Source organism: Rutidosis leptorrhynchoides, chromosome 2 (assembly GCF_046630445.1).
Source record: "Rutidosis leptorrhynchoides isolate AG116_Rl617_1_P2 chromosome 2, CSIRO_AGI_Rlap_v1, whole genome shotgun sequence".
Lineage (NCBI taxonomy): Eukaryota > Viridiplantae > Streptophyta > Magnoliopsida > Asterales > Asteraceae > Rutidosis > Rutidosis leptorrhynchoides.
This window is the reverse complement of record NC_092334.1, coordinates 534,485,486-534,557,574: the sequence shown is the minus strand read 5'-3', so window position 1 is coordinate 534,557,574 and position 72,089 is coordinate 534,485,486. Positions and strand designations below refer to the sequence as shown.

The 72,089-nt window shown below is 33.8% G+C and overlaps 4 protein-coding genes across 5 annotated transcripts; 2 read left to right on the top strand and 2 right to left on the bottom strand.

The window, feature by feature from the left end:
- The first annotated feature begins 33,394 nt into the window (after positions 1 to 33,394).
- On the top strand, positions 33,395 to 34,981 carry LOC139892984 (gibberellin 20-oxidase-like protein). The gene is made up of 2 exons (XM_071876114.1): positions 33,395 to 33,862; positions 34,246 to 34,981. The coding sequence occupies exons 1-2, from the start codon at positions 33,507 to 33,509 to the stop codon at positions 34,850 to 34,852; spliced, it is 963 nt and encodes a 320-aa protein (XP_071732215.1). The 5' UTR covers positions 33,395 to 33,506; the 3' UTR covers positions 34,853 to 34,981.
- Positions 34,982 to 39,812: 4,831 nt separating this feature from the next.
- LOC139892983 (large ribosomal subunit protein eL36y-like) lies at positions 39,813 to 41,221 on the top strand. Its single transcript, XM_071876113.1, has 4 exons — positions 39,813 to 39,925; positions 40,488 to 40,592; positions 40,729 to 40,928; positions 41,163 to 41,221. Exons 2-4 carry the CDS (start codon positions 40,491 to 40,493, stop codon positions 41,191 to 41,193), a joined length of 333 nt encoding a protein of 110 aa, XP_071732214.1. The 5' UTR covers positions 39,813 to 39,925; positions 40,488 to 40,490; the 3' UTR covers positions 41,194 to 41,221.
- A 6,276-nt stretch (positions 41,222 to 47,497) lies between these two features.
- Positions 47,498 to 50,956, bottom strand: LOC139892982 (signal peptide peptidase-like 1). 2 transcript variants are annotated; one of them, XM_071876111.1, is made up of 4 exons: positions 50,878 to 50,956; positions 49,103 to 50,035; positions 48,790 to 48,999; positions 47,498 to 47,787 (listed from the first exon to the last, which is right to left on the bottom strand). In XM_071876111.1, the coding sequence occupies exons 2-4, from the start codon at positions 49,898 to 49,900 to the stop codon at positions 47,671 to 47,673; spliced, it is 1,125 nt and encodes a 374-aa protein (XP_071732212.1). In that variant the 5' UTR covers positions 49,901 to 50,035; positions 50,878 to 50,956; the 3' UTR covers positions 47,498 to 47,670. The 2 variants fall into 2 exon arrangements, with proteins under 2 accessions (XP_071732212.1, XP_071732213.1); XM_071876112.1 differs by lacking the exon at positions 50,878 to 50,956 and adding an exon at positions 50,709 to 50,832.
- Positions 50,957 to 55,840: 4,884 nt separating this feature from the next.
- On the bottom strand, positions 55,841 to 56,314 carry LOC139889618 (uncharacterized). Its single transcript, XM_071872560.1, has one exon. It carries the CDS (start codon positions 56,312 to 56,314, stop codon positions 55,841 to 55,843), a length of 474 nt encoding a protein of 157 aa, XP_071728661.1.
- Between the last annotated feature and the right edge of the window lie 15,775 nt (positions 56,315 to 72,089).

Sequence of the window (72,089 nt, the reverse complement as noted above, 5' to 3'; positions counted from 1 at the left end):
GGTATGCGTAGCGTACTTCACTTTGTCCTCTTCAGTACACTTACTTATGGCAAACACCGATTCTACCTTCTCGGTCCACCGTTTCAATCCGATCGATCCTTCGGTTCCATCAAATTCCAAAGGTTTGCAGGCAGTGAATTCTTTGTAGGTGCATCCTACACGATTTCCTGTACTGCTAGATCCAAGGTTATTGTTGGTATGTAGCGCAGCCTATACTGCGGCTATATTTGAAGCAAGAAAAGTACGGAATTCCTCTTCATTCATATTCACGGTGTGTCGAGTAGTCGGTGCCATTTCCTTCAAAATAGTCAAATGGAACAAGTTAATCATACAGAATATTAAGAGTAGTTAATAGTATTTCGTAGCATAATATGAACTCATTTATAAAAGCTTTTTCTTCATATTAGCGTTTTATAAGTTTAAATTCGGGTAGTACCTACCCGTTAAGTTCATACTTAGTAGCTAATATACAATTCAACTACTACAATTATATATGAAAAACTGATTATAATAAAATTTCGCGTTCAAACTTTTACACAATATTTTACAAACTTACAATACCGCTTATTTTACATATAGCATGAAATATAGCACACAATAAATTTGATACAAGATGGTTGTGAAGATAATTCTAGCTAGTACACAAGTCGTTCAGCAAAGGCAATAAAGACACGTAATTCATACGTCCAGAAACAAGTCATGCATTCTGGTTTTACTAGGATTACTTCCCATCCTTGGTCTTGTGGAACATAACCGTTATGGCCGTTGATAAGACAGCGTGTTGTAACGTCGTCAAAGGGACGAGGGTTACGTAATGTCCAACAGTCCCGTAACAATCTAAAAACCTCATTTCTTACCCCAATTACCGACTCCGTTTTGTTTAATAGTTGTAGGCCGATGTTCTTGTTCTCACTTTGGTGAGAAGCGAACATTACTAATCCGTAAGCATAACATGCTTCTTTATGTTGCATGTTAGCCGCTTTTTCTAAATCACGAAGTCCAATATTCGGATATATTGAGTCAAAATAATTTCTTAACCCATTGCGTAAAATAGCATTTGGGTTCCCCGCAATATATGCGTCAAAGTAAACACATCGTAACTTATGGATTTCCCAATGTGATATCCCCCATCTTCCGAACGAAAGCCTTTTATAAACCAAGGCATTCTTGGAACGTTCTTCGAATGTCTTACAAACTAATCTCGCCTTAAATAGTTGTGCCGAGGAATTCTGACCGACTCTAGACAAGATTTCATCAATCATGTCTCCGGGTAGGTCTCTTAAAATATTGGGTTGTCTATCCATTTTGTGTTTTTATACTGTAAAATAGACAAGAGTTAGATTCATAAAAAAAATATTTATTAATACAAGCAATTTTTACATATATCATAAAGCATAAGCACACTATATTACATATATTACACCACACGAATACAACTATCTTATTCCGACTCGCTCGTTTCTTCTTGTTCAGTTTTAGTTCGTTTTGCCAAGTTTCTAGGGATATATGATGTTCCCCTAATACGAGCCATCGTTATCCACATTGGTTTAGAAAAACCTGGTGGTTTAGAGGTTCCCGGGTCATTGTTACAACTTAAGGACTTCGGGGGTTGACGATACATATAAAGTTCATCGGGGTTGGAATTAGATTTCTCTATTTTTATGCCCTTTCCCTTATTATTTTCTTTTACCTTTTTAAATTCAGTTGGGGTAATTTCTATAACATCATCGGAATTCTCGTCGGAATCCGATTCATCGGAGAATTGGTAATCCTCCCAATATTTTGCTTCCTTGGCGGAAACACCATTGACCATAATTAACCTTGGTCGGTTGGTTGAGGATTCTCTTTTACTTAACCATTTTATTATTTCCCCCACCGGTTCTATTTCTTCTTCCGGTTCTGATTCTTCTTCCGGTTCCGATTCTTCTTCCGGTTCCGACTCTTCTTCCGGTTCCTCTTCGGGAACTTGTGAATCAGTCCACGAATCATTCCAATTTACATTTGACTCTTCATTATTATTAGGTGAGTCAATGGGACTTGTTCTAGAGGTAGACATCTATCACATAATATCAAACACGTCAAGAGATTAATATATCACATAATATTCATATGTTAAAAATATATAGTTTCCAACAAAAATGTTAAGCAATCATTTTTAAAGAAAACACGGTCGAAGTCCAGACTCACTAATGCATCCTAACAAACTCGATAAGACACACTAATGCAAATTTTCTGGTTCTCTAAGACCAACGCTCGGATACCAACTGAAATGTCCCGTTCTTATTAATTAAAAACATTCCATATTAATTGATTTCGTTGCGAGGTTTTGACCTCTATATGAGACGTTTTTCAAAGACTGCATTCATTTTTAAAACAAACCATAACCTTTATTTCATAAATAAAGGTTTAAAAAGCTTTACGTAGATTATCAAATAATGATAATCTAAAATATCCTGTTTACACACGACCATTACATAATGGTTTACAATACAAATATGTTACATCGAAATCAGTTTCTTGAATGCAGTTTTTACACAATATCATACAAACATGGACTCCAAATCTTGTCCTTATTTTATTATGCAACAGCGGAAGCTCTTAATATTCACCTGAGAATAAACATGCTTTAAACGTCAACAAAAATGTTGGTGAGTTATAGGTTTAACCTATATATATCAAATCTTAACAATAGACCACAAGATTTCATATTTCAATACACATCCCATACATAGAGGTAAAAATCATTCATATGGTGAACACCTGGTAACCGACATTAACAAGATGCATATATATTAGAATATCCCCATCATTCCGGGACACCCTTCGGATATGATATAAATTTCGAAGTACTAAAGCATCCGGTACTTTGGACGGGGTTTGTTAGGCCCAATAGATCTATCTTTAGGATTCGCGTCAATTAAGGTGTCTGTTCCCAAATTCTTAGATTACCAGACTTAATAAAAAGGGGCATATTCGATTTCGATAATTCAACCATAGAATGTAGTTTCACGTACTTGTGTCTATTTTGTAAATCATTTATAAAACCTGCATGTATTCTCATCCCAAAAATATTAGATTTTAAAAGTGGGACTATAACTCACTTTCACAGATTTTTACTTCGTCGGGAAGTAAGACTTGGCCACTGGTTGATTCACGAACCTATAACAATATATACATATATATCAAAGTATGTTCAAAATATATTTACAACACTTTTAATATATTTTGATGTTTTAAGTTTATTAAGTCAGCTGTACTCGTTAGTAACCTACAACTAGTTGTCCATAGTTAGATGTACAGAAATAAATCGATAAATATTATCTTGAATCAATCCATGACCCAGTGTATACGTATCTCAGTATTGATCACAACTCAAACTATATATATTTTGGAATCAACCTCAACCCTGTATAGCTAACTCCAACATTCACATATAGAGTGTCTATGGTTGTTCCGAAATATATATAGATGTGTCGACATGATAGGTCGAAACATTGTATACGTGTCTATGGTATCTCCAGATTACATAATATACAATACAAGTTGATTAAGTTATGGTTGGAATAGATTTGTTACCAATTTTCACGTAGCTAAAATGAGAAAAATTATCCAATCTTGTTTTACCCATAACTTCTTCATTTTAAATCCGTTTTGAGTGAATCAAATTGCTATGGTTTCATATTGAACTCTATTTTATGAATCTAAACATAAAAAGTATAGGTTTATAGTCGGAAAAATAAGTTACAAGTCATTTTTGTAAAGGTAGTCATTTCAGTCGAAAGAACGACGTCTAGATGACCATTTTAGAAAACATACTTCCACTTTGAGTTTAACCATAATTTTTAGATATAGTTTCATGTTCATAATAAAAATCATTTTCTCAGAATAACAACTTTTAAATCAAAGTTTATCATAGTTTTTAATTAACTAACCCAAAACAGCCCGCGGTGTTACTACGACGGCGTAAATCCGGTTTTACGGTGTTTTTCGTGTTTTCAGGTTTTAAATCATTAAGTTAGCATATCATATAGATATAGAACATGTGTTTAGTTGATTTTAAAAGTCAAGTTAGAAGGATTAACTTTTGTTTGTGAACAAGTTTAGAATTAACTAAACTATGCTCTAGTGATTACGAGTTTAAACCTTCGAATAAGATAGTTTTATATATATGAATCGAATGATGTTATGAACATCATTACTACCTCAAGTTTAGTAGGTAAACCTACTGAAAGTGACAAGAAATGATCTAGCTTCAAAGGATCTTGGATGGCTTGAAAGTTCTTGAAGTAGGATCATGACACAAAAACAAGTTCAAGTAAGATTTTTACTCGAATTAAGATAGTTTATAGTTATAGAAATTGAATCAAAGTTTGAATATGAATATTACCTTGAATAAGAAAGATAACCTACTGTATATAACAAAGGTTTCTTGATCTTAGATGATTACTTGGAATGGATTAGAAAGCTTGGAAGTAAATTAGTAAACTTGAAGGGATTTTTGAAGTGTTCTTGAAGTGTTCTTCCTATGATGATTATAGCTTGATTCTTGAAGTGATTTTTGATGAAGATGATGATTAACTACTGGAAAAATACGTTCATAATAGTGTGTGTGTGTGTGTGTGTGTGTTGAGAGAGAATTAGAAAGAGAATTGGAAGTGAAATGGAGTGAATGATGAGTGATAATTGGTGAGTGGTGAGTGGGGTTAAAAGGAGTTCTAGTTAGTTGACTAGCTCATGGTAGAAGTTAAAATTAATTAGTCATACATGACATAATCAAGAGTGGAATCCCATGCTAGTTCCTATTGGTATATACCCATAGTAAGTAAGTTTTGAAGCTGTGTATAATACGGGTAAGAATACGACTAGAATTCTTGATGAAAAAAAAGAATGGGAAAGTAACTGTAACCATTTTCGTTAAGGATGAGTGTTTTAATATATGTCTTGAAGTCTTCCAAAAGTATTTTAATACATCTAAATACACTACATGTATATACATTTTAACTGAGTCGTTAAGTCATCGTTAGTCGTTACATGTAAGTGTTGTTTTGAAACCTTTAAGTTAACGATCTCAATTAATGTTGTTAACCCATTTATTATTATTTCTAATAAGATGTTAAATTATTATATTATCATGATATTATGATATATTAATATATCTTAATATGATATATATACATTTAAATGTCGTTACAACGATAATCGTTACATATATGTCTCGTTTCGAAATCCTTAAGTTAGTAGTCTTATTTATATGTATATAACTCATTGTTAATATACTTATGGAGATACTTACTTATCATAATCTCATGTTAACCATATGTATATCCATATATATATCATCATGTCGTTTTTACAAGTTTTAACGTTCGTGAATCACCGGTCAACTTGGGTGGTCAATTGTCTATATGAAACATATTTCAATTAATCAAGTCTTAACAAGTTTGATTGCTTAACATGTTGGAAACATTTAATCATGTAAATATCAATCTCAATTAATATATATAAACATGGAAAAGTTCGGGTCACTACAGACGATACCTCACGTATGGAATTAAAGTTCGATGTTGACGATGCCATACGATTATTGTAGTGACGTTGATGAGGGTTTAAAGTTCGTTGTTGACAATACCTCATATGTGGATTTAAAGTTCGGTGTTGACGATACCACATTAATGTAGGCGAAGGGGATTAAAGTTCGATGTTGACGATACCATTCGTTGGGCTAGCCTTGAGATCTTGAGTACTATGGATGTTTTGAACACCATCGTTATATTTGCGTTGTAGCATAGTGTATTGTTGTGTTATATGCTTTTGTTATACTAGCTTTGTGTTCGTGGTTCTTAGCGTTATACATGTGAAGGGTATGCTAAATATGTAGCTAGTATGTATGCGGATTTGGTGTAAGTGTTTGCAAGTAAGTAAGTTATATATGTATGTGTATAATTATTGCATTCACTAAGCTTTGCTTACCCTCTCGTTGTTTACCTTTTTATAGGTTCGGTTGTGGACAAGGGTAAGGGCATCATCTTGGATTAGAGATCCCGTCGTTGCTAGAGAATTCTTTTGGGCTATTTAGCTTTTGGAGTATTGACCGAGACTTGGGTAGTTTAATCCCAAACACCATGCTCGTAGTGTAGTTTGGTACTTAAACTTTTGATGGTCGAAACTCATATTTTGAATTAAACTCATAAAACGGCCGATGTGGGTCCCGCTTCGTAAAACTCATTTTTATTAATGGAATGTGTTAGTTTTACATATTTGAATATGTTGTTAAAAGCATTTTGCCTAATTAGGTCGGAAAGTGGCCAATCTTTTTAGCATTTCAAGACTTTTTGGACAGACCAGAATGGCGCGCCGCGCGGCCTTCTGGCGCGCCGCGCGGCCTTCTGGCGCGCCGCGCGGCCTTCTGGCGCGCCGCGCCATATGTTGTTCCAGTAATTTTATTTTTTTTATTTGTTATTTTTATGCGGGTTGTTCGTGGTTTGGTTTGGGTTGTTACAAGTGGTATCAGAGCAATGGTCTAAGGGATTTAGGTGACTTGAGATAGGCGCCTAGACTTAGACTTTTGTGTATGCGCGTTATGCGGGACTTGTAGGACTTTGGGTCGGATCGGGTCTTGGTTAGTGCATAGGTTTATGTGAACTAATCATGCGCTATTGTTTTGTGTGGTATTTGAAATCGTCAAGCGAGATAGACGTGGTACTAGTGAGTTAATGCGATGTGCTCGCGTAACAATGATTAGCTACCATTGTTACGGGTTCAAATCGTGTCAAACAAGCGATGTGCGACGATTGTTGAGCAAGACGAGGTAGTGTGGTGTATATGTATATACTTATGGGTTAAGTCCTTTCGTTTTGTTGCTTAATTTATTTCGTTTTATAGAATGAAGATGAGAAATGGACACGACACCAATGACGGAGGTACGAGTGAGGACGTTGAACTCACGGCCAAGGTTGAGGCCATCTTTAAAAGGCTAAAGAGGGATTTTCTTGACGACGTTCGAAAGGTCTTCCAAGAGTCGGTCGATGGACAAGTGACCGAAATGATCAATGATCGAATGAAAGCCGCAATAGAGGGGGCTTTAGAGGCTAGAAATATTTATCCTCGAGGCGAAGGGGGTGAAGGTAATGGTGGGGGTGGAAGGCGGGACTTCCACTACAAAAATTTCAAGGATACTCAACCTCCGATGTTTAATGGGGTGCGAGATCTGTTGAAAAGCACGTGTTGGATTTCCGATATCGAGGGGGCTTTCTGCACCGCGGAGTGTCCTCCCGAGAAAAAGACAAGGTATGGGTCTAGCATGTTGCGCGAGGAGGGCAAGTTGTGGTGGGACGATAAGATCAATTTATATGGTGAAGATCAATGTATGATCTTGACATGGGAGGAGTTTAAGAAGGAATTTTTTCAAGAATACCGAACTTCTTCCGATCTTGATAGAATCCGTGACGAATTGCACAATTTGCAACAAGGGTCAATGGACTTGGTCACTCTCAAGTCTACCTTCTTGGCAAAGACTCGTTTTTGCCCAGAATATGTGGGTGATGATCACAAGCTAATGAAGGATTTCTACCGTACTTTGAATGATGAGTTCAAGGGTAAGATTAGCCGGGGTATGGCTAAGTCTTTTGATGAGTTATTCGAATTGGCTCGGGGTTTTGAGCCGGAAGTTCCAAGAAAGAGCGATTTCATGTTTTCCAAAAGAAAGTTTGAAGGTTCTAGTAATTCTAACTTTTCAAACAAGAAGAACAAGAACAAGAAGGGTTCCGAAAGTGTCAATAGTGTGAAGAAGGGCGCTACCGGTGGTTTTGGGAACTTTGTCCCTACTTGCTACAATTGTGGGGTACGTGGACATATGGTTCGAGATTGTCCGAAGCCAATTTCAACAAATAAGCTCACTTGTTTTAATTGCAACAAAGAAGGACACCGAAAGTCGGAGTGTCCCGATTTGCGAAACGATAATGTTAAGCGTCTAGAGAAAGTGGCGGGTACGGCTAGGGGTCGCAACTATTTGATGACCAATGATGAAGCCAAACAATCGAACGAAGTTGTCTCAGGTACTTTCATGGTTAATTCTAATCCGGCAAGGATTCTTTTCGATAGCGGTGCAAATTTGTCGTTTTTGTTTCCTAAATTTGTGCCAAAACTTAATAGACCGTTAGCTAAGTTAACTCGTCCGGTAGAAGTCGAAATAGCGGACGGCAAGACGATGCTAGTGGTCGATGTGTGCAAAAATTGTGATGTTGTGTTTGGTGCCGAAAACTTTAAGATAGATCTCATTCCGATGACTTTGGGCGACTTTGATATTGTTGTGGGTATGGATTGGCTCGATCGTAATAGAGCCGATATTGCATGCCATGAAAAATTTATTCGTGTGAAGACCCCAAGTGGAGGAGAGTTAATTATTCACAGTGATAAGCGTAGAAGACTTGTGCCGATATGCAATTTTGCACGGGCACGTCGTTTCCTTGTTAGTGGTGGCATGGCTTTTCTTGCCCATGTTGTTGATACTCGTGATGAGCCACCACCCATTCGTGAAATTCCGGTTGTTAGTGAATTCGAAGACGTTTTTCCGGACGAGTTACCGGGTGTTCCGGCGGAAAGACAAGTTGAATTTCGCATTGAGTTGGTTCCGGGAGCTATTCCCATTGCTAAAACTCCTTATCATTTAGCGCCGACGGAAATGCAAGAGTTGTTAAATCAAACCCAAGAGTTACTTGAGAAGGGTTTTATTCGACCGAGTGCTTCGCCATGGGGCACTCCGGTTTTATTCGTGAAGAAGAAAGATGGAAGTATGCGGATGTGCATCGATTATCGGGAGTTGAATAAGGTGACGATCAAGAATCGTTATCCATTGCCTCGGGTCCGTGAGGAAGATATCGTGAAAACAGCTTTTCGAACACGTTATGGGCATTTTGAATTCGTAGTTATGCCTTTTGGTCTTACGAATGCACCGACAGAATTCATGGATCTTATGAACCGAGTGTGCCAACCTATGTTGGACAAGTCGGTAATTGTGTTCATTGACGACATACTAGTCTACTCGAAAAGTATGAACGAACATGAACGTCATTTGCGTGAAGTATTGAAGACTTTACGAAAGGAGAAGTTGTATGCTAAGTTCTCCAAATGCGAATTTTGGCTAAGGGAGGTTCAATTCCTTGGCCACATTGTGAACAAAGACGGCATTCAAGTAGATCCGGGGAAGATAGAGACGGTGAAGAGTTGGAGACAACCGACTATGCCTACGAAGGTCCGAAGTTTTCTCGGATTGGCCGGTTATTATCGTCGATTTATCCAAGACTTTTCTAAGATCGCTTCTTCATTGACGAAGTTGACAAGGAAGAACGCGAGGTTTAATTAGGAGAACGAGCAAGAAATTGCTTTTCAATTGTTAAAAGAGAAGTTGTGTCAAGCTCCGGTGTTAGTATTGCCGGAAGGAGTGGAAGACATGATGGTTTATTGTGATGCATCGTTAAATGGGCTCGGGTGTGTTCTAATGCAAAGAGGTAAAGTCATCGCTTATGCCTCGCGACAATTAAAGGAACACGAGACGAGATATCCAACTCATGATCTTGAGTTAGCGGCGGTTGTGCATGCGTTGAAAATTTGGCGCCATTACTTGTATGGTGTCAAGAGTACGATTTATTCGGATCAAAAGAGTTTGAAACACCTCTTTAATCAACGAGATTTGAATTATCGTCAACGTAGGTGGATGGATGTGGTGAAAGATTATGATTGTGAAATACTTTATCATCCGGGCAAGGCGAATGTGGTCGCGGATGCGTTAAGTCGAAAGAGTCATCACCCGGCGTTACGATTGGGATTGTTATGTATGATTATTACTAACGATTTTCTTGAAAAACTTGGTGTGATTCAAATAGAGGCTTACGTTCACAACAAGCATGCGGAGCGAATTGTGGGGCAATTGGAATTCATCACTATGGGCTCGCGTGGTTTGTTGTCTTTTCAAGGAAGGGTGTGGGTGCCTAAGATGGGTGATTATCGACAAGTGCTACTTGATGAAGCACATAAGTCAAAGTATTCCATTCATCCGGGCGCGACGAAGATGTATCTTGACTTGAGGAAGGATTATTGGTGGCCGGGCATGAAACGTGATGTTGTGAAGTATGTTGAGCAATGCGTCACGTGTTTGCAAGTTAAGGCCGAGCACCAAAAGCCGTATGGTAAGTTACAACCGTTAGAAATCCAGAAATGGAAATGGGAGCACATTACCATGGATTTCATCACAAAGTTACCTAAAACGGCGAGAACCCAATTTGATTCGATTTGGGTGATAGTTGATCGATTGACGAAGAGTGCTTTGCTTCTTCCCATTAAAGAAGCGATATCGTCGGAGACTTTAGCTAAGTTGTTTATCAAGGAAGTCATCTCTCGACACGGTGTTCCTATATCTATTATTTCGGATCGAGATAACCGTTTTACATCTCGATTTTGGGAAAAGTTTCATGAAGATATGGGTACGCAATTGAAATTGAACACGGCGTATCATCCTCAAACGGACGGTCAAACCGAACGTACGAATCAAACTTTGGAGGATATGTTACGGGCGTGTATTATTGATTTTGGTGGTAGTGGGACGAGCACTTACCTTTGGTGGAATTCTCGTACAATAATAGTTATCATACTAGTATCGGGATGCCACCTTATGAGATGCTTTATGGGCGAAGGTGTCGAACTCCAATTTGTTGGGGTGAAGTGGGTCAAAGAGAGATCGGGAGTACCGATTTGGTATTGGAGACGAATAGGAAAATTGATGTGATTCGAGAGCATTTGAAAAAGGCTCAAGATAGGAAAAAGTCGTATGCCGACAAACGTAGACGAACGATCGAATTTCAAGAAGGTGACATGGTGATGCTTAAGGTTTCGCCATGGAAAGGTATTATTCGATTTCGAAAATGGGGAAAGTTAGCTCCTCGGTTTATTGGGCCATTTAAGGTTTTAGCTCATGTTGGTGAGGTTGTAGAGACCCGTCCTAATCCATCCGGATGAAGTCCATATCGATTGTAAACGATTCACAACAGTTGATTACATTGCGAGGTACTTGACCTCTATATGATACATTTTATAAACATTGCATTCGTTTTTGAAAAGACAATCTTTCATTACATCGAAAGTTGACGGCATGCAAACCATTTCATAATATATCTATCTATAACTGACTTAATAATAATCTTGGTGAACTCAATGACTTGAATGCAACATCTTTTGAAATATGTCATGAATGACTCCAAATAATATCTCTAAAATGAGCAAATGCACAGCGGAAGATTTCTTTCGTACCTGAGAATAAACATGCTTTCAAGTGTCAACCAAAAGGTTGGTGAGTTCATTAGTTTATCATAAATAATCATTTCATAACTTTTAATAGACCACAAGATTTCATATTTCCTTTTCTCATAAACATACGTCCCATACATAGAGACAAAAATATCATTCATATGGATTGAACACCTGGTAACCGACATTCACAATATGTATATAAGAATATGCCCATCATTCCGGGATCCTTCTTCGGACATGATATAAATTTTGAAGTACTAAAGCATCCGGTACTTTGTATGGGGCTTGTTGGGCCCGATAGATCTATCTTTAGAGTTCGCGTCAATTAGGGTGTCTGTTCCCTAATTCTTAGATTACCAGACTTAATAGAAAGGGGCATATTCGATTTCGATCATTCAACCATATAATGTAGTTTCAATTACTTGTGTCTATTTCGTAAAACAGTTATAAAAACAGCTCATGTATTCTCAGTCCCAATAATATATATTGCGAAATCATTTAAAAAGGGAATAATGAAACTCACGCATATAAATATTGTAAAACAGTTAATAAAGCATTTGCATGTATTCTCAGCCCAAAATTGTAAAGAGTAAAAAGGGAATCAAATGAAACTCACTCAATGTATTTTGTAGTAAAAATACATATAACGATATTGAACAATGCAGGGTTGGCCTCGGATTCACGAACCTATATCATTTGTATATATATTAAAACGTATAATAGAATCACATATTCCTTTATTATTTATGTTTTTATATATGTAGAGTTTATACCAAATTCCATTAAATACTTATATTATATCTCAAATTATATGTTATATATATTTGTTTTGTATATGTATTTAGAATGATTAATATCTATATATATTTAGTTACCTTAATGTATTTATTTATAAAAAAATAATAATAAAAATAAAAGTCAAATCATAGTTTGTTACATATAAGTATTTTATATAAATGATGTTAGTACGTATTAAGTATATTTTATGTACAAAATATTTATCTGTTAAAAATACCAGTTTGGAGAAATAATGATTTGCTAATAATAATAGTAACCTTATTAATAATGGTAATACTAATAATAAGAATGAAAATGATAAATTTTAATAATAATGATACAAAAATGTTATTAATAATAATAATGATATCAATAATTTTGAATATGATAATTATACTAATAATTATAAAAATGGTACAAATACTAATATTAGTGAAGTGATAATATTTTTATATCTTTTTCTTAGTAATAATAATACCTATAATAATAACACTGATAATTTCTAAAATTCTAACAATGGTACCTTTATTGATATTGATATAGATAACAATAATAATAATAACAATATCAATGAATATATAATAATAATAATTTTAATCATAACCATAATAATAATAGCAGTAATACTCATTCTATTTAGTAATAACTAAGTTAATGATAATAATTAGAATAATGATAATAATTATAACAATAATACTTATAATCATAATAATCATAACATTAATTAATAATAATCATAATGATTACTAGTAATAACAATAATAATAAAGAAAAAAGAAGTTAAGAGTGTATACCATTAAAACTTTGCATAAATGGAAATGTTCCCTACAAGATTCGAACTCGTGACCTCCCGCTCTCCGCAAACACTCCTTACTATGGCTCCATTTGTGTCTTCTATTAATAACCCACACCCGAAAGTATATAACCCGTTATATTATTTCGGCCCAACAACAAATCAGTGCCCAACAACTAATCACGGCCCAACAAAGAATAAAGCTCAGCCCAAAGTATAAACGATCCAATAGCAACAACAACAAAAAATAAATAAATAAATAAAGGGATTCGGTTTCTTATTACCAACACTGTATTGCCTCCATTACTATCATCTTAATCCCCTATCAAAATCATGTGCCTCTCACAATTATTATCAAACTTAATAAAATAAAATAAAAAATATAGAACGTCAATGTTTTGAGGACCCATTTTGTCGGCCATACATGAGTATGTGTTCCACTTGTTCATTAAAAAAATGCTTTACTTAATACTTTAATATCACCATGTTGAACAACCTTTATAATGTAACATGTTCTTCCATTTTCATTTCGTTAAAAGTATTAGAACCGAAACAACATAAAATAACAGCGGTTTTGGGGATCAAAAATGAACTAGTAAAAGTCTTCCTGTTTGGCAGTTCGAGCTGAAACAGATTACGCAGCAGAAGTAGTTGTAATCCTCATTGATTTTTGGTGGTTCAAGGTTAATCAGAAACAAGAAGATGGAGGATGTAGGTGATGGTCGTGGTAGTGTACAGCTGCAATAGCAGCTGTGTAGGAAAACTGAAGAAAAATAATAATGTAAGTAGTAGTTCACGAATGAAATAAAAAGGCGGTTTGTTGTGGTGCTTTCACGAAGATTTCGATTAGAAATGGAAACAGATAGAAACATAGAAACAGAATAAAAGGTTGGTGGTGGTGATCGTATGATTAAGGTTGTGGTGAAATGGGTTAGAGTGTTGCTCACAAAATGAAAGAAGTAGGAAGGCACAAGTGGTGTGTGATTCTATATCATATATGTATATGTTTACATATATAAATCATACTCCGTAAAATAATAAGATGGTGGAGAGAAGAAAAAAAAATCCCACAGTAATTCAATCACGAAGTACAGAAAAGTTATTCAATTAAATAAAAAAAATCAAAAGCTGAATGTGACTTTAAACAGATTTTGGCATGTATATATATGGATAGGAATCGATTGTTAGACAGATTATAACAGGAATCAATTTTTGAGTGTGACATTAAACATACTACTTCAATTTACAGTATGTATATATTCATATATATATATATATTTTTACATATATATCTATATCTGATTTTATATAAATCAGTATTTTACAATTATATGTATCAAATTTATATCAAATAAAAATATTAGTAATAACAAGCTATATGTTTCAATTTCTTTCTATATATGTTATTTATAATATTAATATTCATACTACAGATATTGATATTAATATTAATGATAGTAATAATGAAAGTAACTATATTTTTTTTAACTTGCAATCAAACTTATTATATTAATATCACATGTTATTAAATATGTAATATATATGTAATAACATATATTCAATATTTAGTATTTATACATGATAATTATATATAGAAATTATGTATACATATATATATATATATATATATATATATATATAATCATTTTAATTATAACTTATTTATTTTATATATTATTCTAATGTTTAAATTATATTTTATATTTTCAAATTATTATATATACTTTCATTTATATATATATATATATATATATATATATATATATATATATATATATATATATACATATATACATATTTAATTACAAACAATTGTTCGTGAATCGTCGGGAATGGTCAAAGGATAACTGAATATATGAAACATGGTTCCAAAGCTTTCAAGACTCAACATTACAGACTTTGCTTATCGTGTCGGAAACATATAAAGATTAAGTTTAAATTTGGTCGGAAATTTCCGGGTCACTACAGAGGTCGCGTATCGTTTGGAATTACCCGAAGAGCTTGCGGGGATTCATAATACATTTCATGTTTCCCATCTCCGTAAGTGTCTTGCGGATGATTCATCTTGGGTGCCATTAGACGAGATTGAGCTAAACAATAAGTTAGAGTATATTGAGGAGCCGATTGCTATACTCGATGAGAAGGTCAAAAGGTTGAGGCATAAAGAGGTTAGGACCTTTAAAGTTCAATGGCGACGGAGTAAGGGTTCCGAGTTTACCTAGGAGCCCGAAGAGTTTGTGTTGGTTTATCTTCCTTCTTGTCATGCGGCTTGGATCGCGAGGACGCAATCCGAATAAGTGGGGGAGAGTTGTAAGACCCGTGTATTTTTCCTTGTACATACGTGTGTTTAAGATTCTTGTAGTGGAAGTTTTGTTGTACATGATTAAAATGCAAAAGAAGCTGAACTGGGCATTTGGCGCGCCGCGCGGCCTTATGGCGCGCCGCGCGGCCTTATGGCGTGCCGCGCCATTACGGGCTGACATATTCTTCCTTCTTTTCAAATTAGATATTTTGGGGGCAATTTGGTAAAATCACTTTGGGGTCCGACTTTAAGGCTCCAAATCAGTTGTTGGAGTCTCCTTTACTCCATTTCCATCTACTTTATCATCATCCATTAATTCTAGTGAGAGAGAGTGATTCAAGAGTGAGAAAGCTCCATTTAAGGAAGAAGAAGCTCATTTCGGGTTAGAGCTCGGGTATTAAAGTTGTTCATCTCCTCTTTTGCTACGTTTTGATAGTTGTGGTAAGCCCTAAACCTAACTTCCTTATTTTAATTGTATAAGAGTTAGGGTTTGTGTAAGTGATGAACATTAAAACCCATTTGCTAGTAATTTGGGGGTTTTGGGTGAATTTGGGTCATGTAGACCCAAAGATGACTAATTAGGGTTTTCAAAGTATCAAATAATGTTTATAAGCTTAAATTAGTTAGTTAAATCACTAGCACACTTAAATATATGTAAAGGGGTGTTAAGTGGGTTAGTGGATGACCCGAAATGGGAGTATTGACTTTAAATGGTCAAATGGGTCAAAATGGTCCTAAGTGGGTTAATGTATGTGTTTGATGCATAAACCTTGTATTGGAAAGCGTCTTAGGACTTAACTTGGCTAATGATTAGGGTTTTGGGGATGTTAACCCAAATATTAGGGTTAGGGTTGCAAATGGGTCAAAATTGCACCATGGGTCAAGATAACCCTAGAATGGAGTTTTAGTGGGTTAACCAACTTGGCTTTGTGATTGATATTATGTATTATGTAATAGGTGCGTTACATTGAAGTTGAAAGCTCGGTTATCTCTCACCAAGGCGTTGAGGTGAGTGGAATAATTATATATGTATGTATATAGTTTATTTACTTGTGGGGTATGGGTTGAAGTCCGATGTTGACGGTACCATACCCTTGAGTATATTGTGTTGTTGATGAGGGTTTAAAGTTCGTTGTTGACGATACCTCACGTATGGAATTAAAGTTCGATGTTGACGATGCCATACGATTATTGTAGTGACGTTGATGAGGGTTTAAAGTTCGTTGTTGACGATACCTCATGAAATGTCCCGTTCTTATTGATTAAAAACATTCCATATTAATTGATTTCGTTGCGAGGTTTTGACCTCTATATGAGACGTTTTTCAAAGATTGCATTCATTTTAAAACAAACCATAACCTTTATTTCATCAATAAAGGTTTAAAAAGCTTTACGTAGATTATCAAATAATGATAATCTAAAATATCCTGTTTACACACGACTATTACATAATAGTTTACAATACAAATATGTTACAATGAAATAAGTTTCTTGAATGCAGTTTTTACATAATATCATACAAGCATGGACTCCAAATCTTGTCCTTATTTAAGTATGCGACAGCGGAAGCTCTTAATAATCACCTGAGAATAAACATGCTTAAAACGTCAACAAAAAAATGTTGGTGAGTTATAGGTTTAACCTATATATATCAAATCGTAACAATAGACCACAAGATTTCATATTTCAATATACATCCCATACATAGAGATAAAAATCATTCATATGGTGAATACCTGGTAACCGACATTAACAAGATGCATATATAAGAATATCCCCATCATTCCGGGACACCCTTTGGATATGATATAAATTTCGAAGTACTAAAGCATCCGGTACTTTGGATGGGGTTTGTTAGGCCCAATAGATCTATCTTTAGGATTCGCGTCAATTAGGGTGTCTGTTCTCTAATTCTTAGATTACCAGACTTAATAAAAAGGGGCATATTCGATTTCGATAATTCAACCATAGAATGTAGTTTCACGTACTTGTGCCTATTTTGTAAATCATTTATAAAACCTGCATGTATTCTCATCCCAAAAATATTAGATTTTAAAAGTAGGACTATAACTCACTTTCACAGATTTTTACTTCGTCGGGAAGTAAGACTTGGCCACTGGTCGATTCACGAACCTATAACAAATATGTACATATATATCAAAGTATGTTCAAAATATATTTACAACACTTTTAATACATTTTGATGTTTTAAGTTCATTAAGTCAGCTGTCCTCGTTAGTAACCTACAACTAGTTGTCCAAAGTTAGATGTACAGAAAAAAATTGATATATATTATCTTGAATCAATCCACGACCCAGTGTATACACGTCTCGGGCTAGATCACAACTCAAAGTATATATATTTTAGGAATCAACCTCAACCCTGTATAGCTAACTCCCACATTACTGCATATAGAGTGTCTATGGTTGTTCCAAATAATATATACACATGGGTCGATATGATATGTCAAAACATTTGCATACGTGTCTATGGTATCCCAAGATTACATAATATATTAGAATACATGTATAATACAATATAAGTTAGCTAGGATATGATTAATATAGATTTGTTACCAATTTTCACGTAGATACAACAAGAAAAATTATCCAATCTTGTTTTACCCATAACTTCTTCGTTTTAAATCCGTTTTGAGTGAATCAAATTGCTATGGTTTCATATTGAACTCTATTTTATGAATCTAAACAGAAAAATTATAGGTTTATAGTCGGAAATATAAGTTGCAAGTCATTTTTGTAAGAGGTAGTCATTTCAGTCGAAAGAACGACGTCTTGATGACCATTTTGAAAAACATACTTCCACTTTAAGTTTAACCATGATTTTTGGATATAGTTTCATGTTCATAAGAAAAATCATTTTTCCAGAAGAACAACTTTTAAATCAAAGTTTATCATAGTTTTTAATTAACTAACCCAAAACAGCCCGCGGTGTTACTACGACGGCGTAAATCCGATTTTACGGTGTTTTTCGTGTTTCCAGGTTTTAAATCATTAAGTTAGCATATCATATAGATATATAAAATGTGTTTAGTTAATTTTAAAAGTCAAGTTAGAAGGATTAACTTTTGTTTGCGAACAAGTTTAGAATTAACTAAACTATGTTCTAGTGATTACAAGTTTAAACCTTCGAATAAGATAGCTTTATATGTATGAATCGAATGATGTTATGAACATTATTACTACCTCAATCTTTCTGGATAAAGCTACTAGAAATTAGAAAAATGGATCTAGCTTCAAAGGATCCTTGGATGGCTTGAAAGTTCTTGAACCAGAATCATGACACGAAAACAATTCAAGTAAGATTTTCACTCGAAATAAGATTGTTATAGTTATAGAAATTGAATCAAAGTTTGAATATGAGTATTACCTTGTATTAGAAAGATATCTTACTATAAATAAGAAATATTTCTTGAGGTTGGATGATCACTCTACAAGATTGGAAGTAAGCTAGCAAACTTGGAAGTATTCTTGATTTTATGAAACTAGAACTTGTAGAATTTATGAAGAATACTTAGAACTTGAAGATAGAACTTGAGAGAGATCAATTAGATGAATAAAATTGAAGAATGAAAGTGTTTGTAGGTGTTTTTGGTCGTTGGTGTATGGATTAGATATAAAGGATATGTAATTTTGTTTTCATGTAAATAAGTCATGAATGATTACTCATATTTTTGTAATTTTATGAGATATTTCATGCTACTTGCCAAATGATGGTTCCTACATGTGTTAGGTGACTCACATGGACTGCTAAGAGCTGATCATTGGAGTGTATATACCAATAGTACATACATCTAAAAGCTGTGTATTGTACGAGTACGAATACGGGTGCATACGAGTAGAATTGTTGATGAAACTAAACGAGGATGTAATTGTAAGCATTTTTGTTGAGTAAAAGTATGTTGATAAGTGTCTTGAAGTCTTTCAAAAGTGTATGAATACATATTAAAACACTACATGTATATACATTTTAACTGAGTCGTTAAGTCATCGTTAGTCGTTACATGTAAGTGTTGTTTTGAAACCTTTAGGTTAACGATCTTGTTAAATGTTGTTAACCCAATGTTTATAATATCAAATGAGATTTTAAATTATTATATTATCATGATATTATGATGTACGAATATCTCTTAATATGATATATATACATTAAATGTCGTTACAACGATAATCGTTACATATATGTCTCGTTTCAAAATCATTAAGTTAGTAGTCTTGTTTTTACATATGTAATTCATTATTAATGATATGTTTACTTATCATAATATCATGTTAACTATATATATAATCATATATATGTCATCATATAGTTTTTACAAGTTTTAACGTTCGTGAATCACCGATCAACTTGGGTGGTTAATTGTCTATATGAAACCTATTTCAATTAATCAAGTCTTAACAAGTTTGATTGCTTAACATGTTGGAAACACTTAATAATGTAAATAACAATTTCATTTAATATATATATAAACATGGAAAAGTTCGGGTCACTACAGTACCTACCAGTTAAATAAATTTCGTCCCGAAATTTTAAGCAGTTGGAGGTGTTGACGTATCTTCTGGAAATAAATGCGGGTATTTCTTCTTCATCTGATCTTCTCGTTCCCAGGTGAACTCAGGTCCTCTACGAGCATTCCATCGAACCTTAACAATTGGTATCTTGTTTTGCTTAAGTCTTTTAACCTCACGATCCATTATTTCGACGGGTTCTTCGATGAATTGACGTTTTTCGTTGATTTGGATTTCATCTAACGGAATAGTGAGATCTTCTTTAACAAAATATTTCTTCAAATTCGAGATGTGGAAAGTATTATGTACAGCCGAGAGTTGTTGAGGTAACTCAAGTCGGTAAGCTACTGGTCCGACACGATCAATAATCTTGAATGGTCCGATATACCTTGGATTTAATTTCCCTCGTTTACCAAATCGAACAACACCTTTCCAAGGTGCAACTTTAAGCATGACCATCTCTTCAATTTCAAATTCTATATCTTTTCTTTTAATGTCAGCGTAGCTCTTTTGTCGACTTTGGGCGGTTTTCAACCGTTGTTGAATTTGGATGATCTTCTCGGTAGTTTCTTGTATTATCTCCGGACCCGTAATCTGTCTATCCCCCACTTCACTCCAACAAATCGGAGACCTGCACTTTCTACCATAAAGTGCTTCAAACGGCGCCATCTCAAAGCTTGAATGGTAGCTGTTGTTGTAGGAAAATTCTGCTAACGGTAGATCGATCCCAACTGTTTCCGAAATCAATAACATATGCTCGTATCATGTCTTCAAGCGTTTGTATCGTCCTTTCGCTCTGCCCATTAGTTTGTGGATGATAGGCAGTACTCATGTCTAGACGAGTTCCTAATGCTTGCTGTAATGTCTGCCAGAATCTTGAAATAAATCTGCCATCCCTATCAGAGATAATAGAGATTGGTATTCCATGTCTGGAGACGACTTCCTTCAAATACAGTCGTGCTAACTTCTCCATATTGTCATCTTTTCTTATTGGTAGGAAGTGTGCTGATTTGGTGAGACGATCAACTATTACCCAAATAGTATCAAAACCACTTGCAGTCCTTGGCAATTTAGTGATGAAATCCATGGTAATGTTTTCCCATTTTCATTCCAGGATTTCGGGTTGTTGAAGTAGACCTGATGGTTTCTGATGCTCAGCTTTGACCTTAGAACACGTCAAACATTCTCCTACGTATTTAGCAACATCGGCTTTCATACCCGGCCACCAAAAATGTTTCTTGAGATCCATGTACATCTTCCCCGTTCCAGGATGTATTGAGTATCTGGTTTTATGAGCTTCTCTAAGTACCATTTCTCTAATATCTCCATATTTTGGTACCCAAATCCTTTCAGCCCTATACCGGGTTCCGTTTTCCCGAATATTAAGATGCTTCTCCGATCCTTTGGATATTTCATCCTTTAAATTTTCCTCTTTTAAAACTCCTTGTTGCGCCTCCTTTATTTGAGTAGTGAGGTTATTGTGAATCATTATATTCATAGATTTTACTCGAATAGGTTCTCTGTCCTTCCTGCTCAAGGCGTTGGCTACCACATTTTCCTTCCCAGGGTGGTAACGAATCTCAAAGTCGTAATCATTCAACAATTCAATCCACCTACGCTGCCTCATATTCAGTTGTTTCTGATTAAATATGTGTTGAAGACTTTTGTGGTCGGTATATATAATACTTTTGACCCCATATAAGTAGTGCCTCCAAGTCTTTAATGCAAAAACAACCGCGCCTAATTCTAAATCATGCGTCGTATAATTTTGTTCGTGAATCTTCAATTGTCTAGACGCATAAGCAATCACCTTTGTTCGTTGCATTAATACACAACCGAGACCTTGCTTTGATGCGTCACAATAAATCACAAAATCATCATTCCCTTCAGGCAATGACAATATAGGTGCCGTATTTAGCTTTTTCTTCAATAACTGAAACGTTTTCTCTTGTTCATCCTTCCATTCAAATTTCTTCCCTTTATGCGTTAATGAAGTCAAGGGTTTTGCTATTCTGGAAAAGTCTTGGATGAACCTTCTGTAGTAACCAGCTAGTCCTAAAAACTGGCGTATGTGTTTCGGAGTTTTCGGGGTTTCCCACTTTTCAACAGTTTCTATCTTTGCCGGATCCACCTTAATACCTACTTTGTTCACTATGTGACCGAGGAATTGAACTTCTTCCAACCAAAATGCACACTTTGAAAACTTAGCGTACAATTCTTCCTTCCTCAATACTTCTAACACCTTTCTCAAATGTTCACCGTGTTCTTGGTCATTCTTTGAGTAAATAAGTATGTCATCAATGAAAACAATGACAAACTTGTTAAGGTATGGTCCACACACTCGGTTCATAAGGTCCATGAACACAGCTGGTGCATTAGTTAAACCAAACGGCATGACCATAAACTCGTAATGACCGTAACATGTTCTGAAAGCAGTCTTTGGAATATCATCTTCTTTCACCCGCATTTGATGATACCCGGAACGTAAGTCAATCTTTGAATAAATAAACGAGCCTTGTAGTTAATCAAATAAGTCGTCGATTCTCGGTAGTGGGTAGCGGTTCTTGATGGTAAGTTTGTTCAACTCTCAGTAGTTGATACACAACCTGAATGTACCATCTTTCTTCTTGACAAACAAAACAGGAGCTCCCCATGGTGATGTGCTTGGTCGAATGAAACCACGCTCTAAAAGTTCTTGTAATTGGCTTTGCAGTTCTTTCATCTCGCTGGGTGCGAGTCTATAAGGAGCACGAGCTATTGGTGCAGCTCCTGGTACAAGATCTATTTGAAATTCAACGGATCGATGTGGGGGTAATCCCGGTAATTCTTTCGAAAATACATCGGAAAATTCTTTTGCGACGAGAACATCATTGATGCTCTTTTCTTCAGTTTGTACTTTCTCGACGTGTGCTAGAACAGCATAGCAACCTTTTCTTATTAGTTTTTGTGCCTTCAAATTACTAATAAGATGTAGCTTCGTGTTGCCCTTTTCTCCGTACACCATTAAGGGTTTTCCTTTTTCTCGTATAATGCGAATTTCATTTTTGTAACAAACGATCTCTGCTTTCACTTCTTTCAACCAGTCCATACCGATTATCACATCAAAACTCCCTAACTCTACTGGTATCAAGTCAATCTTAAATGTTTCGCTAACCAGTTTAATTTCTCGATTCCGACATATATTATCTGCTGAAATTAATTTACCATTTGCTAATTCGAGTAAAAATTTACTATCCAAAGGCGTCAATGGACAACTTAATTTAGCACAAAAATCTCTACTCATATAGCTTCTATCCGCACCCGAATCAAATAAAACGTAAGCAGATTTATTGTCAATAAGACACGTACCCGTAACAAGCTCCGGGTCTTCCTGTGCCTCTGCCGCATTAATATTGAAAACTCTTCCGCGGCCTTGTCCATTCGTGTTCTCCTGGTTCGGGCAATTTCTAATAATGTGGCCCGGTTTTCCACATTTATAACAAACTACATTGGCATAACTTGCTCTGACACTACTTGCTCCGCCATTACTCGTTCCGACACCATTTGTTCCTTTCGTTCTGTTAACCCCTGGTCCGTAGACCTCACACTTCGCCGCGCTATGACCATTTCTTTTACACTTGTTGCAAAATTTGGTGCAGAACCCCGAGTGATACTTTTCACACCTTTGACATAGCTGCTTCTGATTGTTGTTGTTGTTGCGGTTATTATTGTTGTTGGGATGATTGTTGTAGTTGTTGTTGTTGTTGTTGTTGTTGTTGTTGTTGTTGTTGTTGTTGGGTCGTTTGTTGTAGTTGCGATTGATGTTGCGATTGTTGGGATAGTTGTTGCGATTATTGTTGTAATTGCTGTTGGTGTTGTATTGGTGATTCTTATCACCGTTTTCCTCCCACTTTCTTTTGACTTGCTTCACATTGGCCTCTTCAGCAGTCTGTTCTTTAATTCTTTCTTCAATTTGGTTCACTAGTTTGTGAGCCATTCTACATGCCTGTTGTATGGAGGCGGGCTCGTGTGAACTTATATTTTCTTGGATTCTTTTCGGTAATCCTTTCACAAACGCGTCGATCTTCTCTTCCTCATCTTCGAACGCTCCCGGACACAATAGGCATAATTCTGTGAATCGTCTTTCGTACGTGGTAATATCAAATCCTTGGGTTCGTAACCCTCTAAGTTCTGTCTTGAGCTTATTGACCTCGGTTCTGGGACGGTACTTCTCGTTCATCAAGTGCTTGAATGCTGACCACGGTAGTGCGTAAGCATCATCTTGTCCCACTTGCTCTAGATAGGTATTCCACCATGTTAACGCAGAACCTGTGAAGGTATGCGTAGCGTACTTCACTTTATCCTCTTCAGTACACTTACTTATGGCAAACACCGATTCGACCTTCTCGGTTCACCGTTTCAATCCGATCGGTCCTTCATTTCCATCAAATTCCAAAGGTTTGCAGGCAGTGAATTCTTTGTAGGTGCATCCTACACGATTTCCTGTACTGCTAGATCCAAGGTTATTGTTGGTATGTAGCGCAGCCTGTACTGCGGCTATGTTTGAAGCAAGAAAGGCACGAAATTCCTCTTCGCTCATATTCAAGGTGTGTCGAGTAGTCGGTGCCATTTCCTTCAAAATAGTCAAATGAAACGAGTTAATCATATAGAATATCAAGAGTAGTCAGTAGTATTTCGTAGCGTAATATGAACTTATTTATAAAAGCTCTTTCTTCATATTAACGTTTTATACTCTTTAATTCGGGTAGTACCTACCCGTTAAGTTCATACTTAGTAGCTAACATACCATTTCAACTACTACAATTCTATATGAAAAACTAATCACAAAAACAATATATATATATATATATATATATATATATATATATATATATATATATATATATATATATATATATATATATATATATATATATATATATATATATATATATATATATATATATATCATATTCAAGCCTTTATACAATAACTTGCAAACTTACAATACCGCTATTTTACATATAGCATGAAATATAGCACATAAAACTTTGATATAAAGTAGTTGCGAAGATAATTCTAGTTAATAAATAAGGCGTTCAGCAAAGGCAATAAAGACACGTAATTCATACATCCAGAAACAAGTCATGCATTCTAGTTTTACTAATACCACTTCCCATCCTTGGTTTTGTGGAACATAACCGTTGTGACTGATAGTAAGACAATGTGTTGTAACGTCGTTAAAAGGATGAAGGTTACGTAATGACCAACAGTCTCGTAATAACCTAAAAACCTCATTTCTTACCCCAATTACCGACTCCGTCACTTGTGGGAACGTTTTGTTTAATAGTTGTAGCCCGATGTTCTTGTTCTCACTTTGGTGAGAAGCGAACATTACTAACCCGTAAGTATAACATGCTTCTTTTTGTTGCATGTTAGCCGCTTTTTCTAAATCACGAAGTCCTATATTCGGATATATTGAGTCAAAATAATTTCTTAACCCGTTGCGTAAAATAGCATTTGGGTTCCCCGCAATATATGCGTCAAAGTAAACACATCGTAACTTATGGATTTCCCAATGTGATATCCCCCATCTTTCGAACGAAAGCCTTTTATAAACCAAGGCATTCTTGAAACGTTCTTCGAATGTCTTACAAACTGATCTCGCCTTAAATAGTTGTGCCGAGGAATTCTGACCGACTCTAGACAAGATTTCATCAATCATGTCTCCGGGTAGGTCTCTTAAAATATTGGGTTGTCTATCCATTTTGTGTTTTTATACTGTAAAATAGACAAGAGTTAGATTCATAAAAAAAATACTTATTAATACAAGCAATTTTTACATATATCATAAAGCATAAGCACACTATATTACATATATTACACCACACGAATACAACTATCTTATTCCGACTCGCTCATTTCTTCTTCTTCGGTTTTGGTTCGTTTTGCCAAGTTTCTAGGGATATATGATGTTCCCCTAATACGAGCCGTCGTTTTCCATATTGGTTTAGAAAAACCTGGTGGTTTAGAGGTTCCCGGATTATTGTCACAACTTAAGAAATACGGGTGTTGACGATACATATAAAGTTCATCGGGTTTGGAATCAAATTTCTCTATTTTTATGCCCTTTCCCTTATTGTTCTCTTTTGCCTTATCAAATTGTGTTGGGGTAATTTCTATAACATCATCGGAATCCTTGTCGGGATCCGATTCATCGGAGAATTGGTAATCCTCCCAATACTTTGCTTCCTTGGCGGAAACACCATTGACCATAATTAACTTTGGTCGGTTGGTTGAGGATTTTCTTCTACTTAACTGTTTTATTATTTCCCCCACTGGTTCTATTTCTTCTTTCGGTTCCGATTCTTCTTCCGGTTCCGATTATTCTTTCGGTTCCGACTCTTCTTCTGGTTCCTCTTCGGGAACTTGTGAATCAGTCCACAAATCATTCCAATTTACATTTGACTCTTCATTATTATTAGGTGAGTCAATGGAACTTATTCTAGAGGTAGACATCTATCACATAATATCAAAAGCGTTAAGAGATTAATATATCACATAATATTCACATGTTAAAAATATATAGTTTCCAACAAAATTTGTTAAGCAATCATTTTTCAAGTAAACACGGTCGAAGTCCAGACTTACAAATGCATCCTAACAAACTCGATAAGACACACTAATGCAAAATTCTGGTTCTCTAAGACCAACGTTCGGATACCAACTGAAATGTCCCGTTCTTATTGATTAAAAACGTTCCATATTAATTGATTTCGTTGCAAGGTTTTGACCTCTATATGAGCCATTTTTCAAAGACTGCATTCATTTTAAAACAAACCATAACCTTTATTTCATCAATAAAGGTTTAAAAACCTTTACGTAGATTATCAAATAATGATAATCTAAAATATCCTGTTTACACACGACTATTACATAATGGTTTACAATACAAATATGTTACAATGAAATAAGTTTCTTGAATGCAGTTTTTACACAATATCATACAAGCATGGACTCCAAATCTTGTCCTTATTTAAGTATGCGACAGCGGGAAGCTCTTAATAATCACCTGAGAATAAACATGCTTAAAACGTCAACAAAAAAATGTTGGTGAGTTATAGGTTTAACCTATATATATCAAATCGTAACAATAGACCACAAGATTTCATATTTCAATATACATCCCATACATAGAGATAAAAATCATTCATATGGTGAATACCTGGTAACCGACATTAACAAGATGCATATATAAAAATATCCCCATCATTCCGGAACACCCTTCGGATATGATATAAATTTTGAAGTACTAAAGCATCCGGTACTTTGGATGGGGTTTGTTAGGCCCAATAGATCTATCTTTAGGATTCGCGTCAATTAGGGTGTCTGTTTCCTAATTCTTAGATTACCAGACTTAATAAAAAGGGGCATATTCGATTTCGATAATTCAACCATAGAATGTAGTTTCACGTACTTGTGCCTATTTTGTAAATCATTTATAAAACCTGCATGTATTCTCATCCCAAAAATATTAGATTTTAAAAGTGGGACTATAACTCACTTTCACAGATTTTTACTTCGTCGGGAAGTAAGACTTGGCCACTGGTCGATTCACGAACCTATAATAAATATGTACATATATACCAAAGTATGTTCAAAATATATTTACAACACTTTTAATACATTTTGATGTTATAAGTTCATTAAGTCAGCTGTCCTCGTTAGTAACCTACAACTAGTTGTCCAAAGTTAGATGTACAGAAAAAAAAATTGATATATATTATCTTGAATCAATCCACGACCTAGTGTATACACGTCTCAGGCTAGATCACAACTCAAAGTATATATATTTTTGGAATCAACCTCAACCCTGTATAGCTAACTCCCACATTACTGCATATAGAGTGTCTATGGTTGTTCCAAATAATATATACACATGGGTCGATATGATATGTCAAAACATTTGCATACGTGTTTATGGTATCCCAAGATTACATAATATATTAGAATACATGTATAATACAATATAAGTTAGCTAGGATATGATTAATATAGATTTGTTACCAATTTTCACGTAGCTACAACAAGAAAAATTATCCAATCTTCTTTTACCCATAACTTCTTCGTTTTAAATCCGTTTTGAGTGAATCAAATTGCTATGGTTTCATATTGAACTCTATTTTATGAATCTAAACAGAAAAAGTATAGGTTTATAGTCGGAAATATAAGTTGCAAGTCGTTTTTGTAAGAGGTAGTCATTTCAGTCGAAAGAACGACGTCTTGATGACCATTTTGAAAAACATACTTCCACTTTGAGTTTAACCATGATTTTTGGATATAGTTTCATGTTCATAAGAAAAATCATTTTTCCAGAAGAACAACTTTTAAATCAAAGTTTATCATAGTTTTTAATTAACTAACCCAAAACAGCCCGCGGTGTTACTACGACGGCGTAAATCCGGTTTTACGGTGTTTTTCGTGTTTCCAGGTTTTAAATCATTAAGTTAGCATATCATATAGATATAGAACATGTGTTTAGTTGATTTTAAAAGTCAAGTTAGAAGGATTAACTTTTGTTTGCGAACAAGTTTAGAATTAACTAAACTATGTTCTAGTGATTACAAGTTTAAACCTTCGAATAAGATAGCTTTATATGTATGAATCGAATGATGTTATGAACATCATTACTACCTCAAGTTTTCTGGATAAAGCTACTAGAAATGAGAAAAATGGATCTAGCTTCAAAGGATCCTTGGATGGCTTGAAAGTTCTTGAAGCAGAATCATGACACGAAAACAGTTCAAGTAAGATTTTCACTCGAAATAAGATTGTTATAGTTATAGAAATTGAATCAAAGTTTGAATATGAGTATTACCTTGTATTAGAAAGATATCTTACTGTAAATAAGAAAGATTTCTTGAGGTTGGATGATCACTCTTCAAGATTGGAAGTAAGCTAGCAAACTTGGAAGTATTCTTGATTTTATGAAACTAGAACTTGTAGAATTTATGAAGAACACTTAGAACTTGAAGATAGAACTTGAGAGAGATCAATTAGATGAAGAAAATTGAAGAATGAAAGTGTTTTTAGGTGTTTTTGGTCGTTGGTGTATGGATTAGATATAAAGGATATGTAATTTTGTTTTCATGTAAATAAGTCATGAATGATTACTCATATTTTTGTAATTTTATGAGATATTTCATGCTACTTGCCAAATGATGGTTCTCACATGTGTTAGGTGACTCACATGGGCTGCTAAGAGCTGATCATTGGAGTGTATATACCAATAGTACATACATCTAAAAGCTGTGTATTGTATGAGTACGAATACGGGTGCATACGAGTAGAATTGTTGATGAAACTGAACGAGGATGTAATTGTAAGCATTTTTGTTAAGTAAAAGTATTTTGATAAGTGTCTTAAAGTCTTTCAAAAGTGTATGAATACATATTAAAACACTACATGTATATACATTTTAACTGAGTCGTTAAGTCATCGTTAGTCGTTACATGTAAGTGTTGTTTTGAAACCTTTAGGTTAACGATCTTGTTAAATGTTGTTAACCCAATGTTTATAATATCAAATGAGATTTTAAATTATTATATTATCATGATATGATGTACGAATATCTCTTAATATGATATATATATACATTAAATGTCGTTACAACGATAATCGTTACATATATGTCTCGTTTCAAAATCATTAAGTTAGTAGTCTTGTTTTTACATATGTAGTTCATTATTAATATACTTAATGATATGTTTACTTATCATAATATCATGTTAACTATATATATAACCATATATATGTCATCATATAGTTTTTACAAGTTTTAACGTTCGTGAATCACCGATCAACTTGGGTGGTCAATTGTCTATATGAAACATATTTCAATTAATCAAGTCTTAACAAGTTTGATTGCTTAACATGTTGGAAACACTTAATCATGTAAATAACAATTTCATTTAATATATATATAAACATGGAAAAGTTCGGGTCACTACACCTCATATGTGGGTTTAAAGTTTGGTGTTGACGATACCACATTAATGTAGGCGAAGGGGATTAAAGTTCGATGTTGACCATACCATTCGTTGGGCTAGCCTTGAGATCTTGAGTACTATGGATGTTGTGAACACCATCGTTATATTTGCGTTGTAGCATAGTGTATTGTTGTGTTATATGCTTTTGTTATACTAGCTTTGTGTTCGTGGTTCTTAACGTTATACATGTGAAGGGTATGCTAAATATGTAGCTAGTATGTATGCGGATTTGGTGTAAGTGTTTGCAAGTAAGTAAGTTATATATGTATGTGTATAATTATTGAATTCACTAAGCTTTGCTTACCCTCTCGTTGTTTACCTTTTTATAGGTTCGGTTGTGGACAAGGGTAAGGGCATCATCTTGGATTAGAGATCCCGTCGTTGCTAGAGAATGCTTTTGGGCTATTTAGCTTTTGGAGTATTGACCGAGACTTGGGTAGTTTAATCCCAAACACCATGCTCGTAGTGTAGTTTGGTACTTAAACTTTTGATGGTCGAAACTCATATTTTGAATTAAACTCGTAAAACGGCCGATATGGGCCCCGCTTCGTAAAACTCATTTTTATTAATGGAATGTGTTAGTTTTACATATTTGAATATGTTGTTAAAAGCGTTTTGCCTAATTAGGTCGGGAAGTGGCCAATCTTTTTAGCATTTCAAGACTTTTTGGACAGACCAGAATGGTGCGCCGCGCGGCCTTCTGGCGCGCCGCGCCATATGCTGTTCCAGCAAAAAAAAATATTTGTTATTTTTACGCGGGTTGTTCGTGGTTTGGTTTGGGTTGTTACAAAGTCACAACCTAAATCTCCAAACGACGATCCTGGTGATTTTTCTGCGTCGGCGGTGGTTTTGCAGCAGTGGGATAACAAAGATGATGGTGGTTTGGTGGTTTTGCACCAGCGATGGTTTGGTTATAGATAATACTCCTATAAAGATTTTATTTGTGCTTTTTATGTTTAGATAAGTTAAAGGTTTCAAAGGTGTGCAGGTATTGGTGATTTAAGTTAGGGTTTCAAGAGTTGTATATGTTAATACCGAAAATACCCTCATGTGCACTTCACATGATGGATTTTAACGGATAAATTTAACGGCATCAGGTAAATGGACTCCCCGTGAAACATCTGCAAACCATAGTGACCCCCAAGGTGAAAAAAATCTTTTGAACTCCACTTGTTGTATTGAACAAACCACAGGGACCCCCTTATGCAATTTTGTTTATAATTAAATATCATAAATTTTTTATTTTTTATTTTATTTTATTTTATTATTTTTTTGTGTAAATTAAAACTATATATGCTTTCCGATCTAAGGTGTGTTTGGATGAAATTAGCTGGAGCTTTTGAGATAGAGCTGGAGTTGGAGCTTATTTTTGAACCAGGTAGTTGGAGCTTATTATTTTTTATAAGTGTTTGGTAAACTAACTGGAGCTTATTTTTCAGTTCATAAGCTCTAATTTTTTTCATAAGCTACTATAAGGGTGTGTTTGGCGCAAGAGCTTATGGAAGTTTATGGGAGCTTGAGTTTATGATTTTAATAAGCTCCAAGTAATAAACTTTGTTTGGTAAACATAAAAAGAAGAGCTTATGAAAATCATAAGCTCTAGAAAAATAAGCTACTTCTAGTAGCTTATGAAAAAAAGTAGAGTTTATTAACCGAAAAATAAGCTCCAGCTAGTTTACCAAACACTTATAAAAAATAATAAGCTCCAGCTACCAGCTTTAAAAATAAGCTTCAGCTCCAGCTAGTTTCATCCAAACACACCTTAAGTAGCTTATTTTTTAACGGTTTATTAAATTAAGAACCTCTACTTTTAATGTCAATCAAATAAAACTTATAAGCTCCAAACACAACCCTAACTATTTTGTCAATCCCTTACAAAAATTTCACCGTAAATACTAAATACCTTAAATAAAACTTAAACCTTCATTCAAAGAAATACAAATTAATATTATATTATTTTCTGTAAGCGGCGCCAGCGATGCGAAGGCAGGACGAGGAGGAGAAGATGAAGAAAGCAGCGGCATGTGACGTGCAAGAATTGAAGAAATGTTTAGAAGAAAACAAAGGAGATCGCACCAAATGTCAATCTCATATTGATGCTTTCAGATCCTCTTGTTCTTCTTCTTCTTCTTCTTCTCTCAACAACAATAATCATAAACCTTCAGATTCTACAACTTCCGGTTAATTAATCATCGTTATTACTTCTTAAATCTTGTAATCTGATAATGAATTATCATGTTTAGTATTCTTCCACTCTTTTAATTTATGATATTATTATATTGTATAATTTTCTTTTAATTTATGATATTATTATATTGTATAATGTATAATTTTCTAGGGTTTTGGTTTATCCATATCTGTATCTCTGCTTGATTTTTGGTTATTTATTGGAGATATACGTATCACTTACTTCTTGCCATACACCACCAAAATTTAATTTTGGACCATTTTACCCTTTCTCATAATTAATTTAGGGAAAAGAGCCTTGAGTTAGAAAGGGTAAAATAGTCAAAGATTATAGTTTGGTGGTGTATGACAAAAAAAAAAACAAGTGGTGTACGGATCAACTCCCTTTATTTATTTATGCACCTTGCGACTGTAATTCCTGTTATAAAAAGTAGCTGAATATAAATAATTGTTTGTTGGTTTCTGCGTCTGCAGTCCAGAACTGGTTGATCCAAGATTTGGGCCATTTATATCAGTACATGATTAATTTGTAAAACTCATATATGAACTGTGAAATGTATTGCACTGTTACTTGTTACTGTAACACATTAGGCGAATCCCACATCGGCCTCTTTGCGTCTATGGTCACATCGGACAATAATTGTGATCGTGATAAGGCGACAATGCGAGATGTTACAGTTCCTTCAGCATACTGTTTACAAATTGATAGTAATATCAGGTAGCCCAGTTCGATTGAATTACACTGAATGTCAGTATATTTTTTCTTTTTCTTTTTAATTTAATTATATACGGAGTACTTTTCTGCATCATGTCGCTTTTTTATGTTTTTATGCATCATTCCAGCTAATTCGGGCCTCAAAATTGCACATGGATTTTATTATTCATGTTCAACTAGCGCCCACAAGTTGTAGACTAGAACGTCGTTCACATGCCACCTAATACACACATGCACATTTAAATATGTATTAGCATGATGACAACATTGATGACGAAAAGAGTTGCCTGTTGTTAAATTTTTTATCTTCTTTTGTATGTCTGTTTTCTTACTCAAAAGTAAACTACTTTTTAAGCGACTTGTAGTTGCTTTATTCATAAGTCTCATTTTATATATTGCTCGTTTATCTGTAGGTGTTGTGTTGGTAATGGTTGAATATGTGTAAATGTTTATATGCCGTCTAAAAACGTTTGATCGATAACAAATAATGGATCTTTACAAGGATGTGGCAAGTATTATAAAAGCGTCCTAATTTTATATTTCATCGAAACAGATGATCAAATAGAACTATTATTACTAATGTCAACTGTGCATCTTCATTGACTTTGTTATATTTTACAGGAAATTCAAAATTCAATGAAAAAGGAATCTTCGTAAGTACTGCCAATCTGTAAGTCAACCCATTTACCTTTATTGCGGCTATTTTATGTTTGCACTTACAATTAGATGCTTGTCCGTATAAAAATAGCTATTTTCGAATATTAAATTTGCATATGGTTGATAAATTTAATATAATGTTTGTCTCCTGCAAGCTGTTTTAAAAGCTTTATGAAATCTAACTAATTTTCAACAGATTTCATTGTCTATTTTTTTCATCATGCCTGCATCCCAAACTTCAATACAACTTCCCGTTTTCGATATATCAAAACCTATAAGTGCGTCTTCACTTTCGTCCCTTTCTTTAGCCTGCAAAGAATGGGGATTTTTTCACATAATTAATCACGGTATCTCTAAAGACCTTTACAGAAAAATTCGTGTCTTGTCGAATGAGCTTTTTAGTCTCCCGTATGAACTCAAACTTAAAGCGGGCCCTACATCGAACGTGAAAACTTACACACCTCAGTTCATTGCATCACCTTTTTTTGAATCTCTTCGTGTTTCCGGACCTGATTATTGTAACTCTGCACAGAGTTCTGCTGCAGCCCTTTCGAACAAGCCAACTTTAGAATTCAGGTAAATAAATCTTTTGATTATTGTATAACCTCTTGCACTCTTCATTTGGTGGCAAATGGGTCGGGTAGTGATTCAAAATGTATATGTTGACCCGAAGTAGTTCTTGTACAAATTTTTATTTTGTGAATTATTTGTATTTAGCAATTTAGTAGGTTGTAGCCTTAACAATCAATTGGTGGTAACTTCGAATTTTATCAATGACACGGAAACTTTCATCAAAAAATGAAAGAAAGCAAACGAAACAATACAAGGATAGAGACCAATCAACAAAGCATAACTTTTTTATCGATGTGACACGTCCAACATTCTCATTTGGCCTTTCGGGGGAAAATGTGTTCTCTATTTATTTATTAATTATTATTGAATTCTTTATGTTCTCATAGTGAGGTTGTGGGAGGATACGGGGATAAAATGAGGATATTATCGAAGAAGATCGCCGAGATATTACTAATGTGTTTAGGGGAAGATTTTGAGAAGGCATTTGAGCCCGAATTCTCGAATTGTGAAGGGTATATAAGGATAAATAACTACTCATTACCCGAAAAACGTATAATAGGAAAAGACGTTGAAGGACTTGGAATGCACACAGATATGAGTTGTTTGACAATAGTTTATCAAGACGATGTTGGCGGGCTTCAAGTGAGGTCTAAAGATGGAAAATGGTTGGATATAAACCCGTGTGAAGAAACGTTGGTTGTGAACATTGGAGACTTGTTGCATGCTTGGAGCAATGGGAAATTGAGATCGTCCGAGCATAGAGTTATTTTAAAGGAAAGTAAAAAAAAGCGAAATAGGTTTTCGCTTGCTTTTTTTTGGTGTTTTGAGAATGATAAGGTTATTTATTCACCTAATGAAGTTGTGGGTGATGATTTTAGAGCTTATGAACCTTTCTTGTGTGGTGATTATTTGAAGTTTAGAGAGAATAGTGAAAGAGGGAAGTTTGAGAAAGTTGGTCACACAGTGAAAGATTTTGCAGGCATTGGTGGATGATTTTTTGTTTTTTTTTTTTTTTTTTTGTTTTTTTTTGGTGATCATGATTATTTATTCTATCAAGACTTTTCTTTTGGTTCTTTAGATTTTGATTATTTAATCATTTGGATAGATTGATTGATTATTAATTATTCCATGTGCAAATTGTTAGAATTTAGTGCCCCTTTTGATTTTTAAAATTATTTGTGTTAATCTGTGTAGGTTGACCTTTACGTATTCAATAATGATAGATCAAGCTCTTGGTGGCAATCTTTATTAGTTTCTACAATCATTATTAGTTTCTAGACAAATGTTATATTCATCCCTAATTCCCTAGTATCTAATGGGTCAGATGGGTCTAATATAGGTTACAACTGTCCAGAAATTTAATTTTTTTCAATACTAATTTGCAATGTATGATCATTTGTAATGGTGATTGTGACGTGGTAAAGTTATGAAAAGTTTTTGAGTGGTTTGATGTAGCAAGATTGTGGGAGAAAAAAGGTGTAGTGAGAAAGGTAGTGAAAGAGAATTGCGACATGTAGTGAAAGAGAATTGTGACATGTTAATGATTTTAGGTAACGTGACAAAACAAAGTTGTTAATTGAGTATAAAAGGGAGAAAAAGGCTCTGGATTATTATAGTGTTGAATCCTACATATCCATATGTTTACTTTATAATTGCACTGACGTAAAAAATCGAAAACCCCCCGTAAGGAGTGGTTAAAGTGTTGTCAATACATTCCTCGTTATTGATATATTACTTCCTTATACGTTGTTAACTATTGATTGATATATATCTTCTGTATGTATCTATCAATCTGATAATATTTTAATGGGTTAAAGCTACACAAGGGTTATATACTTTTTTTTATCCCGATGTAGTCCATATACCTAAAAAAAATACTATTATAGGCCATAAACTTTAAAAAAATGTATCGATGTAAACAAAAGGTAACCTGTTACCGGCTAAACAGGTCACCTTTTGTTTACATCGATACACTTTTTGAAAATATGAGACCTACACTTTTTGAAAGTATGTGAACTACATTAGTACTATTTTTTTTTTGTATAAAGCTTACATTGGAACAAAAAAGAAATTATACTTTTTTGAAGATCAACCTACAAAATCGATCAACCTTATTTATCAGGTCAACGGTTTACATTAACACATTTTTTTTTAAAGTTTATGACCTATACTAGTATTTTTTTAGGTATATGGACTACATCGGGACAAAATAAAAAGTATATGGCCCTTGAGTAGCCTTAACCCTATTTTAATTATTTACTCACTAAAAAACGTTTTCTCTTCAACTTTTCCAAATCTAGGGTTTACCTCTCTAAAGTTCATCCGTCACCTCCTCCATTCTCCAACCTATTCTATCATGTCTTCCCCGATCTCCAAGTTTGTAGTCTTCGACGCCGCTCCTCCTTCCGACCACCGACACCTCGCCGGTGGTCCGGACTTCTTTGTGTTCTTTTTTGTCATTGAATAAGTGTACTTCCTCTTCATTGACTTCCCGACGGCGTGCGTACCATCGTTATCTCCTCCGTCCACTTTACCGGAAAGCAGGCGGCGATCCGGTGGTTTTTTCATTGGATCTGTGGTCCGGTTCTGTTTGTGAGGTGGTTATTGTTGATTCTCACGCCATTACCGTTCCTTGGTGGTCGTAGGCGGCGATTTCTTATCGAAACTCTATGACCACCGTGGCTGGGTGCCTGATTTTTTTGGAGGATGACATTTTGTGCGGTCTGAGGTGTGTATACATATGGTCCGGTGCATATGCCGTTGACGGATGTTGACGGTTGCTAGCGGTTGCTAGCGGTTGCTGGCGGTTGCTAGCGGAAGTTGACGATGGCCAACAAGCGACGACGGCTGCCGGCGGCCGTTGGAGGTTGTGGTCAGGTTTGGCGAGTTGTTGATGGTTATTGGCTGTTTGTGTGGTGTACGGTTGCTGTAGGTTGCTACTGGCGGGCCATGGCTACTGTTGGTGGCAGCCGGTGGCGGCTGAAGGCTACTATTGTAGCTAATGACTGTTGACAACTGTTAGTGTCTGATCGGTGTCGGGGTTGTGGTTGTTTCAAAAATTCAAAAAATGTGGCGATTATGGTTTTATCTCTTTGTGGCCCGACTTTACGAATGATTCTGGTTGTTGCACGATTGCTCTCGTTCATTCCATTTTTCTCGTCATTGTGTCCGTTTAGGTGGGCGCGATGTTGTTGCCGACGTAACTGACATGCTTGGCTTCAGAGAATTAGGTCTCGGGATTAGTGTAATTAGGTTGCCTAGTGAGCGTGGCTGAAGTGCGATTCTCGATGTGTGTTGGAAGCAGAGTTTGGGTTTGGGATCCGGTGTTTATATATGTATGTTTAGATCCGGTGATGTTTGTGTAATGGTGTTTGTTTTTAACTCTCTAATATGGTTGATCTCAACTCAATTGTACGTGTATGTATGCAGTTCATCATAACCGTTTTAATGTTGTAATTTCGGATCATTTGATTTTTATATATTATTAATTATTATTATTAAAATTGCACGTGGTGGTTATTTATTTTAATTAAAGTGAATAGAGTTTATACAATATTTTTATGCGTCTTAACGAGAATTGTTATTATTACTATTATTATTATTAATTATTATTATTTTTATTATTAATTATTATTATTATTATTATTAAGATTTGCACCTAGTGATTATTTTAATTAAGGTGAATAGAGTTATAGAATATTTTTATGCATTTTAACGAGAATTATTAAGATTGTCGTTTAAAAAATCTTTATTATTATTATTATTATTATTATTATTATTATTATTATTATTATTATTATTATTATTATTAATTATTATTATTATTATTATTATTATTATTATTATTATTATTATTATCATTACAAAGTATTTATTATTATTATTATTATTATTATTATTATTATTATTATTATTTTTTTTTTTTTTTTTTTTTACATTTGTAATTCGATTTTAACTTTAACTATCTATACATACGTATATATAAACTAAAAGTTTTTTTTTGATTGTGATTGAAAGTTATTAAAGGATTATTATATGTATAGATTATATATTATATATATTATTTACAATTTACAATTATATATACATATACTAATTAATTAATTAATTAATTATAACTCACGTTATATATGACTCACGTGATATATGGGGAGTATTAGTTATTTAAGGGAAGTTATTTATGTAATATATGGTAATTTGAACTCACGTTTTATGTCTCATCATCAATTTTTTAACGAATTTATCTTTTTATTCGTCGCGAGTTAAGTTCCACCGTCATTACCGTTTGACTTGAAATAATTTTACGAACTAAACGCAATAAATTGTATTCCACACGAAGCTTCGATGCACTACCAACGGAGCATTTATTTTTAGCAATAAATATGGAAGCGATTTGAAGGTTTCCCATCACACGGCTCATCAACTTGATCTTCCGGGGGAACCGTATGTCCGAACATGCCTGGAAAAAGAGGTAAGGTCTCGCTTTCCTTTTCCACTTGTCTCAACTGGATAAATCACTTATTTCACACAATTCTTCTGGTCATGTCTTTTCCTCTTTACTTTCTATATTGCCATATGCAATGATGGAGATGGACTACTTGGGATCAGCAGAATTCTAAAACTGCGTAACCAACTGCTTTCACATCATACGAACAACATCCAGCGATAGATTCGCCCACATAAATCTAAAAAGGCTGGTAAATAAAATATAATTATTATAATACTAATTATACATGACGACTCCCCCGAGTACCTTATTTTGCCGAAATGATTAATTTTTTTTTTTAAAATTAAACTCGAAGATTACACTTTTATTCAAAAAATAATTGTACATAATAATTGTAAAATAATATAACTTATATTTAATAACGTCAAGTTCCATAACAAATTTTTAATGGACTCGTATTTTCTCTAAATATTATGTAGTATATAATTTTTAAATTAATTGAAAACACATTAATGGTGAGAAATAAAAAAATTGTAGATGTTAAGTTACTAACACCACTATTAATTTTATCAACATCACGGGCTCTTAAACTTAAAAGAATTTTAAAATTTTGTCGATACCACGGGCTCTTAAATAATTCTTAATTTTTAGTATCGTTATTTACATACTAATATGAACTCCAAACTACATTTTTTTACGGTTTTTTACACACCCGTACAACGCACGTGCTCAAAAGCCTAGTGTATAAAATAAGGGAAATTGTTCAAAATACACCTTTTTTAGGCTTCAAACAAAATACACTTTTTTTAAAAAAATTGTCTTTTTACACCATTCGGTAGACGAGATTTCTGTCTACCACCTTCTACTGTCGTCTACTATTATTTTTACAAAGTAATAGACAGCTTTTTCGTCGACTACTTAATAAATGTGGTCTAATACGTAGTAGACGAAGTTATAAGGCAGTAGACGTAACCCTGCCTTATAACTTCATCTACTACGTAGTAGGCCAGGGTTACGTCTACTGCCTTATAACTTCGTCTACTACGTAGTAGACCACATTTATTAAGTAGTCGACGAAAAAGCTGTCTACTACTTTGTAAAAATAATAGTAGACGACAGTAGACGAAGTTATAAGGCAGTAGACGTAACCCTGCCTTATAACTTCGTCTACTACGTAGTAGACCAGAGTTACGTCTACTACGTAGTAGACCACATTTATTAAGTAGTCGACGAAAAAGCTGTCTACTACTTTGTAAAAATAATAGTAGATGACAGATAAAGGCGGTAGACAGAAATCCCGTCTACCGAATGGTGTAAAAAAGGCAATTTTTTTTAAAAAAGTGTATTTTGTTTGAAGCCTTAAAAAAGTGTATTTTCATCAATTTTTCATAAAATAAATAAAAATAAATAAAATGTTTCATGTAAATGGGCCAGTGTTGGGCTAATAAGCCCCAAAAACAACATAATTACATTTTTTTATGATAATCTTGAACTAGCTCTCACAGTCCAAAATCAATCAACATCTCTCAATATAAATACTAGCCCAAACTTAAAACCCTAGTTGTATTAACTCTGCACCGCCGCTAACAGCTCTCCGATACCGATTTTGTTACACCGTTGTAAGTATCTATTTTCTTCTCAAATTTTGCATCCGATTCCGTTTTTGTAGTTATTCATCTGTAATAACTTCAATTCGTTTAATTTAGAGATGAATAACGTGCATATATTGTTTATTTTTGGCCCTAAATGCTACGCTTATTTGTTTTTTCGCCCGTGATACCATGCTGTTTTCAATCACAAAAAATCTGTTTATCTTTTTAATTTCATATTTTGAAGAATCAAGAAATCATGTTTTTGTATCAGATATGTGGTGTGTAGATAACTGGATTAATTTCTGTTTACTAATTTTTGGTATGTAATGTTGTCATATCTGTATAACTGTATTATTCTTCTATTTGAAAAGTGTTAATTTAGAAAATATTGGTCATTTAAATTAAATTAGTTGTGATGTAAGTTGAAAGGAAGCTGAGCATGCACATAGATTGGCTACAAATGTACTATTTACTTTGTGAAATGTTAGTGGTTAGAAAAAGTTTTAAGCTTCTTAAGTATGTTAGTTGGATATATTTGTTTCAAGGATCGAAATATATGTGAACCAACTATTTGATTGATTTTGTTCAGGTTATGGCTCCGAAGCAGCCTAATACAGGCCTTTTTGTTGGATTAAACAAAGGTCATGTTGTCACCAAGAAGGAATTGGCTCCTCGCCCGTCTGATAGGAAGGGTGTAAGTTTTACCATTTAACTTGTTTATTTTAGTTTTACGTTATTTTGCTTGTTGTAAATTCGTTAATAACTGCTTTGATAAGAGTACTTTTAAGACCGTTACATTATGTAATTTAAGATGTTGCTATCTTTAACAGAAAACTAGCAAAAGGACACATTTTGTTAGGAATTTGATTCGGGAAGTAGCTGGATTCGCACCATATGAGAAGAGGATTACTGAGTTGTTGAAGGTTGGTAAGGACAAGCGTGCTCTAAAGGTTGCCAAGAGGAAATTGGGTACCCACAAGAGGGCAAAGAAGAAGAGAGAGGAGATGTCTAGTGTTCTTCGCAAGATGAGGTATATTTACTTTTGTTTGCGTTAATATTTTTAGTACATTGCTCTGCTTAAGTAAATATTTATTCAAATTGGAATCTTATAAGCACAAAATTTAACACACTTGTTAGGCAATCTTATACTGAAAATTACATGTATTCCTTGTTTACTATTACTATGTTACTATTTGATTCAATTTGTTTAGTTAAGGACAATTACATATCTGTTTACATGGAACTCGTGGAATCTAATGTGCAGGTCTGGTGGAGGTACTGAAAAGAAGAAGTGAGGAGTTCGCTCACATAATTTTGTTAGCATTTACTACTCTACTAGTTGGACCCTATGTATTTGTTCAGTAAAACTTTTTCTATCAAGTTATGGTTGTTTTTTGTTTCATGTCTTTTGTGACCCAACTGGGAATTGGAATTCTTGTACTTTGATAAGAATCTTTCTTTAACTTTGTGTATTTTGTGTTGCTGCAAATTTGATTTGGTGTATTGCAGTCCTTTATCTAGGATTGTGCTTGATTTGCTTGATTTTGCTAAACTAGCAGTTAGTGTTGCAGAAATTGTGAATACTCGGCCCAAAAAAGGTTTCTCAGTTTACTTGGTCTAATATAAACTTGTTCAAAACTTGGTCAAAGCCAAACTTGCTACTTCTTTCGTTGCTGAGTGCTCCTTAAAAATTTCTTACCGAGTGTCCCCGGGTAGTGATTTTTGCTACCTTGCTAACAGTTAAAGTTTAATGGTGAATTGTCTCTGGATTTGGTATATGTAGATCAAGGGGTAGCGGGGTTCGGAGTAGGGGTGAGATCGGTACCGTACCGATACCGAAAATAAATCGAGAGCCGATCACTGTACCGAATACCGAAATCGGTACTGGTATTTTTGGTATTATACATGTTTTTCCTGAATTTACATTTTTTTGATGTTTACAACTTTTGTTTATCAATTCACACAACTAATTTTGTCACAACTAATATTGGTATACTTTTTGAATTATATTTACGAATATATCTTTTGACCAAGTTTCTTGGCATTTTGAGAAACAGAAGGTATTGTGAAAGTTATATGAAGTGAGCATTGGTAAGGATACCGAATGGTACCGATATCGTACCGAATGCTACCGATACCGAAATCATCTCAAATTAAGAACCGGTACCGATAACGAATACTATTGGTACGGTATTTCGGTACCGGTACGGTTTCGGTATTTCAAGATTTTTGCTCATCACTAGTTCGAACTTCGAAGGCTGTTATTTCCTTGCAATCACCAACAACACGCTTCATGCCTTACTTAACCCAGCTGAACTTTGCAGCAAATCATGAAACGAGCTATTGACGTCCAACATCACACCATCTTTGATCTCAAACACCTGCTTCAGACCCTTTGAAACCAATTCTTTCAATTAAGATATAAAAAAGAGTATGTTCTTAATGATATTATCAATATCAGCCTTGATCTGCCCTTCACATCGGCTGCCATTGACTTTAGATTGTCAAGCAGCTTTTCAGCTTGGCTCTTGGTTCCATTTGTTGACATTTGCTTCTGAGCATTGACCCATGTAGATTCGGTAAATGAAGATCATTTTACTCCGCGATTACCTTAATTCATTGACTCTCCCATCAGTGTCCAAAATCTTCCAACACTTTTGCTTGCTTCCTTTCTCTTTTTGCGTCATCTTCCGCCCAAGTTTTTCATGACAAGTCAAAAGGTCCCTTGGATCGGTGGGCCAAAATGGACCCCTTGAATACACACGTTATTCAAATACAGATTTTCATGTCAAAATTGTAACGACCCTGGATTTTCATGGCCGGAGGTCCTTTAGGAAGCAATCTCTTTTGCTCTAGAGTAGAGGGAGGGACGACCTTATCTAGGCGCGGGTTCTATACCTGCGGGTGGAGTAGTGACTTCCTTCTAATCTAGGGTACGAGGAACGATTGTCTACACCCACCTCCCCCATACCCCACTTTCGTGGGATTGGGTATTGTTGTTGTTGTTGTTGTTGTTATTATTAATGCTTGTGTTTTAATAAACGTGTTCTTATACGTGTTACTTGTTACCGTATTTAGCTTTTCATGGCCCGACTTGTCTTTGTGACGCACGTACTTTACACGAATAATATTTTGAATATTATTTACATTCATGATTAATTATTATTAATCATTTTTAATTAACTAATGATAATAGTTAATTACTTGGGCTTTTATTTTTATTTGTTGCATACATACTTGGACTTGGGCCTTTATTATTGGAAATGGACTTAGAAGCCCACCCTACTCTCTTAATGGACTAGTTAGCCCACTTTTATGCAAGTATTACATTAAGGCTTAAACTAGATTAGTTAGTGACATAAGTATGCTAGTTACATGTATACTTACACATCTTTCCCACACCATTTAACTTTATTACTACTTCTAGCTTACACCATTCTCCCACATATGAAAGTGCATTTGATTCCTTCCTCTTTGATGCTAAAACCGTCGACTTTCAATGCAAAGGGAGGGAGTTCAAAATTTTTTTATTTGTTACTTATCAACTTGTATTCTTCACTTTTCACACACACTTCAACTTACACTTTCTTTCTCTCATTTCATTTTCTCTCAAACTTGTAAGTACCAAGGCTTTGTTTTCTTTCTTTTTCCTTTAACAAAACCGAACCAAATCATCATCATTACTTGTCTTTGTTTGTTGTTTAATTACTTGTTGTTGTTTGTTGTTGTTAAAGATCAAGTTCTCTAACTTGTATCTTCATGTAATCTTTGTTACTTCCACCTTTTGTTTGATGAAGAACCAAGAACAAGAATCTAAACTTACTAGTTTATGGTTTTACATTTAAATGTTTTCAAGATTTAAAGTTCATAAGTTTCATAATCATACTTGTGTTCATGTTTTGTAGACTTAAATCCTAAGATCCAAACTTTGATTTGAATCTTCCTAAGTATGAAATAAACATGAACATAATACTTGTACTTTAGTTTAATTCTTTCTTTTGTAAGTACTTTAAAGTTGTGATGTTGTTAATTTGGTCAAGTATTACTAGTTAATCTTGATCTCATATTTCTTGAAACTAAAAGTTAACTTTATAAGTTCAAGAACATGAAAGTATAACTTTCTAGTTATAACTTCATATACTTATGTTGGATCTAAGTTTATATAACTTATGGTCTTCTAATTTTGTTGTAAATAAGAGCTTACAAGCTTACATACATTTTTCAAGTTGAAAATCTAAGTTTCATAACTTATGGTTTCATTAAAGTGTAGATCCAAGTTTTGTAACTTATGATCTAACTTAAGAACACTAGATCTAGACTTTCTAGTCTAGGATCTTTAATATCTAGCTAAAATCTAAGTTCTACAACTTAAGATCTTGTTTATTTAGTTTACTTTCAAGTTTGTAGCTTAATATTACTTTTATAACTCTTGTATGTGTCGGATCTAAGATCTTGATGTAACTTTGGTTCATCAAACTACATACAACTCTTAAGTGAGTTGTGCTACATATCTTAGACTTACACTAGTGTTATGATGGTCAAACCTTGGTTAAGATGATGCAAACCCATCAACGAGTTGTACACTTGAAGCTATACGCATCGAGGATGAGAACTGTAATGAGCATCAAGCACCAAGAACTCACCGGAACACCTTTACTTACTGTTTCTGGAACTGATCAGACTACCTGGGCTACTGGAAAGTTGATTTTCAGTTATTTCGGTTCGAGTAGATGATTTTCCGTTTAGACCTCATCTTAATCCGAGTTACGGTTTAGGATCTATGGCCTCCCGAAAGTCACTACACCCTATTAACGTTGTGCTGAAATTTCTGACCTGCTCGCACTTAAACCGTCACCACGGTCAAACGAAGACGAGTTTGGTTCTGGAAATTGGTCAGTACCTAGGGGACTCATATACGGAGCCAGGGCCACTGGTCTCACCCCATTTCAGTTTGTATAGAGGTCGTGGCGACTGAACGAAGTCAGCATTTATTTCAAACTCTATTCTTGAATAAAACTTACTTTACACTTTTTGTTTAATGATGAATGATGATGGTACTTAAGACCTAATTTACATACTTTTAAACCTTTGGGAACGATTTACTGACTTAGTAACTTTTGACTTAGGTTGAGGACCTTCCGGACCAAACCACTTGCTTACTATTCCCGCGTATCGACTTTTACTACTTTCCACTGTGAGTTATAGCATCCCTTTTTACTTTAACTATTTTGGGACTGAGAATACATGCGCTTTTTACGTTTTACATACTAGGCACGAGTACTTAAACTTTATATATGTGTGGGTTATACAACGGCATAAACTTTCCCCTTAGCTCGGTAACGTTTAGTCATTGGTTTTTGAACCGGTGAACGCGAATCTTAGATATGGATCCATAGGGTTTGACATCCCCACTCGGGCTAGTAGCGCTAGCATTTAACGGGTGTTTAATACTTCGTAAACTTACGCACTCTCCAAGTGTACTTTCAGGGGGTGTTACTTACGTTAAGTTAGTTACCAAGTGCCCACGGTTATACATATACTTTTCATACTGTTTGAAACACTGAAATCTCGTGGCCTACCTTACATTACTGCTATACTTAAACTATAGCTCACCAACCTTTGTGTTGACGTTTCATACTGAAATCTCGTGGCCTACCTTACATTATTGTTATACTTAAACTATAGTTACCAAGTGCCCACGGTTATACATATACTTTTCATACTGTTTGATTGCTTCCGCTGTAGTTGCCATGCTTTGTAGACTCCCGCTGCGCTTATTAGAGATGTCTTCGCATGAAACGTTTATTTGCATTCAAACTTTATTACTTTTGAAACAATGATTTGTAACGACCTATGGGTCACGTACTATTATTAATGTCTTCTATTTGTAAAAGCATACTTTCGTATGTTAAACATTTGACGTTGGTTAAGACGTCACCTATATTCATGAATGAAAACTTATTTTGAAACCGCATATAGTATTTGACCTTGTAATGATCCCGTTGTTGATGATTCGTACACGATGGTTTTGTACGGGCCATCACAAAAATACTTATATTCAGTTAACTATTAGTGTTATATATGCGTTAAAAGTTGATCTTTTTTCAATAACAAAATGATTTAGGAGGTTATCTGCACTAAAAAGTTTATACTTTGTCTTTTGACCTGTTTCCTTTTTAAGTTTTAACTAACCTTTTTATCTGTAACCACTTAATCGGCTAACCCTAGAAGACATGGGTAAAATCATAAGAGAGAGTTCTAATATTCTAGATATACACTTTATCTATACAATTTTGTTTTTCTTTCTTAAAAGTGATTTTTTTTGTTATGATATAATTGTAATGTATTACAGCTTTACACTTTTTATATTTCAATGTTCTTTTATAACAACCTACTGAAAACCAAATTGTATGGACTAAATATCAAAACTTCATAAAAAGGTCAATAAAACTGTCAATTACCAAAACCCATTAGACAAAAATGATTTCCTACCTTCGAACCAACTATTTTTGGGTGGCGATTCAGTCAAAACTTCAGTATCATTGTTATCACCATTAGACCTTTCAGAATAATCCTTCAAATGACGTTGTTCGATCTTATTCACGTTATCTTTATACAACTATAAAAACAATGAATTAATTTGATTGTTTAGCTTATGAACATGCATCCGTAGAAAAACCAACGCTGAAGATGGATACTTCCCGTAGTTCACAGCAGCTAATCAGAGCTGAAAATACGTCAAAGATCTTTTTTGCACTCATGGTGTTTTATTCAACTGAAATTGATAATAATTGTGGACTGCAACGTGTGATGTTTCATTTAGGGTTTTGCCAGTGTTTTTAGTTTTTGTTGCTATTACAGTATTTGAAAGAGATATTAATGATACATCATCCGAATAGCGTATGCAAATACATTAAGGATACCTCTTACAGGTAAAACCAATCGCCATAAACGTTAAATGCCATAAAACCATGAATATGTTTAACACCGGATAGCGCATAAAAATAGCTACACGCAGCGTTAGCGCATAAGCCCTACATGATGCAGTGACATACGTCATCCAAACGAAGGCCATGTAAACATCATGTTCCGAATATTCTGGATTGACCAGTCAACTCCGAATCTTTAGGGTTGGCTAGCCAATTAGATTGTGACTCGTGTCACAAAGAGGTCAAGCTTTAGACTTCCTCTACAAATAGGTCAAGCTTTAGACTTCCTCTAAGGTGTTTCTCTCTAGAAGTCTAAGCAAGGTAGCTAACCAGATTCAAGCTTTATTCGGATCCGGTAATCATCGTTAAACGGAGAGCGACTTTCAGTTAAGCCGTTGATGGAACGTGATCTAGTCTGCACCGTATTTTACCCACTAGCCGGTATAAGTACGATCAGATATCGAGAAGAGAAGTAATGGCCAATCAACTCACCAAATGAGATGTTCTATACAATAATTTGGCACTTGATTGGCGTATCAGCTAAAGAGAGAAAGGCCAGGAAACCTCATACCTGCTCGTTCACAGGAGACTACTCAAAGCGCGGTACCATATGATATTAAACGCTGATAGTTGGCATAAAGATTTGGTAGAAACAAACCTTGAAAGCATTTAAAAACTTGTTTACTATTGTTTAATTAAATCCAGAAAATGATTCATCAAAAGTAACTACTGTATAAAACAAATAACTATTGTCCCAGTAGCAACAACACTTTTAACTTATCCCAAGTCCATTTTTACATGTTTCATTAGCTCGTTGGCACTACGATGAAGAAGAAAGATATCTCAAACCTCTGACGAATATGTTTTCTCAGTGAGATTCGTCGTTGATCCTTCCCACAACTCGTTTAGCTCCTTTCTTGACCAGGAGATCACTACTATGGGTCCAAGCGTCGATGGAACCTACACCAAATTACAAGGTTAACAGCCAATTACAAGTGTCAATTTTGACAAGTTTGCTGAAATGATGGTCGATATGGGTTGCTTATGTTTGATCTCAAACGGGTCAGATATAATTAGCTAAAAAGGCAACACGTCAAATGGGGTAAACATATAGAAATTTTCCAAAGTGTATTTGTTCTGCATACAACTTATGCATCACGTAATGTGAATTCTGAATTATTATTGTAGGTCTACAATCTTTGTAATCACAATAAACACATCAACTATTATCACAAAAAGTCCAAAAGTATATAACAAAAATCTTGCTTGTCAATCCATATTGACCAACCTGATAAGTTTCAGCAATACCCAATTTTGACCTATTACCCACCCACTTTGTCACCTCTAACTCATATTGCTTGAATGACAGTCAAACCAAGGTTGGAAAAGTCCTGAGACGGAGAGGGGTCGGTAGGCACTTTAGAACGACTAGTCGGTCGAGTCGGGACTAGTCGGACGTTGCAACGTAAATATTTCAAACATATATGTAGGGCACAAAATCTAAATAATAAAAATATTAGAAATTTGACCTAACTTTGATCAACCTTGACTTTGACTGACTCAAACCGACTTTGACCTGATTTTTAGCGTTGACCGACTAATTAGACATTTTAGGGCGAAGCAGTACGGGCTAGTCACCAACAAACCGACTAGTCGTCTAACTAGTCGACCGAGACGCCGTCGTTTACAACACTGACTCTAACTTGAACCAAAGAACATAAGGGAAACAACCAACTAAATATACACGCAAAGAATATATATTACCTACTTGAACCAAAGTACTCGATGTGGTTGAAAACTTAAGATATGTAAAAACTAACCCTGTTAGTTAAACTAATCATCAACAAAATGGGGGTAGCCCAAGTTACAGTTAATAACTTATAGAAATAGAATAGAGTACGTCTTGTTAAATCAAGCTACTCTATCTCGCAAAGGATTACAATGGTTTCAATAGTTTCATACCAAATATAGAAGTGCAGGTTGCGGAGAATGAGTAAGAATTCCAACTGCCAACGCAGATACTAATCCAATAGCATATCCAAAAGTAGCATACCATATGTATTTTCGACCTTTCTGACTAGTACTATTAGATATATCCAACACGCTTGCAATCTCCTTATCTTTTCGGTGATCAAAACACAAAACTAATGCCAGAAGCATAGAAGGAATAGCCTGCCAAAAAAAAAAAAAAAAACAAAAAAAAACAAAAAAAAACTCTTAACAATACGATATACGCACATCGTAGAAGAATAAAATAAAGTTTAAATCTTTATACCATATCACCAAGACCAAGCATCATGAAATCACTAGCAGCATTACCCGGTACAATACCACCCAATAAGTTCCTTGGAAATACAATTTTAACAGGCAACTCGAGCTTTTTCGCAATCAATTGCAACCCGGGAAGACTTAAAGAATTTGCAACCGTATGAACAGGGTTAGAAGCTTGTTGTGTTGCTACTGCAACCATAACATTCGCACCAAAAAACATCTCCGAAAAGAATACCCAAAATATATCGTATACAAATAAGCAGACAAGTAGCATTGCACAAACTTTAATATTAGGCAGACGAACATGACTCACAAACGCAACACAAAGTGAAATGCCCAACATATTGTTCAATATCCAGTGCCCGGAAACAAGCCATGCTGCAACTGTACTGATGCATAAAAACAACAAAAGCGCTTGTATTCGAGTAAAAGACTTGGAGCAACAACGAGACACAAACGGATCAGAAAGATTGAAATGTGACTTGACATGAACCATATAAGGCGAAAAGACAAAATAAAGAGACGATATGGAGGCAATTGTAGTAAAAGCAGTAAGCAGTTGTGAGACAGATGAGAATAAGTAAAACATGGTAATTAGACTTAACGAACTCATAACGGGGATCATGAGCGCTTGAGATTTGTCTAACGTGATTGATGCTTCAGACAAATCACGATTCTTTTCCATTTCTTTCCCGTAATTTAATGCTCGGAAAGCTGATCCAAACGTCACAGCAATAGCAGTCAAAATAAGAGTAAGTGGAGCCGGTTCCATAAGAAACACAAGTTTCCATAAAGGCTCCATAATTATGTCACTAAACCACAATAATCAGAAGCAAAACTTGATATAGCAACCGTGCATGTACACCAAATCACAATTTCAGAAGCACAATAACCAAAGGACATTAGCTTCTAGAAGAGATGAATTGACCTATGTACCCTGAAATTAAAAGATAGTTAACTACAATGTATTAGCCAACTGATCGCTTAAAGATAGTTATCGTTAAATAAACACAGTTCTACGACATCCACACATATTTCAGCCACATGTTCATGAGAAAAAGCTACTTATATCTAATTACATGTAACATGTATCATCAACATATGTTCAATTATAACGTATCTAACTTGACACAAATTGCTAGAATATGTACTGAATTTTCGAACTTACCTTTAATGTACTAACCTTTCAATTCTTTTCTAACTGTATGTATCCAAGCTACAAATTATAAACAGGTAATGTGGCGCAGGTTTTGCAAAATTTTACAAAAAATTAAATTTTTACCGATTAACCGATGATTAAGTCACTGGATTCATACAAAAATAGCATTTTTCCCTTATAAATTAAATAAAAATGAAAAGGAACTTGCAAATTACCGAAATTTACAAACAACTCTAAAAATATGATCGTGAAATAATTAGGGTTTATTAGTTTAACAACAAAATTCACTACCACCAGTTGCTAATATTATAAGCAGTCAACATTCAAAAGTCAATGCAACTCAGATCAAAACATAAAATTAACACACCTAATCTAGGGCTCACAATTCAATGTACAGATACAGTAATTCGCAACATATTTCCAACAGAATTACATATAATTGTACAATTACCTCTATACTGATGCTCAATTAACATGAAAAGTGTATGATTATACAAAGTAAAACCACACATAGCAGAAATAGTATACCAAAAAAATGTAAGCTCGTGAATTTAGGCATTTTGTTTTTGTGTGTGATTGTGAACAGATATGTCTGATATATGAAGAAAAAAGGGACTTACGTTACACATGAATAAGTTGAAATTGAATCGGTGGATTTATTCATGAATGGTGAAGCAAACAAAAAGAAGTGTTAATGAGTGCACCCAAAGTAATATCGTCTTCTTTGTTTTTGTTGTTTTGGTTTTATTTACGTAAATAACCCTTAAGTTTGGTGCTCAGTTCACATTTGTACAAACTTTTCGAAAAATGATTAAAAACAACTGCGTAAATGATATGATCTCACATTGACTAAAGAACAAACTAGTTGGTGTCTTATACGGGTGGGTGTCCCCTACTCCTTCAAGCTGACTTTTGGGAGTGAGTTCTACACTTCTCCTTCTAAGGTTGATACATCATGCATGCCTAACGTGGGATAGGCTTGTATCATTGGTGCTTTCATCGAGAGATCCCATCTTTCGAGATCCTAACACCTCGGAGTGGTGGTCTATGAAGTGGTGGCTTGGACCGGAAGAGAGGGTGCTAACCGTGACCAACATAGCCGTGACCAACGAGGCCTCGGAGTGGTGGCTTGGACCGAAAGAAAGGGTGCCAACCATGACCAACGAGGAAGTTGGATCTTTAAAGGGTGGGATATTGATATGATCCCACATTGACAAGAGAACAAACTAGTTGGTGCCTTATAAGGGTGGGTGTCCCCTCCTCCTTCAAGCTGGCTTTTGTGAGTGATTTCTACACTTCCCCTTCTAAGGTTTATGCATGCCTAGCGTGGGATAGGCTTGTATCAGTAAATAAGAAGATTTTGACATTTTTTTCAAACATAATTTTATATTGCATTAGATAAAAACTAGATGGAGGTCTGTTGGTCGGCCAGATAATTGCGCTGAAAAAACGGAATTTTTGAAAAAATATAAAAAATGCTAAATGATAAAATAGCTTACGTCAACATAACATCAGTATCTGAATAAACCTAAGGTATTAATTGAATCAACCCTGGGCGACAAAGAGAATATCTCGATTGGGGAGAGAACGAGAAAATACCATATAACTCAATATATCTGACAAGTCGCACTATATGTCAATTCAAGATACATCTTTTCTCTCTACGACTTTTAAAAGGTACTTTGAAAACACCAATAAGCATTAAACGAAAGAAAAAAAAACTGTATGTTTTACTTTGATGTGAAAGCGTATCAAATCTTTTATTATCTTTTATCTTTATAATGAAATTACGGTACTTTATTCTACTCTAGTTTTATTCATAAAATAATATTAAAAATTTTTATAAAGAAAATTAGAATAAAGGGAAAAATTATTACGAATAATGTCCTCTAATAATGAATAAGTGTGAGCACATTTGCTCATTGGAACGACATTAACCTCCCCATTGCGGATTGGTAGTTATCGAGTATAGAATAAATCTACCCCTCATGAGATTTTAACATATATACCATTCTTAACTTTTTAAATCACATATTAATCCACTTAAAGTGAATAATATCATATATACACATTTTAATCACTTAAATGCTTCATATATACCATTACTAAATTCTAATATCAGCTAAAACCTACAACAATTTTAATAACTACTAATTAAAATTTTATTGATCATTGTGGTTTAAGATTTAGAGTTAAAGTTTGGGGTTAGAGTTTAATATTTAGAATTTATAAGTTTAGGGTTTTAAGATTAAGGTTTAGAGTTTAAAATCTAAGGTTTAGCATTTAGAGTTTAAGGTTTAAAGTTTTGACTTTAGGGTTCAAGATTTAGAGTTTGATAAAAAAAATTTTAATGAAATGGGCAATTATGAAAGATTTTAGTATTTAGTTTGGGTATATTTGAAATTATACTATTTAGTTGAGTATATATATATATATATATATATATATATATATATATATATATATATATATATATATATATATATATAAGGTTGCAAAATTCGCTATTGGGGGATTAATCGGTCGAGACTTTAGAAGGATTAGTCGGTAATTCGGAGATTAATCGGATTGTACTTTATACATTTAAATATTAAATTTTAAAAATTATATGTGTAAATATAGAAAATACCATAAATATAAAAATAAACTATTACATAATTGTTTAAATTTATTCATTTTGCTCGAAAACTATAAAGTTGTAGTTTAAATTCATATTAAAATGTTAACTATTTTTACTTTGACCGACTTATATTGTCAAATTCGATTTTGACCCATCAATTGACATTGAGCGTTTAATTAAACGGATTTTTGAAGTTCGAAACGGATTACTCTTAAAAATGATTAATCGGGGATTAATCGGCGAGTAATCGGGTTTTTTACAACACTATATGTGTGTGTGTGTGTGTGTGTGTGTGTGTGTGTGTGTGTTATATTTTCAAAGTTACGAGCAAGAAATATGAGATTCACATCTAATTGAATTTGATTATCAATGATAATAATCTTCATATATGAACACTCTAAATAATAATTATCGTATTAACCTTTTATATCAATAAACTAAATACTCCCTATGTCACAACATTATCGTCTCCCGACAGAAGTCACACAATTAACAAAAAAAAACTACCATGTGTACTTTTTGTTAACTTTTTACTACTCCTTACTTTCTATCAAAAATTTTTATTTTACATGTATTGAATAAAGACATAAAAGAGCTTTAATTAATATTCTTATATATTTGTGGAATTCAAAAATTAATTTGGGATAACTCAAGAAGGAACGGTGGACAATAAATATGAGACGGGGGAAAAATATAATTGTATGATAGATATTCTGGATATAATTTAAAGATCGTATTATAAAAATGAAGGTGCTTAAAAGGTTAATAAAATGAAGGTGTTGTTGTATTGATGGTGATCTGACTTCTCGTAAGGGATAATAGGGGTTCGACTTTTACGAGCTGCAAAATATTTTCCTTTAGGTTACCCGCACATTTCACAGGCCTCAGAGGTCCCCATAAGTCTTGCATTTGAGCCTCACCCGAAGGGATGCTACCACACCCGATGCCCGAGTGAATTCGCCGTGGTGGTTTCCTCCTGAGGGACGGTAGGACAGTAATTGTTTGTCTACAGAAATGATCGAGTGGGTGGGTTCCAACAACGCATTTGAACCTCCTTTAGTGACTCTTAATCGTTGTTCAAAAAAGTATAGATTATTCTAACTCTAAATGATACAATAATACTTATGATTCAAAAATTATAATTATAAATAATACTAAAAAAATATAACATTCAATTCCTCAAACTTATGATATTTCGTATTCTTCTCTAACTTTTTATTTTTTCTATTTTCACCTTCACAGTTTTAAATCTTAATTTTTTTTACCGTTTTATACTTTTCATTTATCCTTAAACCTTATTTAAATATATGTTATTTTTATTTTCTTTAACATTAACATAATATAATAATATTACAATCAAATATATAATATATTATTTTCAATTATATTTAAATTTAATTTTATTAAAAAATATATAACTAGCTGCTTGTCTAAAAAATGATAAATTATTAAATTTTTACTATCAATATAATTAAATTTATGAAACATATTCTTATATCCTTAAAATATTATAATCAAACAAAACAAATTAGTACCATTAATTTAGAAATAAAAACATAAAATTATAAATTTATAAACTATCATATTTATAAGTGTATAGTGTAGGTAAACTGGTAAAAAAAAAAATCAGGAATTACATTTCAATCAGAACAATTGTTTGTTTTTCTGAAGATATAAGATAAAAGAGTATCCTTGTTTATCTACAAACTCGCATACTTAGAAATATGTTTCCAACTGCTACAGATATGGTTAAGTTATTTTGCAAACATAAAACCAAACATTGTTCACTATTCAGCATACATACATTTAGGCTACATTTTCTTTACCGACATAGTCCGCAAATATTGATCATACAAAAACATTTTAAAAACAAATAGCAAATAAACGCTTACTAGCATCCAGAGGCGAAAATGGTATGGGGCAAGGGGGGGCGGGCGCCCCCAGTGGATTTTTTTTTCAGTGTAAAAATTTTGGGTTTTTCGACTTTGCCCCCGGTGGATTTTTTTTTTGCCCCCAAACCTACATATTTTGCCCCAAAATCTTCAAATTTTGCCCCAAAATCTCCAACTTTTACCCCAAAATCTTCAAATTTTGTCCAAAAAAATTGCTACGGTTTAAAAATTTTTTTTTTGCCCCCAGTGAAAAAAATCATAGTTTCGCCTGTGCTAGCATCTAATGCAAAATACTACCACCACGTAAACTACATCGTGCACATATAATAATTATAAGATGCAACCGTCAAATTATAAGATGCAATTGTCAAATTATAATGCAATCGCCAAACACATACAATAATATTGTCAAAACATCTTACCGCAAACAAAAGGTGGTCATGCACCAATGCACGATGGGTCCATCATCTCGTTATAAACAATAGTTGAATTTGTATACATAATCAACATTACTAATAAAAATCACAAATCTAAGCATCAACTTATTGAGCGAAAGGATGAATAACTTCTTCACGATCAATCAAAATCGCACTCATTTTTTTCTTCATCTACAACGATTATTAAGACTACATGTAACTATTCTTTTAAAACACTTTGTATCATCTCTTTCCCTCTCTTAAGAGTTTAAAATAATATTTTTTTTTTCTCATATCGTCAAATTTAATGTAAACTTTTTAAGATTAAACTTTGGGAGCTTAGATAAATCAAATCAATCTCTATACCATGATTCAGCCCAATCAATTTAACCACTGGAAATTTCGGAACCTCGAGAAAGGTATAATATTTTTAGGCGTCAGTTTTTTTTTTTTTTTTTTTTTTAAAGCAAAATATTATTATTATTACTCAAAAGTTCGCAGCAATACAAGAATTTTACAAGTCGTAGAGATACCGAGATAGCATCCTACATCATCAACGAAGCTATACACACTAGATCAAAAACGCACAAAGACATTACATCAACACTTTTTATGGACAATGAAGCCAATCTTGCCATTCGATTTTCCTCTCTTTTCATCGCTTCGCAATCCATTCGTAGCTCTTAACTTGTATCTCACTAAGCGCGATCGGCGGTGACCAACTAGCCTTTTTGAAGACCTTTTGATTCCTATTTTTCCAAATTTGATAGCAACATGTCCATTCCACCGCTTGCCAAATTTTGCTTCCCACATCGGAACATTGGATAGGACAAGAACCGCAAAGGAGATTCCGGAAAGAAAGGTTGACCGAACCGAAACCCCACCAAGCAAGAACCTTCCGCCAAATACTCAAAGCATGCTCGCACTCGATTATAGAATGTTTAACCGTTTCCACATAGTCATTGCAAAGAGGGCAAAGAACGGAATTAAGATCAATACCCCTTTTGTCAAATTCAACAAAAACGGGTAGTCTTTCCCTCTTTGCCCTCCATACAAATACACCCACTTTTTTTTGGAACAAGAATGTTTTGCATAGTCGCCAAAGAATTCCCACTTGAAGGATACACATTTGTCATAAGTTCTTTTGTTAACTTTTTTGTAGAGAATTTACAGCATCCACTTAGTTTCCAATACCAAGAATCTTCTTTATCCGGGTCCATTTTAACCGAAGATAATAAATCCTCTAAACCTTCCAATTCATCTTTTGTTCTTCCCGTAAACAAACGTGTCCAATCCCACTTAAATGTCGGTTTATTCCCAACCCAAGCTACTCAATCCGAAACCGTGGAATGAATGTTCGGTTCAAGTCGCACCAATCTTTTGAAAATCTCCTTTAGCGGCCTATCCGAGATCCAAATGTCCTCCCAAAATTTTGTGTTGGTTCCATTCCCGATTATCTTTGCAAAAGACTTGGTAAACTCTGTGCCAGTGTTATCAATCTCGATACATGCTTTGACAATGTTACTCCACGTAGAGTTAGCAACATAATTAGTATTATTCCCACCTAAGCCGAGAAGCCCCGAACCCCCATAAATGCTTTTTATAACACTAACCCACAAGGAAGTGGTTTCGGATAAGAACCTCCACCACCACTTGCCGATTAGTGCTAAGTTTTTGCAATTAAGAGAACCCATGTTAAGACCACCATCAGCCCATGGACGAATGGCATCCTCCTATTTAACCCACGAGATTTTTTTCTCGTCACCCGACGCACCCCAAAAAAAATTTCGTCTCACACACTCAAGTTTTTTAAGCACGGTAGGCAAGCACGGAAGAGCGAAAAGTAATACAACGGTAGACTATTCAAAACTGAATTAACGAGAGTTAAACGTCCCCCGAAAGACATCGCACGCACTTTCCAATCCGAAAGTCTTTTTTCAAATTTTTCCATCACCGGTTTCCAACTTGAAGATTTTCTCATATTCGCACCAATTGGTAAACCAAGATACGTGATTGGGAAGGAACCTGCCTTGCATCCAAAAATATTAGTCATATCCTCAACCTCTTTTTGATCCACCCCTATCCCGAAAAGATTGCTTTTGTTGTAGTTGACTTTTAGACCGGAACTAAGTTCAAAACATTTCAGAAGCTTCATGAGATTATCGATGTTATCAAGGCTCCAAGTACCAAAGAACATAATATCATCTGCATACTGTAAATGTGAGATAGGTATCTTTTCTATTAACTTTATCTGAGAAAAGAATGAGACTGTTTTTTTTAGGGTGGCATTCAAGTAAGAGAGAAAGAAATCCTAATCAGACTACAAGTGGGACTAGAAGCAAATGTCGTTATTCGGGTGAAGTTGTTAGAAAGATAACTAGTTCAAACAATAATATTCGTGAGAAAAATGCACTTTTCTAAAATATGTTTTATTCATCAAATAGCAAGTAAATATTTCTGAGTTCAAATTCTTATCTGGGATTATTTCAATCTCCAAAATCAAAATTTATATTTTCTAAAAAAATATAACCTTTTACAGCCAAACATTCTCAAGGGTTATAAATTAAATTAAAATTCTTCTTAAATTGGGAGGTATTAGTTGACTTTAACTATATGTGGGCGTTTTTTTCTATAATCTTGACCATTCATGTTGGACTTTTTTTTGGGCCATGAAAGACTTGTTTTTTTGCTTTAAAAAAACTTTTGCCAACTACCATCGACATTCGACACTCGTATTGTATTACTCGTTCAATCCACAAATGTATAAATAAATTTTGAAATTTTCTGACGAAAACTCTTAAAATCGTCGTTAAGAAATAAATGTATACATTAAATAGTGGTATATTTGAAATTAGTTATTTTAATAGGATAGTGGTTATTAGAGCACCAGGAGTCGTGCTATTTTTTCACCGTTAACTGAATTTAACGTCGGGGATGGTGGTGGTGCCGACTCCCCGCCGGCGTTAAACCGGCGTTAAAGGCCACCGTTTTTGGCCGCCCGTCGGCTGGGTAACGATGTGTCGTTGCCTTTTTTTTTTTTTTTTTCATTTTCTTTCTTTATTTTCTGTTTTTTTTATTTATTTATTTTGTTTTGTTTTTTGTTTGGTTGCAGACAAAGGGAGGAAGAAGATGATGAGATGCTGAATACGTTGTTTTTTATTTTTATTTTTTTTTTTTTTTATTGAATACATTAGGTTTAATTGTGACTTTTAAGTGGGCCAAAATGGGCCAATTAGTTCATTAAGAATTTGGGCCAAAATTTTATCTTTTTTAATTAAATCATCATAATTAAATTATTGTTATATATATATATATATATATATATATATATATATATATATATATATATATATATATATATATATATATATATTAGTTACACAAATTAAAAAGTAAATAAAAAGATTATAAGTTAATTAAATAATATTTAATTAAATTATTATATATTCATTAAAATAAATAATTAAAATTAAAATTTAATAATTAAATAATGATTTAACACTGAGATTTAACACTGAACCATTTCTCCTGTTTTGACCTCAGTGTTAAATCCAGTGTTAAATTTAACACTGAGATTTAACACCAAACGACTCCCTGTGCTTTTATAGTGTACAAATAAAAGTAGCATGATTTAATTTTTTAATGACAATTCTTAAGGTTGTCATTAGAAAATTTCATAAATCTTTATGTTAAAGGTCTAAAGATAGTTTTAAGGGTGTTTTGGGTCATCACTCATCAAAGTGGTAGGTGTGTCCTGGTGCTAGAATGGTTTCTTGAGACGGGTCTTCCCTCGAAGTTTTCTACGCGATGGTGTTTCGTAAGTTTCAGCGGATTTCAATTGTGTTCACCTTCAATCTGCTATGCGTCGATTCTCCGGTGAAGCTCTCGGTACCGTATAGGTCGCAAAAAAACGAAGGTGGTTGATGGTCCTTTTAGGTTTGTGCATTACTTGTTTTAGTATGGTTTCAATGTTAGTATGATCGACTCATTAGAGTTTCAATTACTTTGTAGTTCAATGCAGATGATACATTGTGGTAGTTCAGTTACATCGTAAGATCTGTCATATAGATAGCGTTCACATCAAATGAGTATAGTAAAGGGACCAACGGAGTAATAAAGTCTTTTTTGTTCTTTTTAATAAAATACATAGTAATCAAGATAATTATTCTGATGAGTATTTCTGATATTGTAATCAAGATAATTCGTATGTAATGTTGAGTAACTGACAACTTTTTTTTTTGGAAAGGCAAGCTTTGCATTAGTGTATATTTATTTCAACGACACTCATCATTTGCACACACATGCGTTCGGGAGGAAACCCGAAACGCATTACAGGAACCCAATCCTTTAACCATCTCGAGGGGTAGGCGGGCCAGGTTTGAATCCTGAATGGATCCGGGAGAAAATCCCCTGGGGTCAATCTGAATATCCATATTTCAGGCAGATTAATTAATAGGATGGACAAAGCGAGACTCAGACCCATAACCTAACTCCAAGCTTCATAACCTAACTCCTAGCTTTAACACACAAGATGAAGGAGATGTCGTTGAAGCAATGCTTCGTTGAAAACTGAAGAGCTTTTATATCATACGAATTGTAAATACGAATTGTAATGTAGGCATTCTTTTATTCAAATGCTTTTCGACATGCGTGCCAAACAATTATTTTGGCAATTTTTGTCTACATTTGGGTTCACACAAGCGTCCAACTAATAAATGGGTAAGATCAAAACTTATTTGTTCACTTATTGCAAATGGTTTATTCTTTAGTATCGAGCTGTATTATTTAATTAGATTAGATTGTTCATTTAGATGATAAATCAAGAAAAATGGATAATTTATACGGAGTATCATGTTTGACAACAATTTTTTTTTTTTTTTTTTTTTTTTTTTTTTTTTTTTAGGAGTGTTTAGCTAATATTAAAAAACTACTAACTAATATGGAATAAAATAAAAAGTTCCGTTAAAGAGCTTCTAGCATTTAGGGGTGAAAAAAGCTCATTTTTAAGCGTTTGAGAAATTGAAAGAACTTTTTGTTTCTAAATTACTCAAATATTCCATCCTCCCGTATTTTTATAAACGTAGGTCATAATTATTATTCACGTAGCCACAGGGGCGAAGATGGTATTGGGGGGGGGGGCCGGTGAATTTTTTTGTTCAGTGTAAAAATTTTGGGTTTTTCGACTTTGCCCCCAGTGGATTTTTTTTTTGCCCCCAAACCTACATATTTTGCCCCAAAACCTTCAAATTTTGCCCCAAATTCTCCAACTTTTGCCCCAAAATCTCCAACTTTTGCTCCAAAATCTTCAAATTTTGTCCAAAAAAATTGCTACGGTTAAAAAAAATTTTTTTGCCCCCGGTGAAAAAAATCCTAGTTTCGCCTCTGCGTAGCCAACCCACAGGGGCGATTTAGTATATATATAAATAAATTATCTGGGGATAGTACTCCGTTAGTATACTGTATATGTTACCTACTACGGAGTATGTAAATTGTGTCTTTATTACTAGTATGATTCAGTAAAACATAAAACACAAATACTTATTGCTTTTTACATGTAAACAAACTTTTTTGTGATATTTAAAAAATATATATATAAAAAGATTATATAAGACCATGAATAACTCTGCCTGTGACGTCACAGGCAGATTGTCCACTTTTTGGCCAAAAAGTGCAATCTGCCTGTGACGTGGCATTGTCACCATTTAACACCAAAATAACCCTGACGCCCCTCCAGTGTCAAATAAGTCCCACCAATTTTATTTTTTCTTTTTATTTTTTATTTTATTATGCATACAAATTATATTACATATAATTAAAAACATATAAAAATTAACCATTACATAAAATTCAACCTTTACATAAATTATTGAGTTTGATGTGTTGAAAATGATAGGTTTTGATGGGTTTATATAGAAAAGAATATAAATAATTCAAATAAAAAAAACAAAACAAAACAAAACAAAAATCATTTGAATGAAAGTGTTAAAATGAATGAAAGTGTTAAAATGAGAGAAAAAATTGAGTTTGATGTGTTAAAAATGATAGGTTTTGATGGGTTACATATAAAAGAAAATAAATAAAAAAAACAAAAACAAAAAAAAATATTTGAATGAAAGTGTTAAAATGAGAAAAAATATTGAGTTTGATGGGTTAAAAATGATGGGTTTTGATGTGTTTATATAGAAAAGAATATAAATAATTTAAATTTAAATAAAAAAAAAACAAAAACAAAATTAAAATCATTAAAATACGTGGACCAATCAGAAACCCTGACGCCTTTTTTTCCGTGAGAAAGTTGACTAACGCCCCGTTCGCGTCACCGGTGACGCCCCACTAGGGGCGTCAGGGGGCGTCACCCGTCGCCAACATGTCTGACGGGACCCCTCTGACGCCGCGTTAAAATTGGTCTAACTCGAAGAGATAGTATTCAGAGCTTATGTGATTAATATAAAACACCAATCACATTTATATATATTAACTATGGAGTAATAGACAAAACACTGTTTTACTATTCACCAATAGTAATCAGGGGTATTTTCGTTATTTCACTTTTTTTTGTCCCCAACGATAAAATAAGAAATGTAACGACCCTGGTTTTCCCAATGTTTAATTAATAATAATTATTATTAATACTTGAGATTTAACGAATGTATGTTATTACATTTACATGATGCCATGATTAACCGTACGTGACTTTTGGATGCCCGACACGTCTTTGTGACACACGAACTTTCACGAATAATATTTTTAGATATTATTTGCATTCATGATTAAGTTTTATTAATCATTTTGATTAACTATGGTTATTAGTTAATCACTTGGGCTTTTATTGGACTTACTTGTTAATTACTTGAACTTGGGCTTGATTAATGTAAATGGACTTTTGAATTTGGGCTTATAAGCCCACCCTACTTCTTAGTTGGACTATTTAGCCCATGTCTTTCACTTGTAAGTATCATCATTTAAACTTAACTAATTAGTTTAAGACTTATTGGAATCTAGTTACTTGTTCCTCCCATGTAAACACCCTTAGTATCCAACTTTTTAAGGCTTTAACATGCTTAATCTTGTGGACAATCCCCTTCCCCCCATGCTCATTCAAACCAACGGTTTTGGTAGGCCAAGGGGAGCTTTTTTTGTTTCAATTTTGTTAACTTATGTGCTAGCATTCACTCATACCTCATTCATTCCAAAAAACACACACTTACTTGCACTTTTCTCTCATCTCACTTTTCTCTCAAGATTGTAAGTAACATGAACATATTTTCTCTCTTCTTTCTTGGCCAAAAACCAAAATATATACACCCTTTAATCATCATCATTCTTTGATTGTTATAATCTTTTGTTAGTTGTAGTTGTTTACTTGATTATTGTTACTTACTTACTAGTTGTTATCTTTCTTTACTTACTTGTTTTCAAGAATCAAACTACCTAGTTATTCTTCTTTTATCTTGTATCTTCAAGAACACACAAGAACTTAACTTACTAGTTATGTTCTACATACACTTTCTTAAAAGATTGCAAGATCATGTGTTGATTAAAATCATACTTGTAGTTCTTGAAGTAAACTTAAAGTATACTTTACTTAAAGATCAAACTTTGGTTGAATCTTTAAAAGTATGAACAATCATGACTTAGTAACTTGTTCATTTAGTTCATTACTTCATTTTATACACTTTAATTTCATGTTTGTTGTTGTTGTTGGTCAAGTACCACAAGTTGGTCTTGATCTCATACCTTCTTGAACAAAAGTTAACTTTATAAGTTTTCAAGAACATATAAGTTTAACTTACTAGTTATAACTTCAATACTTGTGTAAGATCTAAGTTTATATAACTTATGGTCTTCTTATTTTGTCATGAACAAGAGCTTTAAGGCTTACATACTCTTTACAAGATGATAATCTAAGTTTTGTAGCTTATGGTTTCATTAAAGTAAAGATACAAGTGTTATTACTTAAGATTTAAACTTAATAACTTTAGATCAAGACTTTTGAGTCTTGGATCTTCAAGATCAAACTAAGAACTATGTTCTACTACTTATGATCTTGATTAGTTAGTTATTTTCAAGTTTATTGTGACGATTGCTCCAAATCCATATGGACGAACACGTCATTTATCGATTTCATTGCGATGTATTTGACCTCTATATGATACGTTTTGTAAAACATTGCATTCTTTTGAAAAGGCACACCATCAATGAATATTTAAATCAAAGGTTCTCGACATCTGATGATTTCTATATATAGACAATCACCGTAAATAATAGTTTACAATAGTAATTCCGTTGACAATGCAGTCAAAATAAGATACATGGTGATGATTTTGTGAATGCAACGTTTTCTTGAATAAAGCATGCAAGACTCCATGCACATAGCTTGTATAACACGTAAGCAAACAGCGGAAGACTTCTAGAGAACCTGAGAATAAATATGCTAACAAGTGTCAACACAAAGGTTGGTGAGTTCATAGTTTTAGTGTTTTGCATAATCTGTATATAAAAGTGGATCACAAGATTTCAGTTGTTTCATCCAGAAACGTTTATCAAAATATTCTACAAGATTGAGCACCCTGATAACTAAACTTAACGTATATATAATTTGTACCCTTTGTATAATCATCTTGATATTACACGCAAACCAACGTGTACGCTTCTCAAATAGCATACGTCCGTTAAAAGGCTAGTGCTCTAGCTCGGACGGAGATATAATGCCCTATGGATCCATATACTACTACTCGCGCCCACCAGTTCTTATAACTGGCAGTTACTAGTTACCAAAGCTAAGGGATTTTCGGTTTAAACTCAGTGTATAATTTAGTATGTACTTGTATCCATTGCGTTTAAAATAAATTGCATGTATTCTCAGCCCAAAAATATAGATTGCAAAAGCAATTAAAAAGGGAGTAAATGAAACTCACGCATATAAATATTGTATATCGGTTAATAAAGCATTTGCATGTATTCTCAGCCCAAAAATGTAGAGAGTAAAAGGGATCTTATGAAACTCAACTTAGCAGCATATAAAGTTGTTCACCAAAATGTGACCAAAACTCGGATTACCAATTAATCGTAGATCTCAACGTATCAGTATTGAGATTCAATATTGTAGGAAAGTACGTAGACGTAACGGAGATGATAAACACTAGGTTTGATTCATAAATATACCCCCGAACATTACCCATAACCTCCTTGGCAATAACCCATAATTTCCTTAGCTCTATCCCGCTTGAAAACCATTTTGAAAATAACCCACTCATGACCTCGTCGTAGTATTTTATGTATAATACATAATTAATAATACTAATAATAATAAGATTAATAATAATATTAATCTTAATAATATAAATAATAATAATAATAATAATAATAATAATAATAAATTAAATTAAATAAATATTACGGAGTAATAATACTAGAGAAAGAAATATATATTCAATTGAGCCAAAAACTGCGCAATTTATAGAACTTTTTCTGAAAAAGTACCCCATGCGATCGCATGAGATTTGTGCTTCAAGGCCATGCGATCGCATGGCCCTCTGATCCAGCTCACAAACTTTTAACTTTTTGTTTGTCGACATAATTTTATATAATATATATAATATATTTAATTTATATAATTAATTATATATTATATTAAATTCACATGCATAGTTGACTTGTAATTTTTGTTCCGCTAAGTCGTACGTCATCACTCGACTTATGTCCCGGTTCCAGTTTTTCAAATGTCCTTTCGTACGCTGAGAAAACTTGTATTTTACATTTCGTGTCACGTACCTTTGTCAAAATATAGCCTTAAATTATCCCTAAATTATACCACTCAAAGTATATCTTAAACTTTCGAGTATTTTGATCATTTACTTCTATAAATCATCGTCTCACTATTTGTTAATATATATATAATAACAATTCGTTTTTATGATCAATTTAATATTATATTTTATCGTATTGTTAAATATATATTTTCAATATTAATAAACACGTTTTAAAATACATATCGCAAGTTATTCATATATCTAATTCCAACAATTGATATTCCTTATTATTGTATGTGTCCAAATTACGTTATTTAAACAAACACTTTACCATTTATTCTGAATACCGTTAAGAATGATTGATTTCTCAAATCAACGTGGACCTTACAACAGAGACCCGTAATAATATCATAATCCTTAAGGGACTCAATAATTATCTTTTAATTCAATCGTTTGGCATAATCTTTTAACTCTATATCTAAATATATCAATCAGATAATCAAACCAATAAGTTTAATGCACAGTATCATATACTCAACACTTTGTTACGTTTTCAAGTTATGGTATATATATGTATCTATTTACATATAATTGTTCGCGAATCGTTGAGAACAATCGAAAAGTAATTGAATAGTTCAAAAATTTTGAGATTCAACTTTACAGACTTTACTTATCGTGTCGGAAACGTTAAAGATTAAGTTAAAATTTGGTCAGAAATTTCCGGGTCATCACAGTACCTACCCGTTAAAGAAATTTCGTCCTGAAATTTGAGTGAGGTCGTCATGGCTGACAATAAAAATATTTTCATGACGAATATGAGTTGGTAAATAGAATTTTATCACCATTGAATAATACGGATAAAACAATCCGATTACTCGAAGTGTATGAGAGAAGTTATCGTAATAGAGTGAAATGGAGAATAGAGATTCGTCTTATCTCTTGATGTAGTAACGATTGATTTCTGGAATTTAAGGAATAGAAAATCTTCATAATTTAAATAAGATTTGATTCTTCGGAATTTAAGGAAATTAGAATTTCGTTTGATTAAATGCGTAATCTGCCTCGATTGCTATGTCTAATATTTTGCTATAAATTAACCTCTTCCGTTTCATTTATTTTCACCACTCCTATAATCTTTTTTTCTTATTTCATACTTACAAAAGATTTGTGAAAATGCTTCATCCAGTTCTGATTCTTGATATTTTCTTGGCTATCATATCATTCATTCTTCTTTTTCATCTGCCACCAGAGGAGGTTATTTTCTTCTACTATTACCTTGGGGTTATATTGTTTTTCATTCTCCCGTGTCTTTATATTGCTATACGCATTGATATACACGGTTTGTAATTTCGGGGTTGTTTTCAGGCTTTATATTTTCCATTATATTTCTGAGCTTCATGCTTTCATTTTCTCTTCCCGACTTTAAGTCAAGCGAATAATGGTCCAAAATTCGTAGGTATGGATTTTGAAATGAACATAATTAATGTTCTAAGAAAGAAACGATAATGGCACAATCTGACTTGTCAAATTACCAGAATACCTCGAAAAAGACCGAATCATCAAGAAAATATTTTCTTGATATGTTTAGAGGTTAAATAGAATGAAAGAGTTATGTAACATGGTTCATGATGAGGGTATGATCTGTGAACCTTTATCACGTTCCATTAGAAACTCAGCATGACTTACTGTAATATAATCACGTTGATCAAGTGTCATTATATTATACTAACTCATGCTTCAATTACCAACACTACTTCAAAAACATCCATTTTTCAAAATTTTCAGAAATTAGAAACTAAAATAGTTTCTTTTATGATGTAACACAGATAGCGTGAAGAGATAAATGATTTCAGATAAGAATAGTTATGAAAATATCTTCAGAAATATGGAGGATATTTATAATGGAAGATACGATGATATCTTAGAATTTCTAATATCAGAGGATGATGCGAAAAATCTGTCTGTGAAGGTTTAGAATAAGAAGTAAGGTTCTTACTAATGGTTTCAGCAGACACTGAATCATTTGGATTCTTTAAAGGTAGATTTCGTCCTTGTGATTTGTCTACAACTTCCTTCATACTTTGCTCAACCCGTTTTCCAGTTCCAAACCTTCTCTTTTTCTGTGCTTTTCCAACACACTACTCTTTATCATTAAACTTTCGACTGTTAAAGTCGTTTACAGTTTTTGCTGTTTCATCAGCATTTTTCCAAAATTCGGAGAACTAGTTTCGTAGTTTGAGGTGTTTTTCAGAAACTTCACATTAGAAGTATGTAAGTCTAGAAGATAGATGTTATATATATATATATAACTGTTATCGTAGAAAATGCTGCGAGATTCAAAATACTGATTGCTAATTCCCGGTGGTTGGTATGGAAATTATTGTTACAAGATATGGATGAGTACATGATAGGGTTTCAATGAGTATAAGGATTTTTCGAAAGGTCAAGGATTAATAAAGTTGTTTGGTAAATTTACTGCTAATGTGGTGGAACATGAAAGGTTCCCCAGTAACAAAACGTATATATCAAGATTACAATAAGGCTTAATCTGAAAAGTTGAAGTTGACTGGTTGGAAGTATGATAAAACTGGATACTTTGAAAAGAAATTGTAAGATTATTTTCGGTAATAACAATGCTAAAGGATCTTTCACCGTTTTGAAGTCAAAGTATAGCTTTGAAAGATGTAGAGATCTAAGAATGATGTCACTTGTTAAATCTTGACTTGGATTCTGCTATGTCAATATCAGAATATGTAATTGAATTTATATGGAAACGATTGTATATCACTGTGAGCATAGTTAATAGTTTTTGAATCAAAGTTGAAGAATGTACAGTGTAACATATTAATTGCGAACTTATATATTTTCCGGGTATTACCTACCCGTTAAAGATTTCATAATTAATACTTTGTACAAAAGAATTTTTATTACCGTCTTTATGAAAATATATGTATGTATATTTTCTTCAGATGTAACACAGATTTAATGAGTTAATATCATATTAAGCTCATTTAACTTTCGGCTTGACTTAGAAATGATTAATCTCTAAAACATTAAAGATTACATAATCTTTGCAGAGTATTTCGCTAATGTAATCGATACTTCGTTATTTATTCTTATTGATATTCCTCAGTGAAGGATGTTGGTGCTCGTGGAATTTTTGTGAACCTTACAAGGCACAGATGATGTTTTCTAAAAAGTTTCGAGTATATCGAAATTGAAAATGTAAAATCAATTATGTAATTGATTAATACATTTGGTTTATTATGAAATGGAATTCATTAGGTTGAAACAGAGATTGTAGTTAACAATGGTTAAGTTGTTAAGGAAGGATGTACATCATTGCATATTAGTAATATGAACTAACCGAGTAGTACCTACCAGTTAAGATTCACACGTAATAGCTTAGTACGAAAAGATTTATTTTGATTTCAAAATTCATATATATTAAATATACATAAAATTTCTTCAGGGAAAAATGAGTTAACACTTCATCGGTTATTGTTGCTGGTATTTCTTGGTAACTATGGTGCGTATGACGTTGATGCTCGTGGAACAGATTGTGAAGTTGAGGTTTGATGCGAAGCGAGGTGTATATAAAATAGTTATTATTTTACTAGGAAAACACTATTAAATACGATACAATTTTACACAAGATATTTATTTATTTATAGAATGGATATACTTAAACCTTGCTACAACACTTATAGGCAGTGTACCTAATCGTACAGTAGTGTAGTTTTTAGTAAGTCCGGTTCGTTCCACAGGGAAATCTTTAAACAAAGCTCAACGCTATATTAGTTTACTTTTATAAAAATACAAATATATATATAAGTAATATTATTATTATAAAGGGGGTTTTTACCGTTTAATGACCGGTTTGTCGATTTTAAAACTTTAGTCGCAGTTAAAACCTAATGTAAAATATAAAATAAATACAAGACTTAAATTAAAGCGTAAAGTAAATAACGATAATGAAATTGCGAATAATAAAAGTACGATAAAATAAACTTGCGATAATTAAAAAGTACGATAATTAAAAGTGCGATTAAATAACAATAAATAAAAATGCGATAATTAGAAGTGCAATTAAATATAAAATAAAGGAAATTAAATATGAAATAAAAGAATTATGCTTATTTAAACTTCCGTAATCATGATGTTTGACGTGTTGATTTTAGTTTTATGCCCATGGGTTAATTGTCCTTTGTCCTGGATTATTTAATATGTCCGTCTGGTTTTTGTCCATAACAGTCCATCAGTCATAAATATAAATTGCAAGTGTCCTTGTCAAATTATTATTATACCCGAAGATAAATATTCCAACTAATTGGGGATTCGAATTGTAACAAGGTTTTAATACTTTGTTTAATGAATACACCAGGTTATCGACTGCGTGTAAACCAAGGTTTTACTACTTTGTTAACAATTACACCAATTACCCTTGAATGTAATTTCACCCCTGTTTTAATTATTCTAGTGGCTATTAATCCATTCCCGTGTCCGGTTAAATGAACGATTATTCGTACATATAAATACCCCGCCCATCGTGTCCGATCGAGTGTATATGATAATTTATAGGGACGCCCAATTGTAAATCTTTATATTAACATTAACAAACTTTCATTTAGTTAAACAAATATAAAGCCCATTAATAGCCCATAGTCTAGTTTCCACAAGTGTCGTTCTTTTATCCAAACCCCAATTATGGTACAAAGCCCAATTACCCAATTTTAGTAATTAGCCCAACATCATGATTACTTCGTTTTAAATAAGCATAATAATAACTTAGCTACGAGACATTAATGTAAAAAGGTTGAACATAACTTACAATGATTAAAAATAGCGTAGCGTTACACGGACAGAATTTCGACTTACACCCTTACAACATTCGCTAACATACCCTTATTATTAGAATTAAAATTAAAATTAAAATTAAAATATAAATTATATATATATATCGTATATATTGAGAGAGATAGAGAAATAAGATATGAAATTTGATCAGAATTCGGTTTGCTTTATAGCCAGACTTGATTTTTGGGGCTCCGCGACTCGCGGCAAAATGCCCTTCAAACTCCGCGAGTCGCGGAGATATATTTACAGCTCACACCCTTGGAGTTTCTTGCTGCCGACGGTTTTTAATATATATATATATAATATATATATAATTAATATAATTAATTATATATTATATTATATTTATATACATAGTTAACTTGTAATTTTTAGTCCGTTGCGTCGAGCGTTAAGAGTCGACTCTAGTCCCGGTTCCGGATTTTCGAACGTCCTCGCGTACAATTTAATATCTTGTACTTTGCGTTTTGAATCTTGTACTTCTGTAATTTCGAGACGTTTCTTATCAATAATTGGAACCTTTTTGATTGTCTTTTGTTCTTTTGAGCTTTTTGGTCGTTTGCGTCTTCAATTCGTCGAATCTGTCTTTTGTCTTCACCTTTTATTATTTAAACGAATATCACTTGTAAATAGAACAATTGCAACTAAAAGCTTGTCTTTCTTGAGGAATAATGCTATGAAATATATGTTCGTTTTTAGCATTATCAAGGTTTGCGATGCAGATGTTGTTGGTGGTGGTAATGGTACTGTTGGTGTTGTTGTCGGTGGTACTGTTGATGCCGATGATGCTGCTGGTGCTTGTAACCTTTGCACCATATTCTCCAAAGCCACTACCCGAGCGCGAAGCTCGTTGACTTCTTCTACTACACCGGGATGATTGGCGGTTCGGACGAGCAGATGAATAAGATCCAGAATTTGAGATAGTATATTATCGTAACGAGATACTCTGGAAATGAGAGAGAAAATGGTGTCTCGAACAGGTTCGCCGGTAAGTGCTTCAGGTTCTTCGCCAAGAGGGCAATGTGGTGGATGGAAGGGATCGCTTTCTTCTTGTCTCCAATAATTAAGTATGCTACGAACCCATCCCCAATTCATCCAGAATAGATGATGGCTAATTGGTTGATCCATTCCAGTTACAATGTCTTCGAAATTCAGGTGAATATCCATATCGGAATAGCTATCAGAGTTTAAGGAATTTGAACTAGATACGGGATCCATCTTGTATAATTAGGGAGATGATTTTTGATATGAATTAGATTATAGAATTTAGTTTGGTATTCTTCAATACATAATTTACATATGTATATATAATACCAAATTCCATAAATCACGGAGAAATTTTCGGAAGATGTCAAGAAAAGTTTGCAGTAACAGATACGCTAAGATACGAATTTTGTCTATCCACTATTCATGCAATCAATGCAGTAAAACGTATCTAGACTAGGAATGATAAGCAGGTAATTTCCGACAAGAAATGATAAGCAAAACTTCTAACATGAAGACACGGTCGAAGTCCAGACTTACTAATGCATCCTAACAACTATCAGTTAGTCACACTCATGCAAGACCTAGTTCACTAGGACCAACGCTCTGATACCAACTGTGACGATCGCTCCAAATCCATATGGACGAACACGTCATTTATCGATTTCATTGCGAGGTATTTGACCTCTATATGATACGTTTTGTAAACATTGCATTCTTTTGAAAAGGCACACCATCAATGAATATTTAAATCAAAGGTTCTCGACATCTGATGATTTCTATATATAGACAATCACCGTAAATAATAGTTTACAATAGTAATTTCGTTGACAATGCAGTCAAAATAAGATACATGGTGATGATTTTGTGAATGCAACGTTTTCTTGAATAAAGCATGCAAGACTCCATGCACATAGCTTGTATAACACGTAAACAAACAGCGGAAGACTTCTAGGGAACCTGCGAATAAATATGCTAACAAGTGTCAACACAAAGGTTGGTGAGTTCATAGTTTTAGTGTTTTGCATAATCTGTATATAAAAGTGGATCACAAGATTTCAGTTGTTTCATCCAGAAACGTTTATCAAAATATTCTACAAGATTGAGCACCCTGATAACTAAACTTAACGTATATATAATTTGTACCCTTTGTATAATCATCTTGATATTACACGCAAACCAACGTGTACGCTTCTCAAATAGCATACGTCCGTTAAAAGGCTAGTGCTCTAGCTCGGACGGGGATATAATGCCCTATGGATCCATATACTACTACTCGCGCCCACCAGTTCTTATAACTGGCAGTTACTA

Coding starts and splice junctions, on each gene's coding strand:
- LOC139892982 (XM_071876111.1), bottom strand. CDS start 49,900: ATGGAGCCTTTATGGAAACTTGTGTTTCTTATGGAACCGGCTCCACTT. Junction 49,000..49,102: donor TGCTTGGTCTTGGTGATATG/GTATAAAGATTT, acceptor TTTTTTTGGCAG/GCTATTCCTTCTATGCTTCT. Junction 47,788..48,789: donor AACCTGCACTTCTATATTTG/GTATGAAACTAT, acceptor AATTTGGTGTAG/GTTCCATCGACGCTTGGACC.
- LOC139892983 (XM_071876113.1), top strand. CDS start 40,491: ATGGCTCCGAAGCAGCCTAATACAGGCCTTTTTGTTGGATTAAACAAA. Junction 40,593..40,728: donor GCCCGTCTGATAGGAAGGGT/GTAAGTTTTACC, acceptor TATCTTTAACAG/AAAACTAGCAAAAGGACACA. Junction 40,929..41,162: donor AGTGTTCTTCGCAAGATGAG/GTATATTTACTT, acceptor TCTAATGTGCAG/GTCTGGTGGAGGTACTGAAA.
- LOC139892984 (XM_071876114.1), top strand. CDS start 33,507: ATGCCTGCATCCCAAACTTCAATACAACTTCCCGTTTTCGATATATCA. Junction 33,863..34,245: donor AAGCCAACTTTAGAATTCAG/GTAAATAAATCT, acceptor ATGTTCTCATAG/TGAGGTTGTGGGAGGATACG.
- LOC139889618 (XM_071872560.1), bottom strand. CDS start 56,314: ATGTGTATCCTTCAAGTGGGAATTCTTTGGCGACTATGCAAAACATTC.